The sequence below is a fragment of the Phasianus colchicus genome, chromosome 4 (genome assembly GCF_987193195.1).
Source record: "Phasianus colchicus chromosome 4, bPhaCol1.hap1.1, whole genome shotgun sequence".
NCBI lineage: Eukaryota > Metazoa > Chordata > Aves > Galliformes > Phasianidae > Phasianus > Phasianus colchicus.
Window position 1 is genome coordinate 35,809,761 of NC_143439.1, and position 55,483 is coordinate 35,865,243.

General features: G+C 41.2%; 3 long non-coding RNA genes across 4 annotated transcripts; 2 read left to right on the forward strand and 1 right to left on the reverse strand.

Annotated features, from left to right (window-relative positions):
- Window positions 1-3,091: 3,091 nt before the first annotated feature.
- Window positions 3,092-26,372, forward strand: LOC149918178 (uncharacterized). Its single transcript, XR_016466063.1, has 6 exons — window positions 3,092-3,364; window positions 5,876-6,004; window positions 6,304-6,413; window positions 9,639-9,727; window positions 17,741-17,869; window positions 26,002-26,372. It is a non-coding gene; the product is annotated as an uncharacterized LOC149918178 (long non-coding RNA).
- A 2,697-nt stretch (window positions 26,373-29,069) lies between these two features.
- Window positions 29,070-35,114, forward strand: LOC149918179 (uncharacterized). The gene is made up of 3 exons (XR_016466064.1): window positions 29,070-30,136; window positions 32,015-32,094; window positions 33,927-35,114. It is a non-coding gene; the product is annotated as an uncharacterized LOC149918179 (long non-coding RNA).
- On the reverse strand, window positions 32,080-36,673 carry LOC149918180 (uncharacterized). Of its 2 annotated transcripts, XR_016466061.1 has the most exons (5): window positions 36,585-36,673; window positions 36,312-36,375; window positions 36,026-36,083; window positions 35,737-35,889; window positions 32,080-32,560 (listed from the first exon to the last, which is right to left on the reverse strand). It is a non-coding gene; the product is annotated as an uncharacterized LOC149918180 (long non-coding RNA). The 2 variants fall into 2 exon arrangements; XR_016466060.1 differs by lacking the exon at window positions 32,080-32,560 and having other exon boundaries at window positions 35,593-35,889.
- Window positions 36,674-55,483: the final 18,810 nt, after the last annotated feature.

Genomic DNA, 55,483 nt, shown 5'->3' on the forward strand with positions numbered 1-55,483 from the left:
TGGAACCAAGTTTTTTTCCTCTCAGCATCTGTGTTTTTCCAATGCATTTTTGTAAGGCTAAGGTACAGTAAACAATTCCTCTGTGGCGATTACTCTCCTCCCTGATCTCGAGGGGATGCTAGTTTGAAAGAGCCCTGTATTTTTCCATTCCTATAGTTTATTTACTGCCACTTCATCTGGTACTCGTAGGAAGGCTGTATGACTGTGGTAGCACAAGAAATGGTTCCTCCGGGGGATAGATGAGCTCCCCGATAACATCATGCGGGAAACTTTATGAAGCCCTTCAAACAGCCAGGTATGTTTTCCTTTCAGGATTTGCTGCTACATCATTTCCTTTAAATGGTTTATGATTCCTCTGTGTGTCCTCTGGGAGAGCAGAGGCTGCTTCATTAAACCAGTCTTCATGGGGATCCTCCCATGAAACCAGAAATAATGTGCAAGGCTGTTGTGCAGAGTAGGTTGCAAAAATAGATAACGGTAGTGGCTGATAAATACAGATAGTAGCAAAGACACATTAGAAAGAACTTGGTATAGAAAAGCTTCAGAACTGACTGAGACGGTAAGAAAGGACCTAAGAGATGAGAACTGGGTTTGATAAATGCCCATATGAAATTTCATCCCTCTCTCAAGAAAAAGCATCCTCTTCAAAATATCTTCCTATTTCTTGAGCTTAAATAAGCAAACAGCTTATACTCCTGCTTGTTGGCTTCAGAGGGCCCAGAAAAAGAGTACCAGGGGGACACCGACCATTTAATGGCCTGAAAGAAAGTATTCTCAGATTATTCTGGATGAGGTAAGATAGTTCTCGATTATTTTCTGCTTTTGTTTTCATAGTAGAGGGAAGCAGCTGAAGAACAGTGTTCACCTATACCTGCATTTGCAGGTTCCGGGTGCTTAAACACAGAAAAATTTAATTGCTAAAACTTCAGTTTACCTTAGCTCTAAAGACACGTTTTGTTACTGTCTTTAATTATCCCAACAAAATAAACACAGAAGAGAATCTCACTTTAATTTAGAACCTGATTCAGTACAGTAATTTAATTAAGTGCAAGTGTAATTCACAGCCCATTAGAAGTCCCACTGAAACCTACTTTTTGCTTCTTTGCATTTTGCAAAGCTGCTTTTATTTCTAAAGGTTCCAAGACAAGACTATGTTGGTGTGTGTTTTTCCTATCAGCTCAAGTTGGCATTAGTGGGGAAAGGCATGTAGGGATAGATAGTAAAAAATTTTGCAGATGAATTTGGGAAGAGAGAGATTTTGACTTACCTGGGTGGGCTTAAACATCCAACAGTAATCTCTGCTCTCCCCAAAAGGCTGATGAAGCTGTGATGAAGGATTTGCCCAGACGAAATTCTATTAAAAAGTTTCAGTGAAATACTGGCATACACATTAGCTGAGTTGGTGTATTTACTTGAGATCCAGCTTAGAGTGAGGTTCCCTAGTACGAATACTCTGTTATGTTAAAAAGTCACAACTGGATCAATTAGAATAAACTTGGATAATGTGCCCCCTTACGAGAAATTGTGGATACACTTCAAGAATCAACACGTAGTTGGTATATAAATTGAAAATACACAGAGGAAAAATAGTATCTGTTGTTATCATAGAATCATTAAAGTTGGAAAGATGATTAAGATTGCCTAGTCCTACCATCAAGCCACACCTATGATAGCTCTAGAGCTTGTTCCTCTGTGCCTCATCCACCATTTTCTTGAAAACCTCCAAGGACAATGACTCTGTCAAATCCCTGAGCAGCCTGGTATGAATACAAGAATGTTATCACCTGCCTTTTTTGTTTAAAATAGGGGGCTCTAGATAATTAAAACTATTAAATTCATGTTATTAAAAGTAGTGCAAGTCATTTAAAATACAGAAGAAACTCAGACTAGATAAAATGTTTTCATTTCAGGAAAATACCTGAACAACTTTCTGCAAGTTTTGGATAACTTGTATGTCTGTTCCAATGATACAGAAAATGCTGGAAGATTAGCAGTTAAAAACCAATACTTTTTGTGTAATACAAGAATAATATTCATGTTAAAGGGGAAGAGATGCAACAGTGAGGCAGTTTGCCAAATGCCAACATAGGGTTATGAACGGACTCCAAGAAAGTTCTCAGCTCCTTGTCCATTCTGTCATTGACAGATTTGCTGGGAACCTGAGGTACTAGCACACAGAAAATTTGAAATATTTTTTGATTATTTATTTACCAATATATGATTCGGAAGAAGATTTCTCTTTTTTTTTTCAATTGTTTCTCTCCTTACCTGCTCCCTTTCTCTGTTTTCCCCAAATTTAAAATGGAATACTCAGGAGTAGAGATGCTTGGAATCATTTTAACTTGGTAGAAGAACATTTATATGCAAAAATGTTACTTCTAAAAATAAATTTAAAAAAAATACTCCTCTAGAAATAATACTACTATGCCTTTACACAAGAATAAAATCCTTTCAGTTGCTGCCAATAGCTTTCTGGGGGACAGTTTATGAAAGACTTATGATCTGGGTTTGCAAAAAGAAAGACAGTCTCTTTCTGAAAAAAAAAATAATGGTGAGAAAACTCTCAGACAGGAAAATAAATGCATTATGATCAGAGGAAAATTTTAACAACTGGCAACGATTCTCTTGGCTTATTACAGAAAGTTGGGAGGTTTTTTGCATTATTATAGATCTTCAAAATACCAGTGAGTGTGAAGCCAAAGGTATTAGCTGTCTTTTTAGCTGAACCAGCTTGCTCAGGCTGCTGCTCCAGATCTTTTCAACTATCATAGGATGAGAGCAACCTCCCATGGGTGTAGTTCTCTTTGAGTCCCTTCTATCCTGCTGTTCCCAATCTGTAGAAAGCTTTTGCTCGGTTAAGGATATTTGCTTGGCATACCTCTTTTGCATCATGCAAAAAAAACACCCTTGAGAAACAGCTTGGCAGAGTTGGTCTCAGGAGCAGATCAGTTGAGACACATTTGCTCATGGGTGAGCATTTCCTCTGGGCCCTTTCTCATTATTGAGGGGGATAAGCATGGGACCTGCTGGAACCCACATATGCTTACTGCACAGACAGCCTCAGATGGTTGGTTGAAACTGCAGCCAACATGAGGCTTTGTGTGCCAGCCAATAGTTTTCCAAATCATTTAAAACTGTTTTACTACAGCAAGAATTGCTCCGCACCGTGAGAAAGACATTCAGGCCCTGGGAGCACATCCAGAGAAGGGCAAGGAAACTGTGAAAGTTCTGGAGCACGAGTCTTACGGGGAGCAGCTAAGGGAGCTGGGAGTCTGGAGAAGAGGAGGCTCAGGGAAGACCTTATGGCTCTCTGCAACTGCTGGAAAGGAGGTTTTGGTGAGGTGGAATTGACTTCTGCTCCCAGGTAACAATGATAGGACAAGAAGGAATGACCTTAAGCTGTGCCAGGAGTTGGGTATTAGGAAAAATTTCTTCTCAGAAAGAGCGGTGATGCAGTGGCACAAGCTTCCCAGGGAGATGGTGGAGTCACTGTCCCTGCAGGTGTTCAAGAAACGCAGAGATGTGGCACTGAGGGACACGGCTTAGTGGGCATGGTGGGGATGGGTTGACAGTAGGACTGGGTGATCCTAGCGGTCCTTTCCAAGCTTAATGACGCTACAATTCTGTGAATTGTACATATATTTATTTAAGTGCCGTTGATATGGATGTTGATTTGAAGAAAAATGAAATGTATTTTACAATAAATCAATCAAAATTTTAAGTGGAAATAAAAGACAGAATTTCTTTAATTTTTGTCTGTCATCTATGTTTGTCTGCTCAGCATATTCTCCTTAGGAGCTATTTGTCCCTGCAGCAGCCAACACTGAACCACGCCACATAACAGGAATAAATGTTAAGCTGTTTAAGATGGTTCAGTTGTACTGTAAGCATGCACAAGGACTGCACTTGGGTAACTGAAAGAGGAGTGCTAGGACCCTTCTGAATCACTTGTTTCCATTTAACTCCAACATCTGTGCTGTTTCTGTGTATGGGAGCATTTTGTGCCTCACTCTTTAAAAGGGCTGTGGTAGTGGGGAAAGAACTGGAAGTGGTGGGGACTGCACGAATGTTTGCGAGGACGTGGAGCCTCGCAGTAGATGCTGAATTGAGGGCAATAAGAATAAGCTGTGCACTGATTTGTAATTTCTCCTAGATTATTTCAAACCTTAATTTTATGTAGATTAGAACAAATTTACTTCATCTGAAAGGATTTACAATGATCTCTATAGATCTGAACCTCCGCTCTCCAGGGTGATTGACTTAGTACTTGTAAAAAGTGTAATTCACTTGTTTTTCACTTGCCCTCCAGATTAAGCTCCTGCTGTGCTAGCAGACATGCACTGTGTATGCGGACACCTGTGTGTGTTCTACTAATGGGAATGTGGTTGTGTACAACTCGTGGGTGCCTGTGTTGGTCTGGACAGCTGTAGGTCTGACCTTAGAGAAATGACCTAGATACTTTCACAAATTCCTTTATTTCTTTTCTTCCTCTTTGTTCCTTTGCTTTTATCTCTAACAGTGTTACTGTGTTTCCCACTAGAAACACAGATGCAAACTGGATGTTCCATGTTTATGTAAACTCTAGGTACTTTACATTCTTATACAGTGTATTTCATCTGTGTTTCCAGAGCAAGTGATCTATCCAAGGTCAGTGATAGGATGAGAGGGAATGGCTTTAAGCTGCAACAGAGGAGGTTCAGGTTGGATATCAGGAAGAATTTTTTCTCAGAAAGAGAGGTGATGCACTGGAACAGGCTGCTCAGAGAGATGGTGGAGTCACAGTTCCTAAAGGTATTCAAGAATAAGATGGATATGGCAATGAGAGAAGTGGTCTAGAGCTTTCACAGGGGGTTCATGCTTTGACTGGATTATTTTAGTGCTCTTTTCAACCTTAATGATTCTTTGATTCTAATGTGAGAGCTGATCAGTCCGTGGAAACAATCAAGTCTCTCTTATTTTAGCTGTGCTGAGCAGAGAACATTTCTGGGTCAGGGATGGGGACCCAGCGTATTTCCCAACAGCTGGAGGAGCAGGCCAAGACAAAGATATGCAAACCACTAATGAGCTCATAACAACAAACAGAAAAGAGGAAGATCAGAGTGAAGCAGCTTGAAGCTGAGGGCCAGGTGGGCACCAGAAGGAAGTACTGAGCACTCTCTTGCTTTGGCCATGAGGGAAGGCAACTTCAGAGCAAATACTTACACGAATATGAGGAATGTATGGCTATCAGATTGAGATGATTTTTTCAGAAAGTAGGTAAATCATATTGTGGAAATTCATAATTATTGATACAGTAGAAGTCAGGAGTGCTGGCTCACTTGTGTCTCTGGCACTTCTCAGTCTTCACTGAGCTTAATGTTGTCTAAGGGGCCAAGAGGTATAGAACAAACTACTCCTTTCTTCTTAACTGCTCCTCACACATCTGCAGACCTCTGTAAAATACTTTGAGGGTTGCTTTTCATATCCCAGAGTGAACAGTTCTTGTTCTTCAGCCTTTTCTAATAAGCCACCTTTCCACGACCCCTCAACATCCTTGTTCCTGTTCTTTTCTACCGTGTCTGTATCATATCCTCCTGAATTTCTGGTGCCTGCAGCCAAGTCACATGCTTCCCATCACTGAGCTGAGTGCCAGTGGCGTGCCATGTGCTTTACAGATGATACTGCTGTTTATTCGTTTATTTTTCCCAGAATGGTCTTCCATTTTTTTCCCAGCAGTATGATATTGTTGACTCATACCTATGATTTAATACATTATAGCTCATTAGAGAAATGATTGAGGGTTGAGTGATTCTGGGTGTTGTTTTGTTTTGTATTTACTTAAAGCAGGCAGAAGTACTGTAGGATCACTGCTAAATCCAGCTTGTTCAATTTACAGATTTTCTCAGTTCTGAAGTTGAAAAGCCACATTCACAAAATACCTGACAGTGCTGTGAATGTCAATAGGACTGCAGTGGGCTATCAGAAGTGTTGCACTGCTCCTTCTTCAAATTGGTACCAGCAAGAGGTTTGTGCTTTATTTCAACTTTGTCCATCATCAGTGAATAATTTACATTGTAATTGATTGTACCAGGTCCAAAGACAGTCTTGGAAAGTTTAGGTCAAATCTGGTATTTTTCTGCCCAGCTTATTTCAGGGAAGCACTAACTGCTTTAGTTACAGGTTCTTTGCTGTCCCTGTTACAACAGTCTGAACTTCTCAGTTATCAATCTGTCAAAGTATTTTTGCTCATGTCAACAAACCCATGTTCAATGAAGGCTCAGTTTTGCTACACATGCTGAAAACTGCCTATGATTTCCTCTACAGGTCTACACTGAAGCCGTTATGTAGTGAGGAATATCTGAGAGCAGAAGTCCTGTGAAGCCGTAACTTGTGTCCGGGCTGCTACACTTCAAAAGCATGGGCAGGAAGAAAAGGTATGTTTTTTCTTTTTAACACAGTTTGGAAGCAGATGAGTACTTAATCTCTTGAGACTTAACATATGTTAGCACGAAGCAGTGAGCTTGTATGCTTGTTGCCCATTTCGTGACTACAAGCTGAAAATATTTTGACATCACTAGCCAAAGTTTGATAAAGCTCGTTATTGTCAGAGAAGCACCCAGGATACTTGCCATGTTGGCTGCCTTTCAGTGCATCCCACTGAATATCATGGTGCTCCCCGCTCAGATGTTTTCAGAGACCATTTTGTGAACACATATAACAACTTGGCAAAGTTTCCTTCCACTGAAAATGCACTGTCTGCATAAATCCCAGGGTACTTTTCCTGCCTCTGTAATTTTCTTCTTAGGAAACCATTCAATACACAGCGTATATCTTCTGCACACACTCAAATGGTAAAAAGAAAGAAAACAACAACAAAAAAATCTTCCAGCAGCTCATTTTCAGCTCATGTTTTACGTTTCAAATAAGTTTGTGGGTGTCGCAACAGCTGTAGACTGTACAAAGCAGAGCAGAAGTCTCTCTTGATTTAGTCTGTGGTGTGATTTTGCTCACTCTTCCACCGCTTCCTGAGCGCAGCGTGTCCCTGTGTTGTTTGAGCGAGATACCAGTCGTTTGGCTGCTCTTCCCCCAGCACTGCTCTCAGCCGTGCCTCCCCCTGCAGACAGCAACTTCTGTGATAAAGACAAGTTTTTGGCTCTCAGCGTTCATCAAAAAGCACCATTCCTCTAACAAATATGTTCAAGTTGGGTCTCTGATGCGTGTCCAATTTGTCTCCTGCGCAACACTCTCCCTAGTTTGCTGTTTTAATGCAGTGGGATCGGAAAGAACCAGACTTTAACAACGCCATGTGGATGAGCACACGGTACAGAAACCAAAATGTTTCAAATGTGCATTATTATCTGTGTTACGCAGATGAAGCACCCCACGAGAGAGAGCCTTGTAGCTGCTTTTGTAGCTTACCCCTCTCTCTCACGTACTCTTGGTGGAACTAGAGTCTTGCTCTTATCCCAGAGATCTCCCAGTCTTTGGCCAACTCTACAGGGGAGCAGAGGTCTTAGCTGGACTGAGATGGATGTTAGGCAGAAACAAAGAACAGAAGATTCTGTTCTCTTACTGGCCATGAGAGAAGTCTGTTAACAGCTCAGCCGCCATCAGACCTGGAGGTCAGATCGCAACTGAATAACCGCAAGGACTGCTGACGTGGAATTATGCTAGAATGGGTATTTCTAAGTTAGGGGGGCAAAAGCTGCTATCAATGCAGAATAGAGTTGTTTCAGTTCTTAGGACATTTAACGAGGTACCGGCACATAGTAACTGCACAAAAAATACAGGCTGAAAAAACATGAGCTTAGTTTGGAAGCTGCTCTCTTGCTAAATTATGGGGTTTTGATCCCGACCTAAACTGATCCCACATGTTCCTGGATTCTCCCAGCATTTGAGTGCACAATAAATCAACCATAGCTTTTGCTTTTTATTGCAGAGAATGAACAGAAGAGCTAGGAAACTTTGGCATCTGTTTATCACATGGGTTAGGATTGTTTGATATCTTTTTAGCTTTAAGGTTTAAATGTAGTTTAGAACAGGTATACATGATCAAAACATCTCTGTCAGTCGACTAAGTAATCAACTGGCATCAGTTTACTGAAAGTAGTCTGAGGTGCCCCAAAATGCTCACGTTTCAGAAAAATCCAGTGCCTCCACAGAGAAAAATGCTATTACTGATCCTTCAAGTATTATCAGGTTCTGTTCACAAATCTTCTGCATTACTGACTACATGAAAAAGTAGTATTGTAGTAATGAACAATGAAGAAAAATATATCAAATGATTTTTTTGCTAGTAGTACCCAAAGTTTTAAAGCAACAGCTGTTGTATGATGGAATATACTGCTTCTACTTAGAATTGTGCATATTCCCTGTGACATTTCTCCTCTTCTAACTCACTTCTCACTTTTTTTGCTCCTTGTTGGACCAGCTACAGTGGTCTCGTTATAAGCAAGTGTCTGTTCTGCAGCACGGATCTTAGCCTTCCCATGTCAGCTCTGAGGCTCTTTGCATTTCTGTTCATGGGCACATTTTTGTCCCCCAATCCCTGCTCACCTGCTATCTGGGCCTTATTGTTCTTACGTTTATTGTTCTGTGTTTTAAGGCTGCATCTAATACCTTCTTCCTATTCATTGTATTCTTATTGCAGGTTTCTTTTTTATTTTCTATTTTTGCCCTGAGAGCTGGTATTTGTACTCCCTAACCGTAGTATTAATGTGTAGCCAGCTATATTCTTGGATTCAGCTTTCTCAGTGGACCAGCTTCCTTATTTGCAGCATCAGTCTTGCAGCAGGATCTTCGCAAGCCAGCTGCCCACGCAGCCCCATTGTCATGTGGGCTGTAGAGTCTGAAATCTCACATAGTAATTACCAGGTAATAAAAGTTAACTGCTCCATAAAGCCACATGGAAGAACCACTGTATTGCAGGCTTGTCTTACCCAGCTGTCCTCTTCCTGCCTGCCTGATTTTTGGGTGGGGGAATGACTAACTGAGATCCTTCTCATCCTTATCTTCATGTTTCTGTGATAAGAGCGCTGGTGTCCCAGCTATGGGCTGCTAGGCTCAGAGGACTTCTTTAACAGAAGAAGGCTGTAAGAAGTGAATCTGAACTAAATAATTCCTACTTTACTCATCAGGAAAAGGAAAGAAACAAAAGGGAGGGATATAGAAGGCACTCCAAAGGTATCCTCTAACACTAAGTTGCTTTCTAGGTGTCTCAAAAAAATGCTTCACCTACTGATGCTGCAAAGCACTGTGGCACTAAATCAGCCAGTGCAGTGTGAAGATATCCAGCGTGGACCAAACAGCAGCCCCCGCTACACTGGCTGTGACTCAAGCTGGCAGAATGAGTTTTACTTTTCTGTTCCATTAAGGGTATATAGTAGCTTTATGGAGAAATGGAAAATGTCAGCTTTCTGCCAACTTGCTAACAGAACATCTATCCACGTTGTAACTTTATTTTTTTTTCTACTGTAGTGCCTGCCAGTACCTTGTTTTATCAAGTGTGTTTTCTGTCTCATGTTTTACTCCTCAATGAGATAACAGTCCTGTTTGATCACTGTTGGCTTCTGTTTTGTGTTTGTTTGTATTTTTTTTTAATTTTTTTTTTTTTTTTCCTTTTTTATAATCTAACTGACTAATATTCCTGTCTTTCCTAGGGAACGTCTTGGGAGTGCAAGTATATCTGCACAGCATTCCTGGGAGGTTTGTGAAGGAGTTTAAGCTGATACAGAAGACTATTAAAATGGTGAGTGGGAAATTTGGGAGTGAAGGTTGCTGAGTTGTACAGTCAGACAACCAGAATGGATCTTAAGATGGCATTAAATCTGATTTCCTGCCCTAAAGCATGAGATTTGTACTAAACAAACAAACAAAACAAATAACAACAACAAAAAAAAACCCACTGCAACAAAAAACAACCCTAATTGTTTAAGCAGTGAAGACGAGAGTACAGCTTTTTTAGGCAAATGCTTGCTCTTAATGACAAAAGATTTGCCTTAATATTGAGTTTAAGTATTCCAGGCTGTCATTCATATAATTTCTGGTCTTACCCCCTGGTGAGTATGGAGAACATAAACATGTTCCTTTTTTTGGAGCAGCATTTTAGATTCTTCAAGACTTATTTGCACTCACTTGTCCACTCTTCTTCAGGCTGAAAATCTCTGATATAGTCAGCCTTTCCTCAGAGTTTGTATTGTTCGATGATTTTTTTTTCCGTCTTCTGGCTTTTTCCCCCCATTAAACCACATCTTTGGTCCTATGTGGAGCCAGGAGTTGGACTTGATGATTCTTATGGGCCCCTTCCAATTCAGGATTGTCTGTGATCTTTGCAGTATGGTGCGTGAAAGTAGACACAGTACTGCAGTTGAGGGCTTCTACTCAGGCTACTCAGATGAATGCAGAGATAGCTTCCCTTACAAGTTGTGTTCCCATTTATTCAGCTCAGCGTGGTATCTGAAACTTTTTGCAAAGTGATACTGTTCAAACCTGTCCTGTCTGTGGTCTGCTATAACCTGTGTATCAATTTATAAGGAACTGAAGTACAAAGTAGTTTAGCTTGTACCAGCACTGCGAGACGCTATTCATCTCTCCCTCTTTCTACCTGTTTTCTATTTTCTGTGAGCCTAGCCTTGTTATTTAAAGAAAAACAACCTATTTGGGATAGTGCAAGAAGAGTTCAGCTTCTCTCCCCTTGTAGCACTGATTTTCTGGAAGTGGAGAAAAGAGAAAAGCAACAGTGTGGGGAGTGTCTTAATGTGGAAGGTACTTTCAGAATGAAGGAGATATTTCCAATCCTTTTTGTGGGATTGCTCATTGTAGTGCTTGTAATGCCTGCGGACACGTCAGGGTCTCCCCTTGGCAGGAGGGGTCAGAGCTAAGCATTCAGAGTGCTGGAATCAAAACACTGAGCCTCTTGCATGGCTGTACATGGCCATTCTGCTTTTAGTTAAAACCCAACGAGCTGTTGCACTGAAATCTAGGCAAGGGAGCTGTGAAGGCAAAATGCACGAGAATGCCTTGATTAATAGCATCCCCAAATGACAATGGCTGTTTTATGGTCTTTATAGGGATTGTGGTGTTTCTCATATACTGAAAGAACATGATGTGGTTGCAATTAATGTAGAGGCTCTTTGCTGGATTTGTTGACTCTAGGAAAGAACTCAAGGGTTTCTCAAGCTCTTCAGTTATAAAACTAATTAAATACATCTAGAACTGCCTTGCTAACTCTATGGCATCTTTCAAAGTTGTAGTTAGCAGAAACCTAGTGATTTGCTGCTATGACATGTGGATATTTATTTTGGGTTCCTGACTCTTTCTCCCTGTAAGACAGAATTATTAGGTTTTAACATTAAAAGAAGGTTTTCTTCAGTTGCCTTGCTTCAACACTAAGTTGCTTTCCAACATTCTGGCTGCTAGACTGAGTCCTTTCTAGTATCTTCAGCAGCAAGGCACATCTACAATAATTTGGGAGAGAGTCCTTGCTTCATTAAGCTTTCTTTTCCTGTTTTACTTTTTTCTTCTTCTTTTCTTTCTTTTTTTCTTCTTTATTCATTCTTATATCTTTTTTTTTATTTTTCTCTTTTGTAGAAAGTTTGCCTGAAAGTAACACTTAGACTAATACTGGTGGAAAAAAATTGAATTTACTGTAGTACCTGTCATAGAGACTATTAATGGACTTAGGAAGAGATTCTTCTCTGCACCATCTTTTCATCAGTTTGTTCCCATCCCGTTTAGTCTTCATCAAAGCTACAAAGATCATTTTGCTCCAGTAATTCTGCATTATCCCTATTTGACTGTTGCAGCAAATCAGATATTTAATACATAAGATGGGGTTATCCCATTTGTAGCTGTAAAGGAGCAAATGGCAGAGTAACATCATTACTCTCCTTGCACATTATGATTAGGACTGTCTCATTGCCTCACTGTGGACCTTTTAAGTGCATGACAGAATCTAGCCAGCCTCCACCTTCAACTGTAAAAGGGGTTCAGCAACTTCATGAGCAGAGTGGAAGAAGAATAGTTAGGAGTCTGGATTCCTGACACCTTCCTGGTACAACAGACTCTTTTGCCAGGCCGTGCAATGCAATGCTAGCGAAGATGCAGATGTGATTTAGCCTTATGAGCCCAGTGAACAGCACTTGGTTTTTTATACTGACCTTGATTTTTCACTGCCAAAATTTATATTCACTTTCCTGCCTGCGATGACTGAGCAGGCAAATAATTACATAATTGTATGGTGGCTGTAGAAGATATTTTCGAAATGAGCAACTGTAGCAGTCAGTATTAAATTACCAACATTTAAATGTTTGAATGTGCAACATGTGTGAGTAGCACAACTATTTTCCATTTAGCCTAACAGAAATGCAGTATAATGGCAGTATGAAAAGACTGGAAATTTAGCAAGTGATGGAGCAGAAACGCCATTCATCATTCGAGCGTGGAGGCTGGGTTGGATGTTCAGCAGCAAGCCCTCTCGTGCATTGTGTAGGGCCATGGAAGGTAATGACTGACCCTTCTTCCATTAATGCCTTTTCAGATAATGTTATAACACTTCACAATGTCCAGTAAGGTGTCTCTTCTAGGAGAAGAGTGTCTATCAGGAATTCTTCCTAGACCAAAGTGTTCCAAAAGCAATCCTATTTTTGTCCATCCACATTATTCTACAGGCACTGCGTCTGTAGTCTTTGTTAAGCACATTTTAAAACTTTAAATATTAGCTTTGACAATAATTTCACATGGTGTGTGTTTTTGCTCAGCTTTGTTAAAAAATTTCCTTATCACTTTCCACTGTAGAGAGTAAATATTCAGGTAAGAATAAATTATAGAGCTAAATCAAAGACACATATCTTTCAGTCAGATATTTTGTCTCACAGCTGGTTGTTCCTGAAGACTGTTCAAAGACATCTTTTCTGAGAAATACTTGCATGACTTCAGATTTGAGAAAAAAGGTACATCCAGACAATAAATACCACTAGCGTATTACAAGCAGCTTCTGTTGCGCATACCTGAAACAGATTTCTTCCTGGCATCGGTGATTTTCTAGAGAGATGTCTCAGTGGATTTGAACTGAATGTTCAACAGGTTTTGAATGAGGAAAAAAAAAAGTGTCAGGGGAGGTTAGTTTGTGTTGTAAGAATATCTGTTTCATAACAGTTGTGGTTGTCACAGTAAACATGATTAACGTGTTCTTCATTGCCAGCGACTCTCTCAGTTCTTCATATGCTGGCAAAGATGAATAGGGAGAAAGCTTCATCCTTCTGAAAAGCTGAGAATTTAAATTGTTCCTATTGCATAGTTGCAGGCAGTTGACTGAATCACGAGAGCGATCTGGCCACTAGTGCTTTCCTTAGCAATGATTTTTAATGTACCAGACTCACTTTTCCCTTAGCACAGTCCCATTTCTTTCAATGATCAAAGAAATACAGGACTACTTTTTTTCCTTTAGCAAAATTTTTTAGTCTGTGGGCACTGCGTAATTCATACAAGTTATGCAGTTCATAGAAGATAGGCACTACTTTCGTTCCAAGATCCCCAAAATACACATTAATGTTAATGTCTTTCAGTCTGCCCTGTCGCTGCCACCCAAGCACTTATAAATCACTTTCAATTATACATATTTTTAAACGTAGCTTGATTTTGGACAAAGCTACAGTGAAATGTAGCCCGCAGGCTCTGCAAGGCATGCTTAAAATAAACCAGCATTATTGGTTATCCTCCACAGATTTTCTCTTCTGTTGAGCCACTGCTCTGACTTCTGCCTGATTTGGTCAGTATCAATTTGGTCTTCTCAAACTGCTCTTGGTTATTGTTCACAGCCATCCATCTTGCCCGTCAGATGTTGTTTATCTGGGGTGACAACTGCTTACCCATTAATTAGCAAAGTAACTTAGATGCATGGTTTTTTGTAGGACAGTCTATTTTTAAAGAGGCCTGGACATTGCTAGGTTAAGTTGCATTCCTGGCTCTGCTTTTTGGATATCTGTTAGTGTCAACGGTTTACGGGCTGGTTCGGCCCGGTTCCGTGACTGGCGGGGCGGAGGGATTCTGCATAATCCACACCTCCGGAAAGGGAAAACAGGGGACCTCAAAATAATGAAAAACAGTGGCAACGATCTGAGGAGAAACAAACTAATTTACTAAATATAGCATTGAATGCAAGATAGCACACGATAATACAATATAGTTGGAATTAAAGCTAATAAATCAAATATAATGAGAGTGTCCAAAAGGTGGATAGGCAGCGCTGAGGTGAGATGTGCAGTCTGGTTGAGCAGCAGGGAGATGAAGAAGAGCACATCAGGTGACCTTGCCAGGAGCTATATCTCCTCTCTGACTGCAAAGCCCCCTGGGGTATGTAGTTCTTCTTTTCTTCTGGACAGGTGCCCAGAACTGGAGCATTAACACTTTAACTCCCAGTGCACTACATGACATTATGATGTGGAATACCAATAACCAAAAATCATAAAACCATGACAGTTAGGTAGCAATTGTAAATCTGGGGCTGTAACTTACGAGTGATCATGAAATTTGTTTGCAGGTACATGTAGATGGTCAAAATGGACAGGCTGAGTTGAAATGCAATGCCTAGCATTTCTCAATAAGTCAGTTTGTGACTTAAGAATGTTGTGGAAGTAGTTAAGAGTTTGTGGTTTTTGTACTGTGACTCTTGAAAACTCTCCAAACTTTACGTTGGGTTGCATGCTATGATCTGCAGAGCTATGGATGGCACAGTCAATGTATCTAAACTGACCAAAAAAAAAATAGAAAAAGAATAATGTCTGTGTTTGAGGCTCAACACGTGATGTTGTGGCAAATCGACCTCAAAATATGGAAAAGCTATATTCCCCGCCTCAGTGAACAGCAAGTGAAGACTTGCTGTTGCTTGAATGCAGTATCGGGACTATGTATAGATGCTTACTGAAATTAGACATGGTCATGTGAAGTATTAAATACATATCTCGTGCGGTATTTCAGATCCCATTTGGATGGGATATCAAACTTGTTATTTGGAGCCAACCATGAGATACAGTTCTCAGAAAATAAAACTAGTATTAAGGAAAAGGACACATGATTTGATTGGACTCTGCAAGACTAAGTCAATAAATTAGTAAATAAACCTTGCATAAGGGACAGTATGAATATAGCTGATGGTAATGCCAGCACCAAACACCGTGTCTCCAACTTGCCATAGCCTTTTTGCTGTTGGAAGAGGATGCAGATTTGCCACAGTCTGAAGTATTGGAGATGGGCTTTTATGCTTATTTGCTTTTTCCTTTGTTTTAACCTTATACAAAGCTTTACAAAAAACAAATGTGACTGATGGTGATGCAAATTTCCATGATTGATGAAGTAACTAAGTAACTTCTATTAGTAGAGATACCATCTATCAGGCAAGCAGATCTTATTGCTCTATTGATTTATTCAGACAATTTTTGATGGATTGAATTAGCAACGTTTGTCTTGTAGGCATGATCTTCTTGCTTTAAAGATGTTTGTAATTCTTACTATGACAGCTTCCCCAGAATGATCTGTGTAGTATCTGTTCAAAATTAACAAGAAAATCCAGGGCCTAAGTGGATAGTGAGAGTCAATTAATTAATCTGAGCTATAAGGAAAGTAACTGCTAATGGAATTAATTCACGCCTGTTCTCCACCAGAGCTCCTTGCAAGTAAACAGGTATGGTCAGGCAAGGCCTGGGAAAAGGGAGCCTGAGAGATGTTTGGCTTGAGCAAGCGCTTTCTGTTAAAGTCTGCTAGCTCTGGTCGAAGCTGAAATAGCTGTAGTATCCCGTACTTCCAAAGAAGTGACGTATGCCTGGGATCCTGCAACTTTTCTTGGAAAGGCTGAAACTCATGCTGCCGTAGAATAATTCAATTCAATATTTTCTCTCTCTTCAGGACAGGGTTTTTAAGTGAAAGAGAAAACTGGCAGATGTTCCTAGCATTTGAAATGTATTTTTGTCTGTTTTCTGCCTTTTAATTCTAAACAAAGGGAGACCAGTCCTTGAGATACAAGGACACAGAGGAGTGACACCACTGTGTTTGCAGAAGAGCGGGTGGAGGTAACCTGGAGTCTTTTATCTTGCTTTCAAAGGCTGATGTCAAGCAGCAAACAAGAAAATATGAAGCTGCCTTACAATTTACGAAATAGCTGTTGAACTTTGATGTAACATGGTCAAAGATTGTTATACTTCTAATGCTGAGAGTTTGGCTATTTGTGCTGAATGAGAGGAATGGGCTGCTTGTGACTTCATAACCAGCCCTCTGCATCCAACCGGTTGGCCAGTCTCTCCTTCATCAGCCTTGGAGGTGGATCAGCAGTTCCAGCTGAAGTTGAGACAGGTTTTAATCGCCTTAATTTCCTATGAGGTCTATGAGAATTGAAAACTGGTTAGAAGGCAGAGATTAACGGTAGTGCTCTTGCACACAGAAGCACTGTCAGAAACCATCAGTTACAAGGGTTTGATGAGACTGCGGGGCCAGCCCACATCTCCATCTCCAGACTGGCCACTGCAGGTATCTGCAACCAGGGCTGTTGCAAAGGGAGAAGAAGGTCAGGTTATTGCACTGGATGTAGATAGCAGGGACGAAGCAACTCAAGTTTTGCTAACTTTGCTGCTTGTGGTATAGACTTTTATCATAGGAATTAGGGGATAGCCTCATGGATAGATTTTTTTATTTGTTTGTTTGTTTGTTTGTTTATATGCATATATACAGATTTATATTTGCCTCAGCACTTCCAGGGCAAGATTCTTCTCACTGATCTAGATAGATAACAGTTCAAGCCTGTGCACAATTTTCAGTTTTGTTTTTTTTTCTGACCTAAGATTGCTGATGAAGATTTATTATTGTAAGTATGATCAGGGATTCCAGGGTTTTCTTTCATGTTAAGGACACTTACTGCATGTGTATACATAATGTTAGTGGAATGAGGGCATAACCAGTACATGCGTATTGCCTACTGGGATCAAAACATAGCCAGGCTGGTATTTTACTGTCTTTGTGTATGTTTTACGATCCTTCTAAGCCGTTGTCAGCTTATTTTGAAGATGGTCAGAAATGAAAATACCAAGTAACAATTTTGTGAGCAATCTTCCAGCATACTGCAGATGGAGAAGATAACACAACAGCTTAATTTCTTAATTTCTGGCATGTCTCTGCAAACTGGACGTCATTCTAGAAAAATACTCCTTCAGTGTTACTGATAAATCCACAAATATAAAGCCAAGTTGAAGCCAGTAAACTCCAACTGTCATGCTCAAGCAGACAGATATGGGGTCAGAACATATCTTGAAATCTAGGAGTTCCTTTTAATTGTTTTTCACTACCTGTTTTTTTGGCCCTTGAATAAAAGGTGGACGTTATTTACTCTGTTCTGGTGGTCCTGAGCAAAGGGGGAAAAAAAAGATAGTGTAAGACACAGCAGCCTTGAGTGAATTTCAACTTTCAACCTGGCTGGTTAGTTAGTTATTTGTTCAGGAGGGGGAGGGAACAATAAAAGAGTTTTGCATTACAACAGTGAACAGTTGGCTGAAGCTCTAATCAAGAGACAAAGAAAATTATGCCTAATGACTAAAACAGACAGCAGGTTGTACATTTGGATCTCATGATGCATTCCAGTTAACATGAAAGACAGGAAATACTTTACACGTGTTGCCTTTGGGGAGCAAGAGAAGATATGGAGGTCAAGCGTGGTTCTATGACGTTAGCTGATAAATGTTTTCAATGGTGTTTTTTTCCCCTTTAATTTTCTGAGCAGCATGGTACTGCCTGCAAAGCAGTGGGAAGATCAAACAGCCAGCTGCTCAACATTGGTCACTGCCTTCAGAGAACGATGAACACATCAGCGCGGCTGAGAGCTGCTGTAGATCACCCAGCACACACAGAGGTAAGCCGTGAATGACCTTGAGCACTGTAGCAACAGCACTTGGCCAAGACCAGGAATTATGTCAATCCGTTATCTCCCAGTGCAATCCAATGAGCTACTGGAGAAGGACTTGCAGACCGGGGGCTCTGAAGCAGTTTTTAACTGCTTGAGTTTGAAAACAGTAACACATTAATGTTGGCTAATTCACAGGCTACCGAGAAGTACGATCCTTGTTCCAAACACTATCATTTAATAAAGGAAAGAGTAGAAGTGAAGGAATGTTTCATGTCATTGATGGATTTATCTTGCCCAGATACTAATTTTTTTTTATTGTGGTGTAATAAAAAATGAGCCCTTCTATTTCAGAACAAATAAGGTGTCTATACCTTTAGGCTACAGAAAGCAAAGAGAAAGATATAGAGATATGGGAGATGAATCTCACACTGGATTTTTTCTTCAGTAATTGTATAGAGTTTTTAAGGCGCAGAAGTGGACTTAAGCACATGGTTGAGCGCTTTGAGCAAGACCAAGGTTACAATTGGACTAGACAATCTGAGTGGTTTTTTCCAACCTAAATGATTCTATGATTCTATTTGTAAATGGAACTGATCAAATTCTGTCTGAGGTGTTTCCATAAGTCTCCACGCCACTATTTGACCACCATCTGCAAGGTAGTATCAATCCTTGACTTGCTGTCTCCCATAGTGCAGTTTTGGGCTCTGTTCACAGTTCAGGTGAGTGGTTATGTCAGGTCTTGAAGTTAAAAATTTAGGGATGTTAGCTTTTCAGAGGATAATTTTCCTTCAATTCATTTTTGAGATATTTTGATCTGTCCTAGAAACAAATCTTGTGAGATTTGATTGTACTGTGCTGGGAATGCAGGTATGCGCATGAAAAATGGTGGTTGTACTATACTTGAAATGATTGGTTCAGAATATATTCTAGAAAAGAAGAGACAGGGCAAAAGAGGGTGTGTTTTTTTCTTGACTTCTTCAGAAACTGAAAAAACCCGTTTATTGTAAAATGTACAAGTCTTTTTCCTGAGTGCTTTTTGAATGCTGTAGTAGTCTATGCAGTTTAGAGACAGCAGAGCCAGAGCAAAGTGAGGACTTTATCTAGGATTTCAACCAACTGGAGCTGGAGACATTCTTAAACAGCCAGTTGCATGCTGAATTTAAGTTCAGTCCTGTTTCATCTGGGGGCACTAGCAGAACTCACAGCGCTTTCACCATCATCGGTTCAGGAATGCTGTCCTTGGTTTGGAGGGCAATTAAAAATCTGCTAAGAAGCACAGAGAATAAGCAAAAGTACCTTTCTGATCTCTGAATTTCATCTGCACGAAGAACTGTCAGAGCATCTTGTTGACCCAAAAGGTACAAACTAAGTTATTTTCCCAACTGCATGTTATTTGTATAGGGAATGACACTCATCAACAAAGCTGCTTGTGCATATATGTATTTTGAGATTTTCAAGAACTAGTGACAAGGTAATTGTTTGATAGATGCAGTATGTTAGGGGATTGCTATCCAAATAACATGAGAATCAATATTTGGTCACATAGTCGGCATATAAGCAGTCTGTCCTCAAATTGTGTCTGAAAGCAAGAAAAGCATATTTTCTCAGGAAAAAAAAAAAAGTTTGCATTTGCATGTGCAGTGGAGAAAAACGTCCTCTGGCAATAATGTGTTGTGGTCAGGTTTTTTAGAATTGCTGAGCAACTTACGCCAGACATGCTGAACGTACTGTATGAAAACTCAGCATGTGTTTGGCTGGTAAAGCATAGCCGTACTCAGACACGCTTATTCTCCAAAAGGGAACGACACTCGAAATTCCAACTCAGTGAGTTCAAACTGCCACTGCTCTGAGTGGCACTGAGCATTTTTTGGGTTACTGAGCAGGACTGGTTGTTTTAATTTCAAGCTTTTCAGAAAACAAATTACACAAAATTATTCAGTGCTGTTGAAAACATCCTTTATTGCTGCACTTTGGTCTGCTTGCATTTTGCTTCGTGGTCATAAACATTTTATAGAGAGAACAACCCTTTTATTTTTCCAAATTGATGAATTTTGAGCGAGATTAACTGCATAGCATTTTCGTAAATCAGAAATAAAGATGGCACCAGTGATGAGGAAACTTGCTTCGGTTTGGCAGATTTTACTCTTTTAGGAAGTTCTCTTTCTAAATTGTGGTTTTGTGCATTTGGACCATCTGTGAAAGCAGTTGAAAGCAGTTTTGATGTATGACGTAGTTAATATGGTAGAGGAGAGAAAAATTGTCAATACTTGATTTTAAAACATTTAAGATGACTTTGACTTTTGCAGTCTACTTCTTAAGACAATAAATTAGAAGTGACAGTCTACTTTGTATTAATACAAAATACAAGTAGGCTTAAGTTTCTGTAGAATGCACATTCAGATTTACTATGCATACCGGTGAAAGATAGCTGCAATACTTTCGCTTGTATTTTTCCAAATAAGAGAGGATTTCTATTTAAACAGACATTTCCAGTCCTCTGGAAAATGTATTTGAAAACATGCGTTTGGCTAAGAATTGACACACAATACCACATCCTAGGAGCCTATTGGAAGTATGAGATATACCATAATATATGCCTGTAGCACACAAGGGTATTTGCAATGGATCCCCTGTTAGGGAAAAGATGTGGCATGGATTTTTTTGTGCAGGACTTACTCGTGTAACCGGTTTGTCTAACTCAGGCTAGGGGGGGAGATCCTGCACTCCAGCCCCACACCATCAGCAGCAGCACATCCTGCTCCTGTGCCATGGATGACAGCTGATTTTTGTGCTCACCAGGGAATGGGAGTTGCATGGCAGCAGTTGTGACAGCACAGCCACATGCATCTGGTCTGTGGCTGTGGCTTGCTCATGAGTGAGATGCACTCTGAGGTACAAAGGGCAGCAGTGTCAGGATCACTGGGGAAGGGTAAGCTGGGGTGGGCATCTGAGCAGTTTTTTGTGGTTGCAGTCTCATATCACCTGGTTGTGTGAAGGGCCCTTCAAAAAGGGCAGCAGGTTGTGAGCAACAAGCCTGTGGTTTTTCTGCTGGAACAGGCTTTGGGTCACTTCTTGCACGATATGAAAGAGCAGCTTTATTCAGAAGTTTATAAAGAGCAATTTGTATCACATTTTGATGAGCAGTGAGGCTTACAACACAGCCTTGCATGAAAAAACAGACACGGTGCCAACAAGCAACCCCCAGCAAGTCATTCAAGTCTGATACTGGAGTGGCAATGGAGCAATTGGCACGAGCTGACTTATCCCATTTCTCAGCCATGACACCGCATGGCAGTCTCCCTGTTGGTTGGTTCTTTGGTTGTTTTTCTGAGGGAGGTTGTTTTCTTAAGTATGTTATAATCTTCAGATTAAACAAGGCAATAAATGGACTCGGTGGTGATAAAAGCAAAATATGTACCACAGGCTCTAAATTAAGAATGAACTTGCTGTAGATAACTTGCTAAAGGCAGTGACGCTTTTGTGTACGCACTGAATATTTGTGAAATTCCTTCTGTGCCTCAGGGCTACTCTACAAACATTAAAAGCAGGTCATCCTGCAGGCCAGCCTTCTTCGCTGCTTATGCCAAAACATTGATAAATGATTTTAAGTAATGCTGGCCTTCACTGAGACAGCAGGCAGTTCGTTCTTCAACACTGTAAAATTTAGATTGCATCTGAGTTGGGTTTTTGTCTCCTATTCTGTTTGTGGTGTGTCTTGCTCCAATTTATAGGAGGGAGAGGAGGTTCTTCAACATGTCTTATGAAAGAGTCTTCTCACAAGAAATGCCTCAGAAAGCAAACTTTGGGCCAAAAACAGAAAAGGCTTCAGACACCACCCTGCGGCTCAAAGATTGCTTGAAACTGATGCGTAAGCGACCAGCCAGGGTGGTGGAGAGAAAAAGGAGGGAAAAAAAAAAAAAAAGCATAAGGAAAAGAGGGGGGCGAAGGAGCGGTTAATTGCTACACAATCACTACAAAAGTTTTTTTGGGCTTGGTTACAAATGTTGCCATGATCTGCTGGACTTGTCCATCAGAAGAAGTGATTACAAAGTACAACACATTGTATAAGTTGAGTAAAACATGCAATCATACAAGATACAAACGCAAGAGTTGCAATAGCACTCTGAGACTCTGAACCCAAGTGTGAAGTTTAACAGGTCCAAATACTGATATCAGTCACCACCCACAACCACAACAACCCAAAACATAGTACTATTGCAACCAAAATATGCAATCAATATATTATCAATATACTCTTGATTATATATGCGAAATATATAATCAAGAGCATTCAGCATTGTAACATGATCAAATCTTCAATTTTTCTGTCATAAAACACAAATGGTTAAAGTCAGCTATCAGCTTTTCTGTGTTCAGTCAAGGTCCCACGGGGATCTTCTGTAAAATAAAACAAGACATCGACTTGCCCTTTTTGGGCTTTGTTAATATGGTTAAAAAATGAGGGAACAATCCAGTGAGTGTTGATTTTATATTTCTTTTTCTGGGTGCCCTTAGCCTTTCAAGGATATTTGTTAAGAGGTTCCGTGAAGGTTAAGGGAACTGGCCCCCGCTAGCTGAGTTAACACAGGCTGTCCAGGGAGGTAAGAGAGTTTCCTTAGCTTATCAGTGAGTGGATCGTGACACACAGGGCTAATGGGCAAGAGCGGTGGGGCCTTGGGATAGAAGGCATTAAATCAAGGACTGTTTCCCTTTGTTGTGAGCTTTCTAATGCATCCACTCTTCACTGTCCCCTCTCATGTGGGAGGTGCAAAGGCATCAGTTTTCCAATGGTTTGGATAGCCATTCAGGTTCCTAAGGAGAGGCACTAGAACCTGGGGCTTTGCTTTCCTCGAGCGTAGTCAGCCATCCAGTCACCAACTTCTTGAGTCTATCTGTTGTTAGTCCATCCATCAAATCTCTTGGAATACCCTTTTGCCAGCCCAAAGTCCATTGCGTTTATGATCAATGTTTCGCCTACCCGTTTTTACTGGGAGTGAGGCTCTTTCTATTTTATTGAGGCTAGGTGGTCTGGGGGCAAGCCTCGCTCCCCTTGTCTCGAATCTACTGGTGGAAGAAACCACCAGCTCATATTTTCTCCCATGGTTTATTAACTCTTGGACAACCTCCCCCCACGTCCATACTTTGTATCCTGACTGCAGATGGTTAGAGGCTGCCCAGGCTCCTTCTCCCTGAGGCATAGCCTGTATTTTTCCTTGTAGTTGTATATCTGTATGTTTTAACAGTTCTGGAAGCCCCCTAATTAAAGGGGTCATCCTCTCAGGTTCAGCAGGCATCATCGCAGATGATTCGTGGTACAGCTGCAGCTTTCTAGCATACATCCTTTGGAGACAAGCAGCCTTTTGAACACTTTCTACTAATTGATCAACCATTCCAGTAATGGCAAGAGGGTCTCCCCTTTCTAAAGGGTTGAGAAACAGGCAGCCCTCTGTGTCAAGGACCAGGGAGCACAATTGTTGCCAGTAGTTAAAGATACTGGTCCCCAGTATCTTTCAGCTGCCTTTTCAGTTAATAGTATTTGGTCTCCGTCAGTGAGGCTAACCCTCCATATATATTCTGTCTCTGATTCCTTTGCAGAGCGGCCAAAATTTTTTTTTAATTTTGCTAATTCAGTGGCAGAGAAGGGAATTTGTTTAACAGTCATTTGAGGGTCTAGATCATCACTGTTATCAATGTATATTAAGTTTTTATCAAAGGATTCAAATGCGCTGGGGAGACCTCCGACTTTTCTACCCTTGCCTTTATTCTTTCAGTTCCTCCTGGAGATAAGTTTTTTTCTTGAGGTGCACTATGGATAACAGGGTCACTGGAACCCTTACACCTTAATTGTTCCTTTAAGGCCATTTGCGACAAAGCTATACCACGTCTCTCACTTTCTAATTGTCCCTCAGGGTTTACTATAAGATTCTGCAGTCGTAACCAATTTCTGTGTTACCCTAACTGATTCCTGCAATGCTTGTATCGTTGGGGTTTCTGCCAAATGCTTTTTATCTTGGAGCTCCACGGCAGCTTTTAAAGCAGCCCCAACTACCGCACAGATAAAAGGTTTTCCTTTTCTGGCTCGGGTACGAGCCTCATTTTGTAGGACACTAACATGGTCTGAAACACTCCACAAGTTATGTCAGTTCTGTCATGCCCAGCCCACCCCTGATAATGAGGGCCAAGCACCATGTCTTTCTAAAAGGTCAAACAACACATTTTTGCTTTTTATAGTGACTATATTGTCACTCATTTCTCAATACACAGAAAGATCTACACTGAGGGAGATGGGGGTACACGTATTCAAAAGCTCAAGTAACTTCTTACCTCCCCCGGGAGGCACACGCCTATCAGACAAACATAAGTGCTCAAATCACTCCTTCCTTCCTTTGAGGGGAACACACAGAAGACAAAGAGGCTCAAACCACACTTTTCAGATTTCAATATACAGAGCGATCTTCCTGGGGGAGGGACACACGTTTAAGTCAAAAAATATCATTCCTCTCAACTCCTCCAAGAGGCGCACACAGAAAAAAAGTTCAAATCACACTTAAGTTACAAGATAGTAAAATCACAAAATGCGGAGCGGTCTTCCTGGAGAGGCACACGCGTATTAAACAAATGCAAATACGCAAAATTAGTTCATATGTCCCTGGGAGGTATACACATAAAAAGTTCCAAAAATGCAGTTAATTTCCAGTATGTGGAGTGATTTTCCTGGAGAGGTGCTCACGTCTAAATTATCAAAAATATTACTCCTTGCAACTACTGGAGGCACACAGAGAAGAGGTTCAAACTATAAGTCCAAAGTGGTCGAGTCAGCTCTCTTTGGAGTGACAACTCAAATCCAAAGTGGTCGAGTCCTCTCTCTTTGCACTGGCAGCTTCTGGCTTTGGGATCTCAGCAGAAACTCCTTTGTTCCTGGGCCTTGCCATCAGATAAGATGGAGCAGGGAGGTGCCCACCTGCATCCTGTTTTTCACAGGATATGATGGTATCATTCACCAATCTCCCATACCAAGCTGGAGTTATTTGGTCACAGGCCAGATGTTCCGCCAGTAAACATTCCTAAGCACGCTCTTCCCAAGGCAAACAGCTCCGAAGAAATGCTTTCAAATGTAAAATTGTCCACAAAGTGATGTTGATTGCCACATGCCAACACCCCCCTCTCATCTCCTAGATAAGTCAGAGTTTTCTTGCAAGAAATGCCTCAGAAAGCTAAGTTTGAGCCAAAAACAAAGAAAGGTTGAGACACGGTGGAGACAGTATTTCTCTCCTGCTTTGTCATGAGTCTTCTGAGGACTGAAGTGAGCGCTATCAAGACCCTGGCTCATCATTGTTGTTTCCTGAGCAGCTGCCAGGCTTGAGAAATCAACACTGTTAGTCGACAAATCAGGAAAATTCACAGCTTTCTTTTGTAGCTATCCAAGAGTAGGAAAAAAAGAAAAAAGAAGTTATTTTTTTCATAATACATATGCTGTAGAATCTGTAGATACATATAACTTCATAGGACTTGATATTAGCAAGTATCTTCAAAGGAAAAGATTCCTTTCTTTTGGGAAGTCTACCTAACTGTGAAGTTGTGTTTATGGTTTAAAAGATTATTTTGGCATCCTTCTACTTCTCATTACAATTTTGAGTCCCACGCTGCAATTAGGTACACGTGGACACTGGATTACTAGCGTAACAGTCTGTCTGTTATATCCGTCTACCTTGAAGCTCACTGTTTCCTGTTTGTCACCGTGTTCCTCTAGTTATAGAATCATAGAATCATTAAGGTTCAAAAGACTACTCAGATCATCTAGTCCAGCCACCAATCCATGCCTGAGACTGCACTAGACCATGTTCCTCAGTGCCACATCTCCACTTTTCTTGAACGCTGCAGGGATGGTGACTCCACCATCTCTCCGGGCATCCTGTTCCAGTTTGTCACCACTCTTCCTCAGGAAAAATGTTTCCTGATATCCAACGTGAACCTCCCTTGGCACAACTTAAGGCCATTTCCTCTTGTCCTTGTTGTTAATGATTGTGTAGCTGAACGACTGCAACTGATGATACCGAAGTGCAAATCTTTAGAAATAGAGAAAGGGATTCATCTTGGGAAGAGCACTGAGGATTCTTCCATGTTATTGTATTCAATAGTATCACACTGACCTTCAGAGAAGTTTCAAAGTAGAGGATGTTGTGGTACCACCTGTCACTGCTATAAATATTTCTTTGCTGCAATCCGCCCACGTGGCAAAGGATGACACTGCCGTGTGCCCCAGCTGTCCTGGCCAGCGTCACTTCACAAAGAATTGGGCTGCTTAGAGGCCAGCAGGCAGCTCTTTTTCCCTGAAGTCCATATGAAGCAAGAGTCTCTTGTCTTTAAGGTATGTGAAATAATGATAAAATCTGCATTTCTCCTGTATCTCTGTATTTCCTCTATTTGGCAAGTTCACCTGCTGGTCAACATAAGGAAAGCTAACGTGGCCGATGAAAGTTATTCACGCTGATGCCTCCCATGCACATGTCTCCAGATGGTGCATTTTCCTTTCTGATGGTACCGCTCCGAGGCTTCTCGTTCAGGTTAGGTGATGTTACCAACTGCTAGTCAGGCTCTCGCAGGAAGTACTATTTTTGCACTCCAGAAAATGATCCTTGTGTGATTTTTGTCCTGAAAATGAGCCACAAATACTGTTTTAAGACCACATTGCCCATCTTTTGGGAATGGTTTACTTCCCCATGGAAAAGATGTGCAATTTTAATCTGAATTTATTGCCTGTAACTGTGCTTCATGCATTAGATATGATAGCAACCACAAAATAACCATGACTGGCTATATGGTGGAGGGGAAAAACTTGCTAAGCCTTTAAGAGGGCTAACGCATTTAAAATAAGAAGTGGCAAAAAGGTAACTTCTGAACGTTCAAAGGTGGTAGCTGGTATACATGGGAAGGCTGTGCTGCCATTTTGGCTTGGAGTTCAACAGCCCATGTTTACACTCACAATGCGTATCTGTCAGTTCTGCTCTTTGTGGAGCCCACGGTCTGGATAAAGGGATAGCGGGGCGTGCAGCTAAAGTCTGTCTCAGAAGCCAAGCTGCCCATAGGGAAGAGGACAGCTTATCCAGATATCTGGATGGGATCAGTATTTGCACTCACAAATAGCAACATTGCATCCGTATCCCGGTTGAGCCTCAGCTGGGAACTGACCAGAATACAGGAAGAGCGGGCTTATTAAATTTATGTTGGCACCTCGTCATTTTGAAGGTTTGCGAGGGCCCGAAGCAGCTGTTTACAAGGCACCCTTGTTTTCTCTCATTTATTCATGAGAGGCAAAAATAGTTTAGAAAGAGAAATCATCTAATCAGGCATTCATAATGAAGTACTATTGCCTGTCCCATCTGTTCCCTTCGGACTGTTGCTGTCATTTATTTACTCAAGCATGTGATTTGTAGCATCCTTTTTGGGAAAGCATCCTACTATCTAACATCCTTTTTGGAAGGCTGTTTCCAAAAGACTGCCGTGAGTCTATTCCTCCAGTGCACACACACGTTTCATTTACAGCAATTTCTCATTTTCTTTCTTGGGAAACTTGCAGGGATCTAGTCATAGTTTTCTCTTGTAAGCTGAAGGTTATAACTCTAAGAAAGGCCTTGGGATCCAAAACGGGTCTTGTGCCACTGAAGATGTTTTCTCAGAATCAACTCCACCTCAGCTAGGTTGTATTGTATTGTAGGTTGTATTGTAAGATTTTCCTTGATAATTTTAGCTGTAATTGTGTGCTTAAATTACACATTATTCTTTGGTCAGCGCTACCGATGCTGCTCCACTTAGGAAGTCCACTTGGTTGGACTTTTTAAAAAAAAATAAAACCCACACTTGTAGCAATACTCTTGTCTTTGAACACTGTCCGATGTGCTTTCGTCTCTAGGAACTGGTTCCATGTTATTCATTTCTCCTTCCATTATTACCCAATTTTTCTACTTTGTTCACGCTTTTTTTATTATCCAGAAACACTACTTCTTGCAGCCCACAGCAGAGTTTCCTTTTACTTAAGCTGTCGCCCCTATCTGACCATCCATAGCCTCAGTGCTGTCGAAACAGGACCCCCCTTCTGTATTGGGCCATGCCTAACAAAATATAAACCCTACTATGAACCTTACTCTTCCAAAAGTTAAGTTGCAATTTTTGAGCTCTTAACAGCCTCTGTGACCTGCCTATGTTTCTGTAAATATCCCTTTTGCCTGTCAGAACTACTGTGATAGGAAAGTGATTGCTCACACGGTGTCAGTGAATGGCCGAAACGTGAAGGAAAAATGATCAAGAACAGCATTTTTCTGGTTTTCTTGACTCTGGGGAGTACTCGCTATTTTTCAGCGGAACTGCTGGAAAACAACGCTGTCTGAAAAGAAAGCAAGCAATTTCTTCTAACTCAGCAGAACTAGTGTCTTCTTATCTGTGAATTATCCGGCAGAAGGTCATCAGATCTGTCCTAATAGAGGAATTTGCAAATGGGAGACTCCACACGGAGCTTCAGGTAAAGCGCTACGTGTGTATCACAGTCTGTGCTGAGGGAGGAGCAGGCCATTATAGCAAAACTAGATGCACAACTTCTGAAGTCATTTGGTTCTTCTCTGTGTCTGAACACGACCAAACCTTTATGCCGTGGCAGAATTTATCTTCTGTAGCACCGATCTGACTCCTCTGCTTGAAACAAGTGATATATGGCCTGTTCACCATAAAAAGAAGCTGCGAGTTGCAAAAATTAAGATTCATAGCCGAACTTCAGAGAAGCTCTGTGTAACAGAATTGCTAAATCACAGCCTGATTGAGCACCTGGTGGGAAGCCAGGGCCAACCCAGGGGAACTCAGGTGCATGCAATGAAGCTGAGTGACTGGAAGGGGTGGAGCCAGGATACACCCCTTCCCAGTTCTCATTTAAGGGCTGGCAGCAGAGGTGAAGGGATCTTGTTGGAGAGCCCTCTGTGCTTGAGACCTTCCAAAGGTAAGCAGCTTTTTTTTTCCCCTTCCTTCCTTTCTGTATCTACGGTATCCACGGCTGCTGCATTTGGGCTTGTCCTCATTTGCTGCAGCCAAAGCCTTACTTTGTCTACCTGCTGTTTTTGTTGTACTTTCCATGTTATAGCTTTACGCTGTCCCTGAAGCTTCTGTGTGCCCGTATGTTGACTGCTGGCTGGCACCCAGTCCTTAGGTGTGTTTCAATGAGCCTCGGTCTATTGCATAACGCCGGTCACCACAAGGTGCTCGCTGGATTTAATTCTAGCTGTGGCTAGACCTTGTTGTAATTATGGGCTCAAAGCCCACTACATCTATGGACCAAGCTTGCAGTATGATCCTGTGAAAAGACACCAGGTCTGTTTCAGCCAAAAGTGGGAAGCAATGATTTTTACCTCTTTTTTCCTGTTAACTTTAAGCTGTTGACATGGTGCTAAATTCAGTATGCTGAAGGTGTTTCCATGTGTCACTTCTAATAGGATACAGGTGTCAGACAACTTGAGATTATTTCAAACCCAATTTTCCTAGAGTGAAGATACAAACAGTTACACCAGAAGCAGATGTGGGGCCTTTCTCACCCCTCAGAAATGTGGTTTGGCATTCATCCAGACTGAGTCTATGGGGAAAAAAGAGAAAATTATATTTAATTTTAGCTTGCGTGGTTTCCTCTCTTCAAAAATCAACGTGAATGTGCAATAAAATAACCCATCTTTTTTTTTTCCCCTTTGCTTACCCAGGGACTAAGTATCTTGTTGCAAACAGATGGCGTGAAGGCAGGTTGAGATGTGAATGCTTCTCTCTCTCCCCACTATTACTGTGTGGCCCAATACCTGACAAAAAGAGTGCCGTATTTTCCTTTTTCTCCTTTTCCTCAGTGTTTTTCAGTTACTTCTCCGGTACGCTGGCTGGAAGTAACAGCCAGGAAACGGGAGCTGCAGGAACTGCCCGTAAACTGCTTTTTGTGGCTCTGTTTCTGGTCCAGCTCTATTGGGATGCTCACTGGGACTTCACTGGGACTTGAGACAACTTCTGCCTTCAAGCTGCTATGATTTTCCTGAGCTTTTTTTCCATTGTGAAGAAATGGTTCCTTTCTACCTCATTCATGCGAAAATAAAGAAAAAGTGGCGTCTGTAACCGAATAATGGGAATTTCAAAAGTAACGTCTCGTACCTTCCTTCTGGAAGGTGCAGGAGTGGGATACCGGTGTCATCCAGCATTATGTGCCAGAGGAAGAAGGGCAAGAAGTCCTCCTACACAAAATGGGGTCTTTGCAGAGGGGTAAGTGCATGACGGAAAAACCGGTGGGTAGAAGGCTTTAGTGCTGCGTCGGTATAAATTCCACTGCACCGGAATAGTTCTCCAGTCGGCCCCCTGCCGAGGCCACCGGCAGAGGTAAGTAAGGTGATAAATAGGAAGCATCATGTTCTGGCTTGTGAATAAAAGGGAAATGTGTGGAAGCGCCACTCTGCAAATTGGGTTTATTGCATTGCCAGGAAGTTATCTAGAGGCATTTGGAGACCGACTCAGAAACAGGAAATCAATCAAAAGCATTTTAGAGTGGCTCCTTGGCCAGCGAGCGCTCTGTCGCTTATTTATACACTGAACTATGGCTATTTAGCCTGGTTAGGGGTTTGCTAGGATGTCGTGTATTAGCCATTGCCAGAGCAAGTGACCTTTTTGCACAGTACATTAAGGACAGAACAAAAAGATGAAAATTCTCATTTCCCAAATGTGGTCCAAATAAACCTCTGTGCTCTTGTTAAACCAGCTGTGCTGAAGAGGAGTGTGATTATTTTTTTTTAGCCTGCACCTGTCTCTCCTTCTGCAGCTGAGGATGTGCTGGAAACCTATTTCCCTGTAGACCTGATTGTGTAAAAGCTTCAGGTGGGAATTAGATTCATCATAATCTGCATCTATTTTTACTTATCCACAAAAGGGGAAAAACACCCTAAAGTAAAGTAGGCAGTTACTGGAGGGTGCGATAGCTGCTCACACATGCTAAAGGAGAACTTCCCTGATTTGTCTATCACAAAATAGAGGAAAGTTCTTTTAGTTTTCACTCTTGGGTTAATGAGGTTGTAAGCATGAGAAAGGAGGATGCGCTTCAAGCAGCCTTGCGTGGCTGGTTGTTACAGTTCAGTTTGGGGGAAGACCGTATATTCAAAATGAGCATTCTGTACTGTTTTGGTCCTTCTGTCTTATATGTGCATATATGTAATGCAATACACAGTCTATATTTCAAAGCAAGAAACCAGTGTGGAAAACTTGGAAGTGTTTTGTGGCAAGATGCTGTATGTGACAGGTGAGATGGAATGATGATCACTGGAAATTACTAAAGTGTGTCAAAACAAATAGTGACAATAATAAATTCATGTCAAAAGAGATGCTGCACTTTGTGATTAAATATGGTGTTTAAGAAAGATGAATTTCCCAGGGAAGCAGAAGATATTTCTACCGTGTATTTATTTATTTTCACTGCTTACTCAAAACCATACTTGAAACGAGCATAATTTTTCAAAACTGTGTTCTTAGCACCAGTTACACAAATGGTAATCCCAGTAATGTCTTGTCACAGAATACAAACCAGGCTATACAAGAAACTTAAACACCTCTTAAGGAGTTCTACAGAAATTTTGGGAAGATGCAAAACTTCTGTGAGGGATTTTTTTGGCATCCTATGAACAGTTAGTTAGCTGTCATCAACATGTCTACATCCCATAGTGTCAAAACACCCGCTGTCAGATTTATAATGATATTATTATTTATTTCAAGTCAGGGCCTACAGTTCTGGATGCGCGTGTATTTACTTTGATCTTCTACCGCTTCTCTTTTGAGTAGAATTATATCAACAAGCGCAGCCATTCAGAATTACGATTGCATGATAGAAAATGACTACTTCCAACAAACTAATCAGCAAGTCAATAGAGTTCATAAAAGCTGGGGCTACGAACCAGAAAATGTTATTCGGTAATGTTGTTGACGGTTATTCAACTTTAATCATAATACTTTAGAGCTATTTAAATCTACAGCTCTGGCATACATAAATTAATGTAGCATATTTTGCAAAAATTATCAAGGCCTGGTAACAGAGATAACTGCAGAGCCTGTAATTAAATCTTTAATGAGTTTCAAAGTGATCTTTATATATTTTTGCAGATTGTAAAAAGTGCTTTACCAAATCTGGTCTCCAGTTATTCTGCTTTCAGGCATGTTTCGGGGGTACTGTCCAGCATAAGGTAAGTTTTCTTTGTTGTTCAGAGCAAGGGGTAGTTAAGTGAATAGTAACCTTGCTAAGAAATAGTGCTTGTGCATACACAGAGCAATTTTCACACCTCTTTTGTTGGGTGAGAGTAAGGAGGAATATTTTTCTATGGGTCACAAAGCCCTTCAATACTACTGTTACAGGTAGCAGAATGGAGTCTCAGTGATATCCATTGCAGCATTTCCTTGTTTGGCACCATCAGGTGTTCAAAAGCTTTGACCTTAGTCCTGACAGCAGAGTAGACCTCCCTGCTCTCTGCATCCAGTGTAAGGACTTTGTCAGCAGGGAAAGCTTCTGTCACCTCCTGCTTTGTGGTTTGCTGAAACCAGCACATGCCCCATAGCTGTTACTCCCATTGCAGGTTTTGTTCACTTTTGTGCATTTCTTAGACTTTGTGCTGGTCCACCAGGAAACACATAATATCCACTGTCTCGGTACCCCTGCATGCATAAAATAGGGTGGAAATAATTATGTACTTATTTTCTGGAATAATTAGAGACAGATAATTAGAGACAGGCTTTCAGTTTCCAGAGTCTGTCCCCTAAAACATTTTAGCTCAAAGTCCTTGCTTAACAACATATAGTGCTTACAGCTGTGAAATTCTCCCATTGTCAAGTATGTCTCTGAGCTTTTCTTAAGAAGAGCGGGCTTGAGGATTCCAGCTGCTAGGAACACAAATAAGCGTTGGAAGATTTAATTATTTGCTGTCAGATCGTGCACAGACTTGCTTATTTACTTAGGCCAAAATAGCATTAATCTCCATTCATCAGATACTGTTGTTCTTAACAAAACTCCAGAAAAGTTTCACCTGTGAGTCAGCTATCATCAATGCCTAAGAACAGAACTTGGTGTCAGCTTCCCAGTTAAGATATGCCACAAATGCTGCCGTAATCAAAACAGCTTTACCCTATGCAGGAACAGTGGCAAGTATTTCATAACTTACTACTATTTAAACTCAGCTAACCTGGAGGAATAATAGCAAAGTTTTTATAAATAGTTAGCAAGCGCAAAACTATTACCAGTATTATCATCTTTTGTTCAGTAGTAGTCACAGAGCCTGTGATAGAATCGTGCCATCATTAGATAAAACTAGTTGGACTATCCTACCAACTGGATACAGCAGGGAAAAATGGAAGAGATCTCCTAGCCCCCCCAGATACTTTTAAGGGCTTTTAATTACTCTTTTGAGCTAAGCCAAAGAAAGTTGCAGACTCTTATGGAAGCATTCACGCTAACAGCAGTATGTGTCTTCCTAGAAAGCTTGAAACAAAACAACATTAAAGCTTTGGTGAAACAGGACCCATTTTGATCTGCTCTTCATTTTAAGCTACTAGTGTATCACTACATTCTGTTAATGGTTGGGTAACGTGCCATAAAAACTGCTCTTTGTCAGAAGAATAGGACAGGAAGCAAGCCATCCCGCTTTATTTTAGTGACTAGGCCATAGGCATGAAAGGGCTCTGTCCCCTTGTATTACCAATTATCTACAGAAGTAACTGGTGAGCTAGAGGAAAAAGAATCACTAGCTAGCTTCAAATGGAATCACAAGGCTGGAAAGGACAAGATCACCTAGTCCAACTGACCTCCCATAACCATTACTACCCACTAAGCTACTAAACGATATCTTGTAGCAAAGCCACACCTCATAGCAAGATTAGCAGCAAGCCAGACACTTAGCTGAGCATGTATATTCTCTTCCTTTTAAGTGTGCCTTCCTGCCAAGTCTCCTAGAGCTTTTTTTAATTCTTTGCAGAGAAGACTTTTCTGGTACCATTAAGACTTTCCTAATTTATGTTCTATTTTCAGGTCTTAATGAAGCAGAACAATAATGTTAGTCTTCAGCAGCCGTGGAAAATAACAAAGATCATAGAGCCAGGTTCCAAGTGCCACAACTCCCACAGAAGCAGTGGCTCCAATCTACCTTTCCACCAACTGGGGGCAAGCCTTCAGCATCTGCAGGGCTGGTGAGTGCAGCTAAGCTGTATTCACTTACATGTTCTAAGAAGCCACCCACAAAAATGCACTCCAGCTTTTAGCAATGACTATTACTACATCGAGAAGAACTACTTAAAGCCACTCATTGGTTTTGGCAGCTTGATGCTGGTGGCTTCCAAACCAGTATCAGTACTGCAAAGTTAAGCTACCATAGCAATCATCAGGGATAGCTAGAGGGGTGCTGCAACTTGTTCATTTTCTGTACATCCCCTGGCTGCGACCTACAAGTGAGACAACAGAAACCAAGGTACTTAGTGTTACAGATGTAAGTAAAACCAGATGGAAAACAATATTGTGCAAAAAGTGGCAAATGCAGACAGAAAATAGACTGGAAAGGCATCTGAGTTTCTTAATTATCTAAGAGCTTCAAGTTTCCAGAGCAAGCCATAAGTAAAATTCACTCAATTCATCCTATTCCCCTCTACCCTGATGGCTTTTCATTCCTGCCTAGTAAGCAGGTTGAGCCTGACAGCGCAAGCTGTAAACTCACATCTGCAGTCCACAGCAAGTAAGACAGCACTGGAACTTGGCTTTGCTTGTGAAGGAAGAGAAACTTAAAGTCAGGTAAGCTACTCTTACTTAAAGCCAAGTATTTCTCTGAAACATCGGCTGGAGGCAAGAATAAAAATCCAAACAGGAATAAGAGGCCATAGTATTAAAGTACACCTCTAAAGACAACTTGCTCTGTATTCATAAAGTTTCTTCATTATTATTCTGCTTATGGTGTAGTCAAGTATCACAATCTTAAAGCTGCAATCAATTTTATTTGAGAAGATACCTACATATGGAACTTCAGTTTTGCTTGCAGACTGGCACGCAGTCTTCAGGTCTCTGTTGTTTAAACTTGAACCAGATCAAGGCTCAGCCATTCTATTTGAATATATTATCAGAAGGGGGAAAGCTCTCCCTCATGCTTCATATTCTCTTGAAGTCAGCTCTCTCATACTGAGCAGCTGCAACTGCACACCCACACCACTCTCTCCTTCACTTCTTACAAGGCAAGTCACCACACCACCTCTTGCCTTATACAGTTCTCATACAAGCACTCCAAGCACCCCAAGGCATCTAGGCACTGGAGCTCAAGACCCTTCTCAAAGCAAGTTAGGAAGTGGGTTCTCCTTCCTCATGAAGGTCTTCCACCCTCAGTTAGCCATAGAGAAGAGCCAGGGCACCCTCACTGGCCAAGAAGGAACACAGTTCAGCAAGAAAGATCACCCCAAGCCCAGCAGCAGTAGGAGCACCACAGGATCCTCACAAGTGATGGAACACATCTTCCCCCCTTCTTGGGCCCCCACCCAGGGGGAGGGCCCCAATAAGGGCCCAATAGACACAAATAAGACACAGAACCCACCCTCCCACCAAAAAAAAAAAATAATCTCTTTGAGATAGTGCAAAACCCAGCCTCTAGCAACCAAAAAAAAAAACACTTTCAAACCACCCCAGCACCCACAAAACAACAACAAACAACACTTCAAAAGCACAACTAAAGCTCCTCCTCAGCACTTAAGGCCCCATTAAGAACAAAATACCAACACAAGCATGCACCAGGAACAAAAACATCCAAAAGGCCAGCCCAGAAAAAGAAAAACTCCAAAGACAGACTACTCAAACCACTTCTCACCACAGCAGTCCTATGCTCCAGGACAGCAGGACCTGCAGGAAAAACACCTTCACAGTTTTGGGATGCCCAAGTAGCAGTAGCACCAAGAAGGTACTCAGCAAGTTCACTACCAGAACACCTCACAGGCTGAGCTGATCCACAGAAGCATTCACCCTGCAACAGGAGACAAAAAAATGAAATAAAGCTCAACTCAAGTAGTACTTTCATTCCACTTGCCTTTTTGCCACATAGCAAACCAACCCTAGAAAGACCAAAAGCAGGAAGCCTCCATTGACCCCCACACACTCACCAACAGCGGAACTCCTCACAGGTCCAGGCTCAGGAGATGGTCAGACGCAGCCCCGACCCTGCCACAGGAAACAAAAATGAAAAAGCTCTTCACAGGCAGTGCTTTCACTTGCCTTGTGTCTTGCTTCTCACCCCCAGCAGAAACAGGGGTGGGGGAGCACACACCCACTCAACCCCACGTGGCAGACCAAGAGCCCCTCAGCGCACCAACCCCAAGAGGAGAAAGGAGGGAGTCCAGCACCTTCTAACTAAAGGCAGGGACCCTCCAATGAATCCCACACACTCACCACCAGTGGAACTGCTCACAAGCCTGGGTTTACAAGAGGATCTGCTACAGCCCTGATCCTGTAACTGGAGGAAAAAAAAAACACACACAAACAGAAAGCCAAACTTCAGGCAGCGTTTCTTTTTTAAGTAGACCCTTGTATTGTTTCTCACTCCCAGCAGCAACAGTACTGGGACCTTGGAAGCAGTGAAATTGCATTTGCTAAGTTCTTTGCAATACCCGACAAACTATCAGTGGGAACATCAACAATTATACATAGGAAAAGTCAACTCACCTGAGAAGTAATGGGGGTCTCCAGCTATAGAACATCCCTTCACAGAAAGCAGCTTTCATCCAGGAGATGTTCTCCCTGCAGAGGCTAGCACTTAAATGAGCCCAGGGAAGGGCGGACCCAGAGTCACATGGGAAGCACAGGTGAATTACTTGCATCTGTGCTTCCTGGGCCAGCCACTCCCCTCATCGCAGAATCACGGAATGGCCTGGGTGGAAAAGAACCACAAAGATCATCCAGCCTGTTCCAGTACATTCCCACCCTCTGAGCCAAAATTCCTCCTAATCTTTCACCTAAACCTCCCCATCTTAGCTTAAAACCACCCCACCCTTGTAAACAGTCAATCCCCTTCCATTTATACCTTCCTTTCAAGTACTGGAAGGCCACAATGAGGCCTCCCCAAAGCCTTCCCTTCTCAGTTCCCTCAACGTTTCTTTATAAGAGAGGTGGTCCTCCTCCAGAGGCATTCCAAGAGCCCTGTGACTGTCTCGTGCTGGAAGCAGTACTCCAGATGGGCGTTCATGAGAGCTGAGTAGAGGGAGACAATCGCCTCTCTTCCCGCTAGCCACATCTTCTTTAGTGCCCTCAGTCATCGCTTCAGGCCATGACGCAACAGTTCCCCTACAAGAGAACATAAGGGAGGAAAAAAAAAGAGAGGAGGAAAAAAAAACAGCTGCAGTACCATACTGGCCCCAAGAAAAGCTGTGTGGGAGCCAAGCGATCTGCTGCCACAGTCAAGGAGGCACCAGGAGGCCTTCAGTACATGGCGCTCCCCAGCAGCAGCCCCTAAACTCCTTACACCGCTTCTTACTTACCAGTACCAGAGCCAGGCTGAAGTGCATAGCTCCATCTTGCTTACCTGTCCCTCCAAGTACAAGGTTGCAGCACCTTCAGAATCCTCTAGGCCCCAAGAAAAAGCAGCCTGATAGGAGCCCAGCAGCAGCACCGTACTGGCTCCAAAAAAGACCACCGGGGAGCCCAGCCAGCAGAACCAGCTTCTAAAAAAAAAAAAAACCAACACAAAACAAAACAAACAAACAAACAAAACACAGAGACAGAGACTATCCCTAGGCTAGCCCCCCAGAAATCATGACTGCAAACTCAGCAGCCTCCTACTGCAAGGAGCAAGCCCCAGGAGCACCTCAAACCTCTCAGCAGCCCTCAATAGATCCCAGCAGCCTCCAGTGGGGTTTAAGAGGCTTTGGGGCTGGCCCTGCCCTGATCTCCAAACAAAGAACAGCTGTGCCCGGGCAGCCCCAGCTTCACATCATGTGGAGATCATTGCTTCGTTAGCACAGCCTAACTTCGTTAGGGCAAGCCGGAGCATTTGACAGCTGCCCCAAGGTTTGGGGGCTTAGCTTACCCAGACAGTAATGTCCCCAGTGATGTCCCACTTCACGCCCAGATGGACGTAGATATCACATAGCTATGCGGGATGCGGTGGCAGGGGTGGGATGAAGGATCGAGGATAAAGCGTAAAGGATGCCGGATGAGTGCAGGATGAAGCTGCAGGCAAAGGGAGGATGAAGGATTTGGGCGGGTTCTGTCCATTTCATGCAAAATGCATAGTATGGGATAACAATTAAGAAGGAATGGCTTTGCGTGACTCTGGGTCAAAAACACTGCAACCAGAACAGCTTCATAGAACCATAGATTCGTTACAGTTGAAAAAGACCTATAAGATCACGGTAGCAAACGATTTCACTGTGTATTGAAGTTAGCTTGGGAAATATAGCACGATGCTAATAGCAATGAGAAAATATTATAGCTTCCCCGTGACTGAGGCTGGAGTGAGGACGCTGCATCATCTGTTTTGTCATGTTGGTCTTCTGTTTTCTGTTACTGATGAGTTCCGCTTCTCTTTTCTGTTACTTAGTTCCACAAACACTGAATTCTAACTATCTACAGAAAATACATCCATTTTAAGAAACCCAACAAGCTAATCTGAAGTGTATTTTTCCTATGAATCTGTGTAACCCGCTACTTATTTTCATCTACATCTTGATGCTTGAGGGCAGTGACTTATTTTCATCAGATCGGTTTATGCAACAAGTTGTACTCTATGACTGACATATCTATTATTTATGTATGTTTGACTAAAGCCACGCACTCGTTGCAGAGCAGAGATTCTAACCTGATGTGTCACTAACTAAACCCCAGGGCTTTGTATTTTCACATATTTCTGTTTCTCAAAGGCTACTAAAAAGGAAAAGTAAGGGAAATCTCCCAGAATGAATGCCAAGAGGAACTTCGTGGAGAATTCCACTGACAGACTTCTGAGTGAAGTCGTGATCATGGGGAAAATCATCCACTCCATTCAATTCTCCATATTCAGAAGACTGGTCAAATTTGTAAGGGTTTTGAAACTTAGAAGCTACAGAACTTTGTTCCTGAAGTATTTGGTCCTTGAGTTTTGCCTCTTGCCCTTCTCCCGGTCCTGGGAGTGCTCGGTGCATAACGGCATTGATTCTTCCCCTGGTTTTATTTTAGTCACTATACCAATAAAAACATGATGTTTTTTTTCAAGTATAGATTCACGCAGAATCACAGATTCGTAGGGGCTAGAAGGACCTCTGAAAATCACCGAGTCCAACTCCCTGCTAAAGCAGGTTCCTTACAGCCAGTCACACAGGTACGTGGCCAGATGGGTCTTGAATATAACCGAAGTAGGAGACTCCATAACCTCTCTGCGCAGCCTGTTCCAGTGCTCCATCATTCTCACGGTAAAGAAGTTCTTCCTTGGAGATAAGAAGATAAGGAAAGAGTGGTTGCAACACCAAGGTTCAAAGATAAGTATTGCTCTCTGCACCTCCGTGTTAGGCTCGGAAGAGTATGTGACGGTGCTCCTGCAAATGTCTGCATCTAGACTGAAGAGGAGGGCAGAAGCCCCTACACTCTTGTGTGGTCTTGATCTGGACTTAACACGGACGATACTAATAAACTGCAGTACATACAGGGGGTGTTTCCCTGGCCTATTAAAAAAAAAAACGAACAAAAAAGACAAACAAACAAACAAACGAAAAGAAAATTATATGAACTACTATTTCTCTCCACTGCCATCTAGTGAAGTTATCACACTGCATAAATTAAGGCTTTGACAGTCTCAGCTGAGCTTTAAAACAGCTAACCGTATCTTAGTGGCATATGAGACTTTGTGAAGGAAATAGAGTTTGAGTGTAATGTGGGTAATATCCTTAGGATAATAGCAAAAGGAACAAAATAAACTGGGTAGATTAAGTCTAATCGTAGATTTCTAACAATGATTATGACTATAAAGATACTCAAAAGGGTTTGGAATAAAGCAGGAACCAAACGTCTGCAGGCTGACAGTGATTTAAAATCAGGCTATTCTTTTTTTGCAGGTTTCCTTGGGACGAAAACAAAGTAAGTTCAGAAATAGAAACGTAACTCTTCTGGAAATTGTGGGCTTTCTCTTTTGTAAACTGTCCTAAAAGATTTCAAACTTTGGATTTAGTTGCTGTTACTTCTGGAAACTTGTAGACGGTTTATCTTCGTCCAGTTCATCCCTTTATTCAGGTCTGAAAGGGACCTCGGAAGTTCTTCACGCGTTGCTCTGCACCAAATCGAGTTCATAATTACTCCGTTCCATCTGTTCAGAGATACAGTCTACCAAGAATCCTTTCAGCCTCTGATCTTTCCCGATCCACTTTTCTTGTCTCATTTGTCAGCCTGCACCTTCTATGGCGAATTTATATCTTCGTGTCCACAGAGTGATGTTCAGCAAAAGCCTCACTGAAGTTCCTCAGCCTAGAATTTAAATAATATGTGAAAAAACATCTATGTTTCCCCTGTGCCAAAAGATGAGCTGGAGGGGAAGAAGCCTTGCATGGATGAACGGGGAGCTTCTCCTGAGGCTCCAGGAGAAAAAGAGAATCTAGCTGCGGTGGAAGAAGGAATGGGGCAACTAGAGGAGAGGACAGACAAGTTGTTAGGATGTGCAGGGAGAAAATTAGAAAGGCAAAAGCCCAGCTTGAACTCAGCTTGGCTTTTGCAGTAAAAGAGAACAAAAAACTTTTTTGTAAATGTATTAACAGTAAGAGGAGGGCTAAGGAGAATCTCCATCCTTAATTGGATGGGGTGGGGAATGTGACCACTAAGGCCTGGAGGTGTTCAAAAAACGTCTAGATGTTGTACTGAGGGACATGGTTTAGTGGGAAGTATTGGTGATAGGTGGACGGTTGGACTGGATGACCTTTGAGGTCTTTTCCAACCTTGGTGATTCACTAATTCTATGAAAAGCAATCTGTTGAGATTTTCAGTAATCCCCGATCTCTGCTGGCAGTATACACAGTGAGACTGCTCTGTTTTACTGCTTCCAGTGCCTCGATGTGCATGTCCCCAGGTTACACTGTGAGCAGTGCATAACCTGCAAATGGAACAATTATACTTCTCCATTTCTGTTCAACTCAATGACATTGATTTTGTTTAAAGATCCCTGGCTATTTTTGTTACTTGAAAGTAGGTCAGCCCATCTTTTCCTGATAGTTAAAATTGCTAAAATAGGACATGCAGCTCTGAAATCATTACCCTCTTCATGTGTCATTCAGCAAGCAAAATCTCCATCTTAATACTCCCATGAAAGCCTTCCTAAAATCAGAAACTGTTCCTGATGCAAGAGACTAAAATTAATTTAAGATGAAAACATACATAATACTACGTGATTTAGAAGAGAACAAATCAAGACAAAAATAACCTCTTCTGTGGCTGAAATCTCTACTTCCTTTGCCGTGGCTGAGCACGATCCGTAGACTCTGACTCACTCTCTAGATCTCAATTTCACTTGCACAGAGAACGGAAAAGTACAGGCTCTTACAAGGTTAATTCTGTACGCTTGTGTCTATCTTTAATAGCGGAGTTATGCCTTATCTTTTTATTTTCGGTTTTGTCCTACTAAACTTGTTATTTCCTGCAAAACCTACGAGGCAGCATTTCATGGCAAACTTCAGCTGTGTATTCTTCAGCCCTAACTGATGAAATAACATGTCCAAGTAGAAATAAAGGAGGGCTTAATTTATACTCTGATTCAGGGTTAACTGCTGAAATCTGTAGACAGAAACTGTAAATGCATGGACTCACAGTGCTGCAGCGGAATTGTGAAAAAAACATCAGAGGATAGTTGAGGTTGGAAGGGATCTTTTGGAAGAAAGCTGGTCCGCTCCACCTGCTGAATCAACCTAAAGCAGTTTTGTTTGTTTGTTTGTTTGAAAGTCATTTGGACTGCAAACTACTGGTTGAGGACTGTGAGCACTCACAGTAAAGTATTCACATTTTCTCTTAAATGTCTACTATTGGCACTGAGAAGAAGTGTTCGCTTTTGAAAATTTCTTCCTAGACAGTAGCCAATCTGAACCTGAAAGACTAAACTAGAACATGAAAAAGTAAAGTACAGAGTGAAAAAAAACAGTCATCTGGCAACCAAAGGACAACCTAGACTGTAACAAATCTACGGCTCTTATTTCTTCTGGATTCAAATGTTGGTTATAGTCTTCCATGGAACTTTACACTGAAAAGTGTAAATGACGGAGCAACATTTCTTAATACTTCTTTTGAAAAAGTTTGAGAAATACAGGAAACTGAAAAACCTGATAAATGCGGTTCTAAATGACCTTGCTATACAGAGCAATTGGACCAATATTTAGAGAAAGGAAAAGACCTTCCTTTAGTCTACTAAAAAGGGTTATATTTAACAGAGTTGCAGCCATTACCCTGCTGAGGCAAGCTGACTGAGTGACTAAGGAGTTGGTTTACCTCTCTCTTGAGACTGTCTTCTAAATAATCTTAAATCGCACAGACTGCACAGGCTCCTTTACAGTATGTCTTGGTAGCCAGACAATGACCGTGTTGCTAATTTTAAGTAAGCAATTTGGTTCATTGACAACTTCAGTACTGCTCTTTCGCCGAATAACATTTAATTTCCAGCAAAACTGGATTTACGCTTCTTTGTTCAAGGACTTGCCTTTCTGAGTTAGAAGCAATGATTATTGAACACTTAATTGTGTATTGCTGTAAAACTTATGCTTAATTTTTATTGGAAAAATACCACGTGAGTAGAAAACTTCAGCCACTGTGTTATCTTTATTTACAGCTTCCTATGAAGTGCTGCAAGTGAATGGCAAATAAAAGCCACATGATGTGACTCATAACTAGCCCTACGATCAACAAGAGCTAAGAAAGAGCTCACTTAAGGATCGGTGCGTAAGGATGTCAAATGTGTTAGAAGGAAGAGGGAAGCTGAGTTATTACGGCATTCCAAGATTCATACTAGATTCTCAAACAGAATTCCGATTCCTTATTTTGAAGTTGCCAGGTAAAGTTTCACTGTAAGTTTGTCGGGACCAACTGAACCAATGCAAGGCTGAAGGTTGCAGGTTCCAGGATTGCATCATTGCCGTAGACATAGTAGACATTGATGAGATGTGGAGTCAGCACTATGAGCCAGAGTCAAAACAGCGAGTGGCAGCGCATGAGTTCCCAATCGAAGAAAAAACTCAAGATGCATCCCTCAGCAGGTACAGTGATGTGCACTGCCTTTCAGGATAGGAAAGAGGTGATCCTTCTGTATTTCCTGGAATCCGGACAAACCATCAACTCAGACCGCTACATCACACTGACTAAACTTAAGGCTCAAACTTTCAGAGTCAGGTCAGAGAAGAAGACAAACTTTCTCTTGCAACGTAAGAGCAACAGGCCTCAAACCAGTTTGAAGACAAAATAAGTGTTTTTGCAGAAGGCGGAGAGATTTTGCTAATAAAGACACATTCCTTTGATGTCAGGCCTCACAAGGAATAGACTTCATAAACCCATCAGGAGTTCTCGTCATTTCTTAGGGTCTTTTGGCTTGGGGCCAAAATTGATGTGGTAGAGAGCTTCCAGCTAAAATAACAGCCTCTGCATCTTTATTTTCCCATCCATCAGATTGTTGGTGGAAGATAGGGCTAATTTGTCACACTACCCACTTGTAAAAGCTTACTTAGACTTTTTTTTTTTAATTAAGAAATCATATTTCTGGAGAACTAGAAGCTAGGAAAACAATGATAAGGACTGAATTAGAAAAGCAAAATATTGTTTCTTCAGTAAAGATCAGTGGAGACGTTATGCAAGCATGAGAAGTGGGAAGAGTACAGTCGGTTAGAAGGAGTTTCAAGGAAAAACAAAACAAAAAATAACAGACAAGTGTTCTGCAAGTACTGCAGTTACCTGGAGACTGTGTGCTGATGGTGTCTCTGTAGAAACATTAACCTGCAGAGTACCAATTTAAATATGTTGCTCCCCAAAACAGAATGTAATGAAGCCTGTGTATTGAGACCTCAAAAACAAATAACATGGCACAATTTTAATTAGTATGTCATCTAAATACGCTAGGTATATATCCTTAAATATTTTTAAAACTTCTAGTATTGCATGCATACTGATGGGAACTGTGCCTTCCAGGACTCTCCTTGCATTCTCTCGGGTTAGTGCATACGCCAGTCAAAGTGAGGACATTACTTCGAACCTCATTCTTTAGTTTGAGGAAAAAGGGAAAAGACTGTGGCTCTTTGCAATTCTTTTTGTAATGGGTCAAAGTCTGAGTAAATCAAGATCATTGCTTTCAGGTGTCTCTGCACAGAACACACTAAAGTTTAAAAGATATTTCCATTTTCTTCTTTTTGTGAGGTCACTTCAAGACTGATGAATAAAAAACCCAAAGAGATTAAAATCATAGTTTTGGTACTTTTGGAACTTTCGGTAACAAAAATGGGAGAGGGAATCTGCGTTAATTTCAACCAAGATTAGTTACCCCATTGCTTTGCATGCATAATTATGACATGTATGCACATGTATTCACACCCACAGATGCGTCTGTGACAGCAGGCAAATCTTAACGTGCTATACATGCCTGCACTTTGTAATTCCAACCTTTTTTTTTTTTTTTTACATAAATAACTATTCTATTTGGGAAACTGAGGAAAAGTCCTTCTCCTTTCTCTGGTCTGTTATAAATTGACAAAGCGACAGATTACCTTCATTTTGCACTTTTTGATGAACTGTCCAGAAATTGGATGTAGCTCAGAAATAATTTTAAAACTCTGTAACCTCCAGGCAGAAACTTATTTTAGTAAGCAAAAGAAAAATATTTTATGATTAAATACATTTAACACCCCTTTCCATGCAGTGTGCTAACATGAAATGACACTGAGAGGTAATAGGCCTGGAATTAGTACTTCCCCAAGGAAATGTCTTATCTCTTGCACTAAATTAACTCTGTCTTTCTCACCCATCTTAAAGATGTCAGTTTGGGCAGTCTGCTTAAGGAAATCTCTTCTGACTTAAAGTTTCTGAGAAGGAAGGCAAAACAAATATGTTTAAACAATAATGACCTCTTACACCTCAGCTTTCATGACCCTTTCTGAAGTGGCCATTACCATTAAATAATTAACACTCCCGGAAAGGTCCCTGGGACAGACTGTGGGAGTATAGCCTCAAATCTTGGAGACTTTACATCTGTAAAGGCACGGTGGAAAATAACAAGATACTGTGGCAATGGTAGAATAACACAGGGAGCTGCATAATGGGACTACGGTGTACGAATTTGCAGACTTGCCTACAGGCAACCGGTACAGTTTCCTGGTGGCTTCTCTGAGACCTAGCAGTCACAGCACAAACACTGAACTGCAGGTATTCTCCATCTCTGCAAGCCAAGGTCGCCAAAAGGGAACTTTGGGACCCGCTCTTGCTGTTTTAGTCCAAGTGTTGAGGGGACACCAGACTTCACGGCTGCTCTTCCCAGGGGCGGTGGCAGGAGGGCCATGCTGACCTCCAGCTCAGCAGAGTTGTTTGCAGAGCCAGTTGTTCTGTAAAATGCCTCATCCGTGCTATTCTGCCTCACCCCACTGTTTACATCAGTTGCAAAATATCCTGTATTTTTGTAGATGTAGTTTGTAGATGGCAATTATTAAGACCTCTACAGTTGATCTGTCTTAGAAATATGGGACATCTTTAATACAATAGCGGAAAACATGATGTGAAAAGGTATTCGGTGACCAGCTGGTATTACTGGCTATAATTTATTTCTCAGTCTGATCTGATTCACAGAATCACAGAGTCGCAGAATCACAGAGTCACAGAATCACAGAATGGCCAGGGTTGGAAGGGACCTCAAGGATCGTGAATCTCCAACCCCCCTGCCACATGCAGGGCCACCAACCTTCCCACCTAATACTAGACCAGTTAATACTAGACCAGGCTGCCCAGGGCCCCATCCAGTCTGGCCTTGAACATGTCTAGGGACAGGGCATCCACAACCTCTCTGGGCAGCCTGTTCCAGTACCTCACCACTCTCTCTGTAAAGAATTTCCCCCTGACATCCAACCTAAATCTCCCCTCCCTTAACTTAAAACCATTTCCCCTTGTCCTGCAGTTATCAACCCTTTCAAAGAGTTCCCCTCCTCTTTGTAGGCTCCCTTTAGGTACTGAAAGGCTGCAATGAGGTCACCCCACAGCCTTCTTTTCTCCCGGCTGAACAAGCCCAGCTCCCTCAGCCTGTCTTCGTAGGGGAGGTGTTCCAGTTCCCTGATCATCTTCATGGCCTCCTCTGGACCCTCTCCAACAGCTCCCTGTCTTTTTTGTACTGGGGGCTCCACACTTGGATGCAGTACTGCAGATGGGGCCTCACAAGAGCAGAGTAGAGGGGAACAATCACCTCCCTGTCTCTGCTGGCCACCCCTCTTTTGATGGGGCCCAGGATACCATTTGCCTTCTGAGCCACAAGAGCACACTTCTGGCTCATATTAAGTTTTTCATCTATCAAGACCCCCAGGTCCTTCTCCACAGGGCTGCTCAAGAACCGCTCCTTCCAGTTTGTATAGATGCCTGGCATTCCTCCGGCCCAAGTGCAAAACTCTGCACTTTGCCGTGTTGAACCTCATCAGGTTCACCCGGGCCCACCTTTCTAGCCTCTCGAGGTCCCTCTGAATGGCATCCCTTCCTTCAACCGTGTCGACCGCACCACTCAGCTTGGTGTCGTCATTCAACACAAAGAGAACTTGAGGGTCAGGGGATAGACTGTTACAGTATTGAGGTTCCAGGAGAAATGGCAAGAGCAGCTGGGAACTACGGGAAATTTGGGAGCCAGATCTTCTGTAAAACCTGTGAATGACATCTCTGCAGTTTTAACTGCCTAAATTTGTCATGCTATCACACAGAAGAATGCATCTTCCATATTAGCTAGTCAGTAGTGAAGTCTGGAGAGCAGAGCTAAGATCTAAAGAAGCCTACTCATGAAGCAGACACGCAGAGCACAAGAAAGTTGGCTTTAGGCATTTCCAGTAGGCTTTGCTGTCTTGTGGAACTATGAACAATCGGTAACTGGAAACAGCCTTTGATGTCACATGAAAACATCAATATGAGTACAGAACAGTGAGTCTGATGTGACCGTGACACCTCCACACAGTCAGAGCTCTTGAAGGTATAGGTCTATTTAATGATTAGATAGTTCTCAAGCATTTAGGCAAATGAACTTGGTTTCTTACAAATGTTCAAGAGTTATTTTATTAGCAGTTTACTACACGCAGAATAGGGTTGGATATTTTTGACAGGTGCATTAAGTACCTCCTGCAAAATGACTATAAATCTACCATTTATTTGATTGTTTATACTTACTGTCATATACGCTCTAAAATAATCTGTTACCTGTGAATTGAGAGGAATAGCTCATTGCCTTTTATGATGATGATACAGAATACGTATCTAGCAGTCTGCTCTCAAATGAAACAAAGCAAACTTTAATTACTTCACCTTACACTGTAGTGTTTTATTCAACACAAGTTCTTACTTGTTTTATTTAGAGCCTGAACTTCAGCTCTTCATAAAACGCTTGGAAACTCAGCTTTTCAGTAAGGGCTTTCAGAATTATGTCATCACTGAAAAGTTCAAAAGTTTAAACTGGATGGAGGATGAAGAGTTGTATTTATTCAAGCACTAAAAACTACACCAACATGGATCTCAAGTGGAACTTAGTTATGTAAGGACACCAGAATCGGATGAGTGATGACCTACAGATAGCTTAGATAGAGTTTGAGTTCGCTAATGACATCAGCATGAAAAAAAAAATCCAAGTTGGAGGCATGAAAAATAGCTTCTGAGTGGATGATGCTTTGGACTCTTTGGTTTTCCTTTGCCCATAGAACCAGAAACGAATGTATTACCCTTTCAAATGGCTTTGACAATTTCTTCTAGGATTAAACATTCCTGAATGTATTTATGCCTCGCTGATCTCTTTCAAACAAAAATAATTTAATTCCTTACCTCAAAATTTCTACTCATGAGACCTAAGTCCCTTTGTCTTTAGCATTATTATAATCATCTTTGTTTGTGTAAACTATGATGTTACTGTTCTGACACAACATGACTCAGCTCTTTTGAAATTACTGCGACACCTGATTTATACCACTAATTTCAGTTCAGCACACTGTGAACTTCTGGAAGTGATCCTATTCATAATAATATGATTCAGAAAACAGTCTTTCTACAGGAAAGATACACGCTGAAACTCAAAACACTACAAATCTCTTCCAGTTTGCTATAGTTCCACAAAAACCAAGTTTTCATTTGTTTTATGTGCCTGCTAGGTACCACCATGCTTTTCCAGTGCATGTATTTCTTCATTTATATTCATGTGGACAGTGCTGATCCAGCTAGAAACACCCTATCTGGCTGGGCCAGCCAGAGAGAGAGGGTGTAGCTGCACCCAGCCACGTGGTGTGAGTGGTGGAAATTGCTTGTTCTAACCTGTTTGCTCAGTTCCAGTCTCTGGCCAGGGTTGAGGTGTTGAGGAGCAGAAGTGAGTGAGAAGTTGAGGAGACAGCATCTGTTTCCTTTCCTGGCACCGCTCTGTGGGACAGCTTGCAGGGAGCAGGGCTGTCCAGGCTGCCTTTGGAGGGAACCCAAAGAAAGCTCAGCCTTCCTCGAGTTTCTTCACTGCACATTAACTCAGCCTCTTGTGAGCTGGTCCAATCAGACAACGGACAAGCAGTGAACTTTCCAAGGTGGCTGAGGTCAAAGTATAAGAATGTCAAGAACAGCTCAAGCTTTATACTAAGAAAGTTTGCTGTGAGATGGCTTCTCTAAAGCCATTCTCCATTTCTCCTGATTGCTTTTCAAGCAGCCTAACTTATCAAGGACATCCCAACACACAGTTCACATCCAGCATTCAATATCTGTATGGTAACTTAGAGGAGGTATACACAGTCATGTAGCTATTAAAGGGCTTAAAGGGGATACAGACAAATTCTTGTCCCAGAAAATCTTTTTAAGGATAGATATCAGTGTTGGAAAAAGGAAGGGATTCTAGTTCAGACAGAGTCTGCAACATGAATATATTAGTTCAATAATTCATTGTTTTATGCTTAATTACTGTTAGATTATAAGTCTTTATGATGTAGCAGTACTTGAATTAATAAGATGGCTCATGCAAACCAGATAATTTGGAAAAGTTCAAGTGAACAAGAAGAAAATCACAACTGGTGCTGCAGAATATGAATATGTATTTCAGAATTACTAGGACTTTGAAAAATGCTATATAAACTTTCCTTCGTGAGTTTGATTTATAATATGAATGGACTATGAGTTCCCTGGTTCAAAAAGAAGGGTGTATATCTGATACGGCACCATTCTGAAGAATGGAGCTGCAAGAGACAAAAACAGTCTAAATTGAGTTAGGTCTAGTTTGTGATTTACCTTGCACTTGACTTGATGTTTGGCTGCTCAACCGTCACCCTGCAACTGGACTTAAAAAATGACACACTCATTTCTTTTAGTGACAGGCAAACTAAAAAGGAAGTCTCTACCATACTCAGATTAATTGAGATCATCATCCAAAAGCACAGATGCTATTCATATCACATCTAGAAAATGAAGTGAGACTCTTCCTATCAAACTGCTGTGAAATTTCCGGTGCTCTGGGCAGGGTAAAGATGCTGTCCCTTACACTAAAGTTCAGGATTGGTACTACCCCACCTCCAGTGAAGGATAAAAAAACAAGGGTAAAATGTTTGAAAATAGCCTAACATATATATATTTTCACTGACTCCAGTGAAGGTACTGTGGTCATGAATAATATACAATAGATTTAATATAATATTGAATTTAGCCTTAGAAAAGAGATTCAATTAAAAAATCAAGTTTGAAAAGTTCAGCAAAAGTAAAAATTTTAAGAACGTGCAAGTTGTGAAAGCTCCATATCTAAAATAATTTAACAGTGCCAATATTCATCCACTCCCATGCTACAGCGGTTTTCTGGAAAAAAAATCACCATTTGGGAGCTATATTTCCTCAGGTAACGTTGGTAAAGCACATAAAATTCCTCCTGTTTAAGCCAACGTAAGCCTGTGAAATCTGTACACTTCTATGAAGCATTTATAAAAATGTTACGGTGTTGAACTCAATCTGTAAAGGCCCTTCTGTGGCAAATGCCAGACAAGTACCATATAGAGGACATATTTTCAATATTGACAAAAATGGAAAAAGGAGGCTCAGCCAAATTTGTGCTCCACACTTGGACTGATGAACTCTTGCCACTGTGTTCAGCTGCAATGGCTGCAGAGTTCATGAAGTTCACGGTCTCTCAATGGCTCTTATGTGCCTCCTCCTGCCCTAATATTTGAATGTCCCACAGTCATCATGTCACACAGTCCTCTGTGTGTTATGGGAGTGATAAAATTTCAGTTTAACAGAGAAATCTGAGTTCCAATTATGGCAGTGCTTTCTTACTGGGTAGGGGAGGAGGTACCACAACCAAGTGACTGATTCCAGACAAAGTTTTAATTTTTATTTAGAAAAATCTTTCTTTTCACACCTCATTAAAAGTGGAGGGATGTGGGATAGTATGTTAAAAGAGGTGCCTCTCTTTCACATAGTTAAATTAGGAAAAACGAATCTACCTTAACTAACTTAAGGTTAGTTTAACGGGGAAGCGGAGCAGTGACAAATTTAAGCTGGTATCTAATTACAGATATCATACCCGTGTTTTGTTGTTTTTTGTTTGATTTTGTTTGTTTGTTTGTTTATCTTAGTATAAGAATGCAAAAGAAAATAGCAGAGAAGAGTAAATTCATTTGACTCAAACAAATTTTTCTTGTTCCATTTTAACCTTTGAAATAAAACAGACATTCTGACTGTCCTGGAAAAACCTTGTCAACAAAAGTCAATCTTCAAAATTTTAAGGCTTGTTAGATCTTTTTATCTTTTAATTGTTTAACTTAGTTCTGTTCCAGCACGCAAATAATTTCCTCTCTTTTCCTAATGAACTATACAAGAAAAAGCAAAACTACAGCCCCCAGTTCATGCCAGAGAACTATGACCTTAACTTTAGAATTAGCAACATCTCACACTGATAAAGTGTCTCCTGAAAACAGTGGGATAGTGTGGCACCTGTACCATAACATACTAAGTTAACATGGTCGGGATAAATAAATATCTAAAAATGACACTGTGCATTAAATTAATCAACAGTAAATGGCTGCAATTCCACCATCCTTGAATTTCAATTCATGCAGAGCTTCTCTCTTAATATTGAGGCAACTGATATTGATAAACAAGCAAGTAAATCCACAAGTCAGGTGATGTCAGACTCTAGTCTGAATATACATATGCAATCCCAACAGCCCCAAACTGCTGTGTGAACGTGTATCAGCTCTATGTTGAAAAGTAAATCACTTTAACCGGACTTTGTATTTAGTTTGGCTTCATGAAATGCAACACCAGGCCTAAAGTTGCAGAGAGCAGAACACATCTCACCAAAACTGTTTTTTGCCATTTCACATTAATAACATGTACTGTGCACAGGGAAGGCTTCTTCCATCAGACAGCAGAAGTAAATGAAGAACCTCATACGAATTTCTTGCAGCATGTAACAATTTTTCTTTCATATACATACAAAGATACATATGTATACATATTTGTTACTGGCTTTTACAAATGCTTAAGCATGTAACATGTTAATATGCACTGACTACATGTTAGTGTTCACCACACTGGAGAAAGTTACAATGTCTATTACAATGAAACGGCCATTTCCACTGGAAAGAAAAAAAAAAAAAAGAAAATCACAGTGTTGGCCTTTTTATTATTATGTTGATAATAAGTATCCTTTTGTTTTTTCTACAATATAGTTCTCCTAAATCTGCATTGTGTCATGCATGTGTGTAGAGCATGGCCCAAGCGTAGCCTGCTGGAGAAGAACAGAGGTTGCACACGAACCGGAGAGGGGGTGAGGTGATAACAAGAACAATAAATAGTTTTGGTACCCCTGATCTGTGTCAGTGAAATGTGCTGTAGTCACTGTCTTCCTGCTGGGCAAAACAAACCAAGGAATGAGGTGGGACAATGTGTTAACACACATAGTTACTGTTAAATTTTCTGTTGAGATCCCAAGCAGTTAAAATAAATAAAAAGCACCACTGAACCACCATCAGTGAAATATTTTATGGCCAAAAGTACTGCCTACATTTACAAAGGATGTCACAGATTTCAGGAGGCAAGAAAATAATCTGTGCTCTCTCAAGGGCTCCTGTGGTCTCCATTTGGCCACAGTGTCATGGGACTCTGCATCTATTGTGAACTATTATGGGTATATTCTTGAAGGAATTAATAAGCCTGTACTCAATTCAGAGTGTAGTGCTGACATCCAAATGCAAAATGTGGTATAGAGTTGAGTCTAAATCTAAAACTGTTTGAGTGCTTTTCCCCTGAGGAATCACTTAGTTTAAAAAGTTGCATTTGATATATTTATTTCTGGGTGTTGGTTTTGTTGCTTTCTGGTGACATTCCTTACCTCTCTCTGATGTTTTTAATGACAATTAATACCACCGATGTTCCAGAGTCCACAAGCTACTTCTTATCAGTAGTTCTTACAACTTCGTACCCTTTATTTTCAGTCTGAGGCTTTTTTTGCTGTTTACCCTCTGCAAAGCCCTCCTAAGCAAAAGAAAACTGCAGAGGACCAACCATCCTTAAGCTCAACCTGTAAAAAACCTGCACTTATTGTTTCTGAGGTTATATGTACTTTCCTCTATCTTAATCTCCCACCGAGAGATTTTTGTTGATGATTTTGTGGAAACATGTTTGATAGGAAGTATTATACAGAACTTAAATACTTCTACTGTTCATTGTTTCACTTTTATATCCTTTATTTCACTCCTGGAGCTGTACTGATCTAATATTAAGAGAAAAACATCAGTTCATTCTTTCTTCCATTTTTTCTTTCTTTTTCGGTACTGATTGATAAAAGAAAAAAAAAAGGGGGGGGGGGGGGGGGGGGAGAGGGAATTGTCCAAATTTTCAGACTGAGATTCACTGAAACAATCTTAACAAAAAACTCAAACATTTCAGGTTATTATTTTAGGAAATGAAAACTGCTTCAATTCAGGAGCTGAAGAAAACACTGAAGACAATACCCTGAACATATACACAGAATTATTTTTTAAAAAATTTTGGACGTAGTAAACTGTTCTTTTCTTAATACTCATATTTGAGTTTTTCAATGCAAAATGTTTTAAGTGGATCACATAAAAAAATGGCGTACAGAAAACGCATGAATTACAGTGGAGTATAAATGGTTGGCTCAAGAATGCTAAAATCAATGTTGACCAGTTTTTATACATATTAAGGACAAAACCCCAGTCTGTAAATTGCAAACTCCAGATGGAGCTCATTTGAGGATACTATGATCAATATAAAATTGAGAGATTTTGTAGTTAGAGCAAAATTAAATTTTAACTAAATTTTTCACAAAATGAACTTTCTTTTTACTGCTGAAATTACTAGCTAGGCTGCCAGCCCCACCACCACAGAGCAACAGAAATTCCTGAGATCTCTGCTGGTGCTTTGTTTCTATCTGGCTTAACAGACAGATCGGAATCTGGCCTGCAAAGTTATCATTATAATGTCAATATAAATATAATTACATTTTCTGCAGCAATGGAATTAGTATCGCTAGGAAACAAAATCATTTTAGGTTTCTCCTGCTGTGTTTGTGCGATCGTGGGGTCTAACTGGCAACCAGGGAAATCTGGCCTTTGTGCTCAAATACTGTAATGCTATGCTTTCCATCTCAAGTTGAAATTACTACTAGTGAGATTTATGCCATAGGAAAAGAATTTTTGTTGCTAAATCTTCTGGTTGTTCAAGCTGCTTTGTCTCACCATACAGTTATTTAAATGACTCCACATACATTGATACAGAGAGATGCGCGTGTGTGGTGAGGTTAGGATGCCTTTGTAGGGAAATTAATGTGAAAGATATAATGGTGATGTAAGCCAGCACATCCAGCTAGAATTTACACTGCTTCTTCTGTTCCTCATATAGCAAAGAATGTGCATTCATGTTCATCACCTTTTAAAGCAAATGGTAAATTGAAATGTGGGTGGGGGGGGGGGGAAAGACTTGAATGTAAAACCCAAAAAACTTATCACAAAATTTAAGATCAATACTTTCAGATGGAATTTTGCTCAAAAAAAATTATCATGTTTCTAATTTTTGTCTCATTTTTCTGTCATTGCTATGATTCGTCCGATTCCCCAAGTCAAGACAGGACAAGTTTCTTGAGAGACTCTCTGGATATCTAGATTTAAAGTTATAAATGGACAGATTTTCTGCATAGCACTCACACTGCTCTTCCCTTCTGCACATCTGTAAACTACAGCTTTAAAGAATTAGCCCCCAGAGTGTTGTTATCCACTTCCAACCGGTGAGGTATAAAAAGGCTTGATGACTCCTTCAGTTCACTGCGGTAAGCCTAGGAAAGGAACCCAGATGTCATGGTTCCTCATCCTGTCCCCAAACCACAAACCACATGCTCTTGCCTTATTAGCGACAATCACAGCACATGAAAACAGACTATTTATATCTAAATATTTCATCTGTTCTCACTTGTTATTCCCTAACTGACCAATGTAATTATTTTGGCAGGGCAACATCTCTTTTCCTCCAGTAAATGCAAACAGATTGCTAGGTTTTTTTTTGCTGAGATACAAGCTGTAGAAGAGCTCCCAGATAACTGAGATCAAAAGGATTATGATTTCATTGGAACATTCTTGCTAATGTGGCAGTGGGAGAGATGATTTCCTAACATCTTTGAATCATAGAGTAGAATCACAGAATCCTTAAGAGCTGGAAGGGATCTTCAAAGGTCATCTAGTCTAACTCCTCTTCAGTGAACAGGGACATCCACAGCTCAATCAGGCTGCCCAGGGCCAGGTCCAGCCTCGCCTTGAAAGTCTCCACGGATGAGGCATCCATCATATCTCTTGGCAACCTGTACCTGTGACTCACCACCATCACTGTAAAATACTTTTTTCTTCTATCTAACCTAAATCTCCCCTCTTTAACCTTGAAACCATTTCCCCTTGTTCACAACAGACTCTGCTCAAAAGTCTGTCCCCTTCTTTCCTGTAGCAAACCTTTAGATGTTGAAAGTCGGCTATCAGGTCACCTCAGAGCCTTCTCTTCTGCAGGCTGAAGAGCCCCAGCTCTCTCAGCCTGTCTTCCTAGGAGAGCTGTTCCAACTCTTGGATCATTTTTGTGGCCCTCTGAACATGATCGGACAAGTCTATCTTCCTCAGTTGACTCTAACAGTTGTATTAAAAGCATGGATCAAGAGAGGTTAAAATGGCAAAGAATTTGACTGAGTGTCAGTTAAGCCAAAGATGCAAAAAAACCCATGTAGTAGGCTTTGGAAATTTCTGGTTTTTTCCACCAGTTCATTTCTCCCTAAAAAAAATGCAGCGACGTGCCCATCCCTTCTGTGTATCCTTTGTGAGGTGAAACCTGTCCTGGTGCACATTCTTTGCTTGACGCTCAAAAGCCAGGCAAGGATGAGAAACCTGGGTGGAAGTGGCTATGGA